We start from the raw sequence: 72089 nt of genomic DNA, 5'->3' as shown, positions 1-72089 counted from the left end.
TAATCACAGGGACCCGTCCTATCCCATGGAGTTCCTCACAGAGTGAGAACTAATCACAGGGAGCCGTACTATACTGTGGTGTTCCTGACAGTGCGTACTTATCACAGGTACATGCCACACCCATGCTGTTCGTCACATAGTTTCAGAAGTCTCAGGGACCCGTTCTATCCCGTGGTCTTCCCCACATAGTGGGTAAGAATGTCAGGAAAATCCCAGACCCGTGCTGTTCCTCGGAACGCAATCCCATGGTGTTCGTCACATAGTTGTGCAAATCTGAGGGACCCGTACATTCCCGTTGTTTTCCTCACATAGTGGGTACTAATGAGAGATAAAACCTAGACTTCAGATGTTCCTTGGAACGCAACCCATGGTGTTCGTCATATAGTTGTACAAATCTCTGGGACTCGTACTATCCGGTGGAGTTCCTCGGAACTCACACCCATGTTTCCACAACCAGATGCTGAAACACCCGAGCGACGTTAGCTTCTTTTATCTCCCTGGGATCCTCTAACCGAATCTAGGCAAAGGGTTAGCCTCCGTAATAGTGATGGGTACTATAAATACACAGTGATCCTCTAACACACCCATGGTATTCCTCAGTTTGTGGTACTAATCACAAGGATAGTGGAACTAAGCACAAGTAATTTGGTTCAAAATTCAGCATCCCTTGGTCTCGTCTTCCACGCACAGAGATCTGTGTGTTTGGTCCGCGAGAGCTCTATTATTTCGCTCACGTCGACTGGAAAGCCAGGTAAGAACCCCCTACACGCCACCTGGGACGCAGCACGTGGGAGTAACACCTCTCCCCATGCTACGGCAGCGTAGTAGGTTCGTGGATAATCTGCTGTTACTTGATGTCGTGTGTCCCCACTCCCTTACCGCTCTTACAACTGCCAATGGCTGCCATACAGAAAAGCCGCATAAGATGACTAGACTCTAATTCTTCTGACCGTAACATTTTGAAGTCTGTTGGTGAGGTTTACCATTTTCCACGAGCTGGTGGGCAATCTGTTTAGCTGTAACATTCGCATGACCCTCTCTAACTGGTTGGTTACAACTCAGACGTTTAAGAAACCTCCAGCCTTTCTGGCTATCCTTCCTTAGATCAGTGTCCCCATCGCTCCTGTTATTAGATATCGCTGTTAAGAAATCTTCCCCAGCTTGGACGGTATCGGATCTCAAATGATCGTTGTCAAAGAGATCACGATAGTTTCTCAATATTTCAATAGTTTTTGTATATAGTGTTCACCGTCAGCGAATTGAGATACGAGAAAAATTTCACGATATTTACACAATCATCACATTAAGGAAAATGCTCCATATTCAGAATGTTCTCGTGCAGTGAAATAATACATTTCCCCCAATCATCCTTCTTAAAATGACATCATCTTCTAAAAGGCACTCAGATTCTAACGATTTAACGGTAAGATGTACCGAACTAAGACGAGGCCACAGAACTAGTTGCAAACAGAATTTTGTGGTGGCGTTTTGTAAATTCACAGAGAGTCGCAGACTGAACGATGAAAGGCATAAAAGTCTGTAATGAAGATGTATGTATGAAAAGGAACTGTCTGCGGTCAGATTGCAGCATATATCTGGCATATAACAGGACGATGAGGGATTGTTTGCCCCACTGATTTCGCTGAAAACCGAGATATGTGTTTGCTTACGCAGATACTGTAATTTAATATCTGTATAATATCCATCCTCCATCTCGCACTGTTGAATGATACTGGAAGTTTGTTATCATGCTGTAGAAATAGATTGCACGAATCTGTCCATTCTACGCCAGCTTCTCCTCTTTCTTCGGTACCTGGGTAGCCCCATGTTGTATTATGACTCTTGATGTCACCAACCAAAAAATTCACATGTTGATGCTGGAAGGCTCCACAAATCTAAATACAGTAACTGGTGACTTATTGATTGAGCTCTACTGTGAGAGTCTCAATGTCATCACGGGAGATGATATGGATGTTGGATAGCACTGAGGGTGTTCAACCACTAAACGCATGACCTTGATTTTTGGACGACGAAGATTCTAGTCTCGGCGACTTTCCTGAATGCATATTACTAGAGTGTCCAGTAAATTGCAAGGCTATATATTTTGTGTTGTCTTTCAGATTCTTAAAATTAAGTGAATAATAGAAATAAAATAATCAAAGTGCAAAATATAATCATGAAAACTTTCGTAACATAAACCAGTAAACCTGTACACACAGAGGACGAAGTTGACCAGAAAATGGGAGCTGATAAGAGTTAAATATAGTCTGTGTATTCCAGTAAATTCTACAGTCCGACTCGTTGGCTGAATGGTCAGCGTACTGGCCTTCAGTTCAGAGGGCCCCGGGTTCGATTCCCGGCCGGGTCGGGGATTTTAACCTTCATTAGTTAATTCCAATGGCCCGGGGGCTGGGTGTCTGTGCTGTCCCCAATATCCCTGTATCTCACACACCACACATAGCACAATAACACGCAGTTCCCTACACGTGGCGGATGTCGCCCACCCTCATCGGAGGGTCTGCCTTACAAGGGCTGCACTCGGCTAGAAATAGCCACACGAAATTATTTTCATAGTAACTTCTACAACGTAGTATGGTGTATTTTGCTATGTGTAGGTCTGATTTGACCTTGTAATATTTTAGTGGATGTTTATCACAGTTACAGCTATTAATTTTTGTGCTGAAAAGACAAAAGTAGAAATTTACGATGCTTGCGTATGGTAGAAGTGTCACTGTGTTATAACCAACATTTATTCATATTTTTTTAAGGATGGGACGTTAGATTGAGTGCATTTCTCGTAAAATTTGTTCAGACGTAATGAGGAACATGTTTGCAGCATAGCAGTGAAATTTAGAGGAATTTTGAGTATGTTAATTTGTGAGATTTTATGTCCACAGACGTAGGATCAGTTGAGTATGCAAATTAGAAAGTTCTGGTCAACTTCTAATTTGTACATGTCAGTATTTCCAATATTTATTTATTTATTTATTTATTTATTTATTTATTTATTTGGCGTGTGGCTACATCACTAAAACAAATAATATTTACAAATATTATCTCATACTAATAACAATAATTGATTTCATAACGCTAATAAGTTGAAGACAGGGGAGAGTTCGATTTTAATGTATCTCAGCAGTATAACTAAGATATTTAGCATCTGAGGTTGCCTCAAAACACTTTCCGTGAAGCTAGTTAATCATAAAATTCATATCAAATGTTCGGCCTTCACAAAAGGTCTCATTATTTTATCCAACAATAGGCAGGAACGAATTCAGTCCCTGGAAAACTTTGTGCAATTGCATCTAAAACGAATCTAAAACTCATATAAGAAAACCCAATACATGGGAGGATCTACTCGATAATTACACAAACAAAATCTGGTAACTCATTTTCGCAAAATTACTCAGGTAAATAATTTCAAATACTTGGGGAAATCATCCAACAATCTGCATTAAATCATGAGGAAAACAGAGAGAGATTTCTATATTACAAGTAGGCCATAGAACCACATGGAAAAGTACGATAAAATATCAGTATCAACCAACGCTATATTAAAGCATTATAACACCGTAATTAAGCCTCAAACATTACACACGTCAGAAACCTTGATCAGTCGAGAAAGATCATTATCTAAATGATCGAAAAACAAGATAGGGAAGTCCTCAGGGAAACCATGGCCCAGTATGCATAGGAGTGTGGATGAATAGGAGGTCTCCGGAATTATATCAACATATTGAGGAAATATCAGATACAATCTTTGGAAAAGGTGATTGAAGTTTGATTGCCATATTGAAAGAATAGATGATGAAAGACTCACTGAAAAATTTAATAATGCCTCCTCGCTTAAAGTCAGAATAACTGGATAATCGAAATTGAAAAGGACCTTCAAGAAATCAACATCCCAGATGAAATTATATGGGACACGCCTAGCTTTAGAACGTTGGTGAACAAACATCATTTTGCTGAGAACCCAAGATGAGTACACAGTTACACAGAAGGAAGAACAGATGATATAGAACAAAGAGGGAAGAAACTCTGGCAAGAGAAGAAAGCACAACCATCTGCAAAATAAGTACAATCGCGCTCCTTAGTGGGGCAAAACATTTTGAAATAATAATAATAATAATAAGTAATGGAATGAGTAATAGTTACCATCCATGTGGTATGCTTTTTTGTGAAGTGTCAGTCTGCGATACATTTGTCAGGAGGTGATAGCTCGTGGTTCGGTGTATTGAGGTTTGGGGTCTCTGTTGAAGTCAGTGTCATATGCGTCTGGACTATTGTATTTCCAAGTGAAGTGAGAAACTTCGTAACTGTCCATAACTGTCGGTGGCAGGTAAGTTCTATTTGTCCATGTAGTTATGAAACCATGCGATTCAGTTTGTGAGACATGCTCCTAGTAGATACTCCAGAGGTAATGGTGTAGATAATGCCGAGGTTTCTTTGTAAAAATGCTCGAGGGAAAAAATCAGGACAGAGTGTTTTGAAATATGGTAAGGTCCATGGTTTGAACACAGAACAGGTTCGTATATCCAGAGGGATTCTTTGTTCATCCAATTACTCCATTAGTACCAGTGAATTGCGTATCAAATTCTACAGATCCCATTAGACTTGAAATAATTCGTGATGGCAATAATGTTGACCGATATATTGTGATAATACGAGGATTTGGACGAAGATTTGTGCTGTAGTAAAAGGCCGTCCGTGGCGAGATTTGTTTGCTCACTTGTAAGACAGTGGAGAGCGGCAGATATAAACCTGTTTGACGAGATAACAGGTGTTCACATCTATATGCGGCGGAACCTCTTAGGAAATAGAGGCCCGTGTTACAACATTATTGATGTTACAATAAATGGGGAGTAATTTGAATTTCAATTCTACTGCATAGGCAAATGACAAGAGTGGATTCTCAGTAACATTCCCGAACACTTGACTATGTATTCTAGTTTCGATGTTTCCATAACACAGTCATAGTTCGTATTGCCACTGAGCGTTTAAATAATTACTTTGGTGTCAGAAGGTTGTCCTTAGATATTAAGATTTCCATTTCTTGATATATTCATAGTGCAGCTAGGTGTTAAGGACTGCCGATGGCGTGTCCTTCAGTGGAAAGCAGGATGGTGGTTGAAGTGCATGGAATGGATTCTTGGGATTGCTCGCCCATGCTAGGATCGTGAAATTACGTAGCTAGCCAACTGCTCCTAGATGACAGGTGAGTATTCTTGTTTGACACAATGAGTCAGTACCACATAGTATTCCATAGGGTGTAGTAGCACCCTGCCATTAGTCCATGGGGTACCCATGATTTTTTGCCATGTTGTTCATAAAGGAGTTGTAATATTTTGTGTCTTTATATTTTAGCAGGACTATAAGTGGATGCAGTTGAGCTCCGTGACCTAAAATATGTAAGGGTTACACATGAGTCGAGTTTATTTTGGGGTTTGACTGAAGGTTATAACTAAATGTTAACATAATTTCTTTTCACAGGTTTTCATGAATTTATTCCAATCACTGACTTCAAACTGTTATTTCGGTTCATGAAACATCATTCAGTCAATACAAATAACACTATTTTATGTTGTATAATTTTACGCTATTATACACTGGCACTTGAAGTCCACTTGTTTTGGAGGGTCACTGTGGTCATCACGCACATTCAATCAACTTCAACGATAGGTCACTTTGGTCCTCGACCTTAAACATTAATATAGTGGGTGACCATGATAGCTCAGTGACGTACATTTCGATGTTTCTCAGATTCCATTGAGGGTCCAGGTATTTCGTCCTATGCTGATGGACAGTCAGTGGATAGCCTAAATTAAAAAGGTATCGAAAACACTTCCTCATATTTAGACGATCGAGAAATCGGATGCATAACGCACAGTTGTTTATGGAGCTGAGCAGATTGAATCTCATGTTGTTTTCTAGTTAACCATAAACTGGTTTTCTGTGAATAGCCCTTCAGACTTTTTTGTGGTGGATATTAATTTCAACTCGAAATCGTCCAGCCGCAGCGTTATATTAATATCACTGACCGCAGAACACTGTTTATGGCCATATTTGTTAACAAACCCGCCATCATTTTTCATTGTCTTTTATTGAATAAAATAGTTAGATTATGTAGGCTTTTAATTTATATCGGCCTTCCTCGATACCCCAATAATCATTTCTGGAAGTGACGAAGAGCCATTAACACTCCCTGAGATACAAGAGTTAACAATTCATGCTGAAGACCTGGAACAGGCAAACACCAGTTTGACATGACGACAAGGGTTCATTACTCACTGTCTCTTCAACACTTGCAACGTTGAGATATAAGAGATATTTGGTAACTTCCTTGTGGCCCCGTTAGAGAAAAGAGAGAGGCCAATTAACTGCCCCCAGGTAAACTAAAATGGAGAAAAGTATACTGCAGCTGTCAACATACGAGTTCCTACTTAAAGACGCCCCTCGAGAATTACGTGACACTCATGAATAGCTATAGGCACTGAAGTAGAACTTTCAATATGCATTCTCATCCGGCTAACAGACACAATATTATCGTACAAGTGCCGAGGGAGCATGCACAGTTTTGAGCTACTGGTCTACTCATAATTAAAAGAAAACACATGTAGGAAACGGGAGCACAGATATGCTCAGGTTTCAGCAACAATTTCTTAAATTGCGTCGTATTATGACTTGATTCCGCACTTGTTAATTCCCTTGAATTGTTTATTCATAAGTCTGAATACTTCTTTCATGCGCTTCTAGACTTTTACCAGTTTTCTTTGTCATAGGATCCTTGTGTTCATCCGAATTAATTCTTATCCTCGTCCTGGACGGCTCCCAAACGATTGTTGATGAGCACACTTCTACTTTGGTCCGAAAACATAAAATGGGTCGTCCATGGTTGAGAACCAGCGGTTGTATATATCTGTGGTTGATGAGGAGATAATTCATGAAATGGCCTTTGCTCTTTTCGTACACGGACCTAGTATTATGTTACCTAAAGATTTTCTCTCAGAGAAAATGGTACAAAAGAATGGACCGCTCGCCGATGTATGTTATGAGGTCGCAGAAAAGGTGCCGTTCTAGCTGAAGAGCTTACTACTTCTCTGCTGTGTGCGATCGCATGCGCCTTCCTACATCTCCGGAATTGGAGGTCTTGTGGAACTCCGGACACTTGTGTAGTAGTTAGTGGGACGTTAAGCAAAATAACATTGTTATTAAATCACGTGCGGCTTAATCACGACGTGACGTGACGCTCGTGCGCCGTATCGCCCGTGTGAACCGACAGCGTGGTGCTGCGTGCGAACGATTTGCCAAGAAACACGGTGGAGTGCGGCATCTCACCAGTGTGGTTTACATGTGCGTGGTTAACTTAAATGATTCTCTTAACATTTTATCGCAAAACAGAGCACTCGTGTGTGTTCTGATGTGAAATGTTAAAGGGACCTTCTTGGCTGTATATTTGTCACAGACATAACAACAGTATAGCTTCTGGCCTGTGTGAGTCCGCATGTGAACTGGTAGGTCGGTTTTCTGGATGAGGGATTTGCAACAGATATTGCGGCAGTGCGCCTTACACCCGTGTGAGACTGCATACGACGTGCTAGGTGGGATCTCCTGCTGAATACCCTAATTCAAACATTGCATGAGATTGGCTTCTTGCCTGTGCCAGTCAGCATATGAACTACTAGGCTGACTTTGATGCTGAAGAATATGCCACAGATATTGCAGCAATATGGCTTCTCGCCTAAATGTGTTCGCATGTGATCTCCTAACTCGCGTTTCTGGATGAATGATTTGCCGAACACATTGCAGCAGTGTGGTATATCGCCTGTGAGGGTACGCATGTGACCTGCATAGATGGACTTTCTGGCTGAAGGAATTCCCACAGACGTTGCAGGATTATGGCCTCTCAACTGTGTGTGTCCGTCTATGACTTGCTTGGACGGATTTACTGCTGTACTTGCCACAGACATTGCAGCATTATTACTTCTCATCTATGTGTGTCCGCACGTGAATAGCATGGACGGATTTACTGCCGAATAACTTGCCACAGACATTGCAGGATTAAGGCTTTTCGTCCGTGTGAGAACGCATGTGAATAGCATGGTTGTCTTCCCTGCTTAAGGATTCGCCACAGAAAGTCTCGTCTGTATGGGTACACTAATGATGAGATAGAGTGTCTTTCCGGCTGAATGATTTGCCACAGTGTGACTTCCTGTCTGTGTGTGTCCGCATATGAACAGTTAGTATGCTGTTCAGGATGAATGATTTGCCACAAACATTGCAGTTGTTTGACTTCACGCCTGTATGGGTCCGCATATGATCGCTCAGACTGCCGATCTTTATGTATGATTTGCCACAGATATTGCACCTCTAATGCTTTTCGCCTGTATGGGTACGCATATGATCGGTCAGACTGCCTTTCTTCATGAATGATTTGCCACAGACATTGCAACTGTATTGCTTAATAACTCTATGGGTCCGCATATGATCGGTAAGTTTGCTTCCCTTTATGAATGATTTGGCACAGACATTGCAGCTGTATTGCTTCTCGCGTGTATGGGTCCGCATATGACCGATTAGAGTGATTTTCTGTATGAATGATTTCCTACAGACATTGCAGCTGTAAGGCTTCTCGCGTGTATGCGACCGCATATGATCGGGGAGACTGCCTTTCTTTCTGAATGATTTGTCACAGACATTGCACCTGAATGGCTTCTCGTCTGTATGCGTCCGCATATGTTCGGTTAGATTGCTTTTCCTTCTGAATGATTTACCACAGACATTGCATCTGAATGGCTTCTCGCCTGTATGGGTCCGCATATGAACGGTCAGACTGCCTTTCAGTACGAATGATCTGCTACAGACATTGCAACTATATGGCTTCTCACCTGTATGGGTCCGCATATGTTCGGTTACATTGCCTCTTTGTATGAATGATTTGCCACAGACACGGCAGCTGTATGGCTTCTCACCTGTATGGGTCCGCATATGTTCGGTTACATTGACTTTCTTCCTGAAGGATTTGCCGCAGACATTGCAACTGTATGGCTTCTCACCTGTATGGATCCGCATATGACTGGTTAGAACGCGTTTCAAATTGAAAGATCTGCTACAGACATTGCAACTGTAAGGCTTCTCACCTGTATGGGTCCGCATATGTTCGGTTAGTTTACATTTGTTTATGAATGATTTGCCACAGACACCGCAGCTGTAAGGCTTCTCGCCTGTGTGAGACCGCATAAGGTCCGGCCTTTTCCTGAAATTTTTATGAGATACTGAGCATTGGTTTATAATCCCACATGTATGCAATCGCGTGTTCCCTGTCAGCATTTTCCTCTTTGTAAAGCATTTATCAGAAAATACGCACACTTGGAGCGGGTGGATCCTGAGGTGTTCCGAGAAGCTGCTTCGGCTACATAACACCTTTCCGCAGTGATCGCACTTGAAGGGTCGATCTTCCTTGTGTCTCTTCAGATGACGCAAGAGGTCCAATTTCCCAGCCAGGATGTCACTGCACACACTACACCTAAAACTAGCTGATCCGCCGTCCGGAGGTTGATGATCTCTATAGCTCACCTCGGGTCTCGATCTACAGTGACATATTAAAACCATGTGACCAATAGTTCAACAGCCAACTCCACTACAACTCTCACACAGGGGATTTGCTACTGGACATTCCAATCACTGATATGCAGTGCAGAGAGCTCGTTACTCATAAACATTACATTCCTGAGAGTACATCATCTGAGGTTAAATTTCAAAAGCTCTCACTTGTAACGAGAATGTGTTGCGTCATTTCTTAATCACGATATCACGCGCAAGAAACTTGTCACGGTTTAGAAATGTACGAGTTAATAGACCTCATTTGAAGAAAGCATGAGAAGTGGTCCAGCCTAAAAGGGTAAATACTCATACAAGCTCTTTAATCCAGCACATATTATTCTACCGAAATCCGTAGTATGTTCTCCTACAAAAAGAACGGCATATGCTTTGGAGTTTTGATCTTGTTGAACCACTCTGCGCTTTGTCGCAGGCAAGTAATAATTTTTTGTAAAGGAACTTGTTCTTGAGGTTGTTTGAGAGAATGTCTGTGTTGTAGATATTAATAAAGTTGAGAACGTTTGCCGACATTCAGCAAGATCTGTTGAAACATGGCTAATCTTTTATGAATGTTATTTTGTCACACAAATATACATATTGTATTTGTACATTGTTATCATATCACTATAGCATTTTATTATGTCACTGTGTCGCTTTTCCGAAATATGTATCTTTGATGTGCAATCAAACATAGCCAACCTATATATAGGACGGTAGGTTTATACAAGGACGTTCATAATTACTACCATGTACTACATCAGTCTACGTCTTAATTGCTGTATTTAACACGGAAACCACTAATACTGATGAAATCCTGGAAAAGCTGAAATATAACAAGTATACGACGGCTCCCTCCCTAGCATTGATACTGTCTTTTCTCCTCAAGACACCGCTGTTATAGATATTAGGAAGGCAACACAGAATATGGCTTTGGTGGTAGCGTTTTATTACAATGTCCTAATATCCTGATTTTGAAACCAAACGCAACCTATCATGCCCTTGAATATTCTTACAAGTATTACTTTAACAATACGGATAGAAGGAGCATGAAAATCAAGGCTTGAGCCAAAATTCGACATGACAAGACGTTGAATTGCACTGTAGTGGATATTGCTGCTATGTAAAGGAAGGAATGTTATTCTATTTATTTCAAAAGATCACGGGCAACGTGATTATTTTTAGTGGATTGATAACATAGTTGGATAGCATCCAATTATGTGCCTGTCTCCCCACCACAGAGTAGTTCTACATATTCTACGGAAGAAGGGTTAAAGGTGAGATCCGCTTACAACTGCCACATGGGAAAATCGATCACGCAGGCTAAAATATATCGTAACATGAACAGGTACTTTCCAATTCATGCTGTATGAAATGAATTCACATGGCCCAGTCGAATGCATGACTGGCTCACAAGCAAAGTAATGGGAGGCTCGACCATGTATTGTTACTGCACTCTTTGGTGAAAATAAGTGGACAAATGAATGGGGGACATTGATTCCAGATATGACAGACTAAACCTCTTGATCATCAAACAAGATATTGATGTTGACACCACTAGACAACAGGGGGCAGAAAATACGACACTGGATTGTATGTCATGCGTTCTGTGGCATATCACGCCAAGCAAAGGTGCAAACGTCTGTAACACTTCTTCTTTACGTGAATTCGTGATTCTTGTGACAAGTAATTTATCAGGTTCACAATTAGTTTTCAGTAAAATAATGTTTCATTTTGCATTGATAAATATTCTATACGAACCAGCTATATTGCTGTAACTCGTGGCGCGTCCCAGGTGACGGATACGGGTTCCTCGCTGGCCTGCCGATGAACTTGAGCAAAATATAAAAGCTCTCGCGTACCAAACATGTACAAAGTCTTTAATGGCAACATTGGCGGAGATGGAGACGTTCAGTAGGGACCAGGTGGCGGAAGAGGTACACTAAATTTCTGGAAGTTAATGCAGAAAAGAGGGTAGCGTTTCTTCTCTAGAGGAGTGGCTGCAAAAGGCATCTGTTCTCCATGTCCGGAGCTGCGTTACTCCCTTCTGTCATGAGCTCTAAAATGCTCAAGACAAGCCGGCCGTAAAATAATACCGTTATATCATTACAGAAATATTTCTCATGGTATCGGCGCCAAGGTTAGTGCAGCCCCTGGAAGGGATGCGCATTGGCAGGGCCCAGTCAGCATGAAAAGTATGCTAGGGTTACCGTCGCACGGGCTGTGACGGCTAACCATGCTAGTACCCCCATTTTGTATCCCATCATTGAATTATGCCTGGATGAAGTAGCGAATATGCCTCTGCACTTGAGAGAAGGCTTGTAGGCATCTGAGAGGTGCGGAAAAAAGATGGAATGGAGAAAAGTCATGGGAAAAGAGGTGTGGTTACTAACTGGTGTACAACAGAAACCGAAGGACAGTTCATGGTGTTGACATTGTCATATCAGCTAAATTTGACGTTTCAGTCTCCGAGGTGCTAAAGTTTGACAACCGCTTGATGTAACTCGTCCGCACTGGGCAAAGAGGGAAATTCCAATTTTTCACAGCAACGCTCCACAAACTGACGTGCGCATGGAAACCAAAGATGCGTTCTGGGCACCGCCTGACAAGAAGACCGCTGAATATCTTATCGCTGCCGCTGATCTGAATAGACGTGTCGGACCGAGGAAAGAACAAACAGTCCATGCCATTCATGGACTAGTGAAAAGAACGACGATGCCCAACAAATTCGCGATTATGCAGAAACTGATCATCGCAAACACACGGTTCAAAAAGAGTGATATTCATCTACTCAGCACTACAGTGGCTCCCATCCAATTCGCATTGACTACATCCTTGTGAGAGAGTGAAATCTCGAAGATGTTCTAGAGATAACAGTTGTCCCTTATTAAATCCTTGCGATGCAACAAAGACCAGTCATCTAAGCTGCGGAAAAAGTCACCAAGAGCCCAATACTTCGCAGGAAATAGACAAATTGGGATCAAATGGTTGCCCCTGAAGAAGGAGACTAACGTCGTTGCAAAAGTTACAGAGTCACAAATCACCATAGTTGGAGTGAGCCGGACTAAACTGAAAGACGCCCTTCGCTCTATTCCTGGAACAATTAAGTCAGGGCGACGACAACGAAGGATTAAACATGACATATGGCTAAGGAATGAAGATGTTAAATATGCAGTACGGTTGACGAAGCAGCTGTACCACAAGTTTCTTGTTCGTTGGAATGCCTACGAGGCTACCACTCGTAAAATGAAGGAGGTATTTGCCGTAACAAAATCAAACCGGTAGGCAGGTCTATATGTGAAACATGACATGCGCGAATTCGAGCGGAATTTTTAACGGCTAGTCCAATTGAGATAACGCAAAACGTCAGAAGTCCAACGTTTTTACGGCATGAATGAGGAAACAGACGATATGCTACTGGACTGGCGGGAAGCGCGAGTACACTGGTGGAACTATTTTGACAACATTTCAATCATGGAATTTCCGTATCTACCAATCCTAATCACCTCCGCTGTTGAAGGTCCAACGTAGGAAAATGACGTCACTAAAGTCCAGGCTATGCTGAAGGAAATGAAACCAGGGAAAGCCATCTGTCCCGATTATCTTCAAGCAGAGTTTTGTTTCTCTCAATGGGGGGATGCAGCAGTGTGGCTAAAGCAAGCTTTTCAACCATATCATCAAAGAAGGTCATAAACAATCAGACTGGCGACGGAGTATCAATTCAGAAATAAGGGAAGCCCTGGCGATTTTTCTAATCACGGCCCGAACATACTTCTGAGCCTCGCAACGAGAGACTTAGAACAAATCTTCGACAAAAGGATTAGCGATTTAGACAAACATACAACAAGCCAAGCTGGATTTGTGTAAAATTGTGGCGCAATAGGAGAAACCCATGCTGCCGGACTGTTACTTGAGAAACACTGTGAAAAGAATAAGAGGCTTTATCACAAATTTCTGGACCCTTAGAAGCCCTTCCATCGGGTACTTCATGACCTAATCAGTCAACCCTACAAGTACATGGCATTCCAGAGCACCTTGCTGAGAGGGTATAATTGCTCTACAAAGAACAAATGAGTTGTGTTCAAGCTGCCGCAGGAGCGTCTGATGACTTCCGCATAACTGTAGGAGTCCATCAAGGCCCCGGCTTATCACCACTGCAGCTCATTCTTGTGATGGATACAATTACCACAAACCTGCGCAGTTCAATACCATGGACACTTCTCTAAGCAAATGATATCATTTGGCTGAAGAGAATAAGCTAGACCTGCAGCGTCAAACAGAAGACTGGAACAATCGACTAGCGCAATAAACCCCGCGCCTCAACAAGAACAAGACAGAATACATTGCATTACATCGTCGAGAAGTTGGAACCATGCATGTTGACGTTGATGATATAGCACGAGTAGAGATATTTAAGTATATTGGCTCCACAATCTATGATTATGGCCGACTTACTGATGAAGTCAACGTAAGGATATACAAAGCCTGACTGAAGTGGAGAATGACAACAGGTGCCCTTCCGAACTTTGGACGAAGGGCCATCTCTAAACTAAATTCTACCGAACTGATATCTGTCCTATCGATATCCATCCTGTCGTTTTCTACGGCAACGAATGCTGCCCAGCTCTAGAGGTAGAACGCCAAATAAGCATCATGGATACGAAGTTGTTTAGGTGGAAGACTGGCATAACTAGACTAGATCACATTTCAAATGATGTTATTAGAAAACGTTTTGGCATTGCAGCGATCCAGAAGAAAATTGGGGAAAGGCGTGTGCGCTGGTTTGGGCAATTGTTGCGTGTAGAAGACGATACATTGGGAAAGTCAGAGTATTACACAGAAAGTCGGTGAAAAGAGGCGCTAGGGACGAACCAAACAGCATAGACTGATAAAGTGCACAACGGCCTGAAAGTTGGAAGACTACATGCAGACATGGCCCGAGACCGAACTAACTGGAGTCAATGAACCACAACACCGGACCCTGCCACCAGATGCAGACTGATGAATATTCTGTTACAAAAATGGAGTGCAAAGGATATTTTACACATCCTAACATTCAAATTAGTTTATTGTATGTTCAAATTTTCTCCCCTAAAGCCTATGTCCGATATCTATAAAAACTTATTTTCACAAAATAGTGTTTGAATGGCTGAACGCTTCTCGATTTCGTGTTTAAGTGACTCCTATAAATAGATTGTGAAGAAAAATTTATAACTCAACAAAATAAAAAATGGGTATATCTGTGTTAAATGGGAAGGACAGTTTGAATATCCGGTGAAATTCTATGAGTACTGTGCCGTTACATTGCAAAACACCACAACAACAACCATAACGGCCAGCCCAAGTTATGAACTAGCAGTTACACAACTGCACCAGTTCGTAAGAAATAAGTGGAAGCTTAATCACACACTATACACTCCTTCCAACAACAAGAGAACAAGAAAAACTTACCTTAACAAGTGGAGAAGTGTGACAACAAACCGTGGATAATTTAAATTAACCCCTGTACTGGACATCAGAACACCAAAAAGTGAAAGAAAGAACAACAACATACCTTTAAGAAGGTAAAATAATTTAATCTTGATACCCAAAGTAGAACAACCTTTTTTTTTTATTATAAAAATTAAATTAAATAAAACCGTCCATAGAAGAGAAAAACAAACAATAATATAAGGTAATTAACAACTGAGGAAAACTCCTGAAAAACTGAGGTCGGCTAACCAGAAATAAGTGTGAAAGGTACATGACTACATGATAATTACTTTAAGTGTGTTGTGCCTTTGGGGTGCTTTACAAAGGGTGACCTTCAAAGTACAAGTTTTCTCTTCATTTACTCTTACTTTCATTTAACTTATTATATTCGTCCGGATAGTGTGATCATGGAGCTTTCGCAAGGGTATCAGGGTAATTACGTCTCGAGTGACATAAACACAAGTAGAGTAAACAGACGTTAAGACAGCCGAACAAACACAAACCGGGAAAATATCAAGTCAAGAAAGTTTGGATTTAGTGTTAAAGTCACATAGACACCAAAATAAAATATTTACAAAAGCGACAGAATCCCCAAAACAACCACTACCATCACTACAGAGTAGCCATGGTAACCAACATTCGCCATCAAGAGTTGGCAATGACCAATCACAAAGCGTAAGCATAACAATGGTCGAAACATAAGGAACCCGGAAATTCCAAAACTCATTCATTTACATTTTACAAGAAAAAAATAAAAGGAAAAGCAGGAATAAAATTAAAAGAGACCCAAACTAAATTTCTGATACCCTGGAGAAAACTCACATGGTCCTAAAACCTTTCCAAGAAGTAGAGTTCCTTTGAAGTACATATAGAGGAGATACACCTTATCTCCCAAAACTCCACATTAATAATAATCATAACTTTTCATAATTTCCCAAACTAGATGAATCGTAATACACCTTCATACCACACATATCCAGATCATTAGGATATGTATACTATATATATATATATATATATATATATATATATATATATATATATATATATAAATTTTTACAGAGGAAAACCGAAAAACTTGAACAGTTACTGCCTTTTAAATTTTTTAACCAACAACTAGCATTATGGCTTTTTCAAACGTCTTAAACACACGAAAGTTCTAGAAGAGGGCATGTTTTCCAAAACATCATTCCGGTCTCCGGCGACTAAGTTCAATTTAAATGAAGAAGAAACTTACAGTTGCAGAATCAGGCTTGTAGTAACATCAAAGCGTCAGTTGCTCCATACTCACGCAATGATATCACAAAATATTGCATTTACTGCAGAAAGGAGGACGGTCTTCAAAATTTAAAAATTAAACCTTTAGAATGGCTGAAAGCCATCGCACTAATATATTATGTCGGATCCATAATGTGCGCTAAGGCCAAAAGCCGGAGCGAGTGAGTAGCATGTCCTTCCTCCATCATGGTCAAGCTTCTTCTCATTTCATAATGGCCGATTACTCCCGCTGGAAGAGAGCAGTTCAAAAAGATGGCGAGGAGCTCCCTGATTGGTCGGAGGCGAGGTCACGTTTCGACCACACCATAACAGATGGCAGCACACAGCAGAATGAGAGTTAAGTATCGAGAGCAAGTCCCAGAGAATAAATTAATTACTTAAGAAATATGATGGTTTACAAGTAGGAGAAATCCAAGTTGAGAATATAAACGTGACACTGTTTTCTACGGCTAATTGGCCAAATCAAAACCGTTCCTTAGGAAAGCAGTTTTAAATCCGTAATACTGTCTCAGTACCTACAAGAGGGGAGTCCGTCAGTGTATTCTAGCCTGAATAGAATTTTGCAATTCATATTTCTGCTTACATACGTCATAGACAGCAGACGATCATATTAATCAGTTTGTTATTTTCACTCCGATCACGCCTATAAATATGAAGACCATGGAGGTGTGGCACAAAGTGGTCAGCTCAGGGCCATGTGACACTCAACGCTCTAAAGCTGGAAGGAAGCCACATAACTAAGTGGTTAGTTCAGGACCATGTGTGTCTACACAAACGGAAGTAAGCCTCATCACTATTTAGCTCAGGACGATGTGTGTCTCCACAAATGGAAGGTAATCTCATCACTAATTGGTAACCTCAGAAATACGTGTATTTCCACAAGTCAGCAATTAGGAAATTTTATGAATCTTAAAATCTTTTCTTATGTAATTCAATACCCAACTGGCATGGCAAATAGTTTAGACATTTTAAAGGAAGTCATTTAAGTTGCGGCATGCTATTTGTAGACTGCTGAAATGAGAGTGAGGAAACAATATCGCGTGAGGTGAGATATAAAACAAAGTGGGAAGTATCAGATAAGATCCGGTCGACTGAATCCTTCAGAATCATCTAAAATCTATGATGTAAAATGGACTATGCTACGTAGACAATGGACTGTCCTCTGACATATATGCCAAGAAAAAAGAAGACACATAAAATGCATGTCGCTTTGCTGGTCCGAGAGTGCCTCTGCACAAAATATGTTTAGAAAGTAGAAAGCTAATTTAGACTACATCAAAAATAGAAATATGATTGTGTGTGTGAAAAGGATTCATAAGCAACATTTTTACTGGTGGTCATAATACAAGATTGTTCTCTAACGTAGCCTATTGTGTCCTGTTACACATGAATTACAAACAAACTGCAGGATTTAAACCTCGAAGAATTGACTACTTGGTCGATCTTCAGTTGTGTGCATGGTTCTACTCTAACTAATCAGAGAGTGTGAGCTGGTACTGGGTAGTTCTGAGGATCGACATGAATATTTCTTGCCACTAGTTGTGAAAGTACAGTAGGAACAAGTCAATGCATCACATAAGAGTCGAGAAGACTAACCACACACGAAATCAAATAAACCATTCAGAAGTTGTAGTTTCCGTCACAAATCTGGTTTGAAGTCAAACCTTAGGCTACGACTAGCCATTGCATGACCTGCTGATAAAAGGGCTTGGTTAGAAGCACCAAACCCAGACTATACAGGGATTATCAACGATAATTTCACACAGTAACCAATAAAGGCTGAAGCACTTAGAGCAAATAAAGCCGCAATTACCCCAAGTGACAGCACCGAAGGTCTGACCATGCACCCAAGGCACGGTTCAGATACATGGAAACGTGCTAGACCAACACTTAAAAGGAAGAAAGGCACTTACCATAAGAAAAAGAACAGAGCCCCCACAGGAGCGGATAAAGTGCACCTGGTCATATCAAATTATCACCCCTTTAAAGGAAAACACCAACACCTTGGGGAACAAGAGATATTTAATCAGCAAAATTAAGTAATTAACAAAATTGAAACGAATATCCTCGCTGGAAAAATAAAATTAAATATAAAAACTTAAAACTCAAACCAAAACACTACGGTCGAACGTTAATAAAGAAAATAATCATTTCGTTTTTAAAGGACTTAGTAAGACTACGTAGATTAATGAAACACCTCATCAACTCATAAGGTTTCTTACAAACCAAAAGGTTTCTTTGACCAGTACCTAAGTTTTTCAAACATCTTTTCAACCTTGAAAAACAACCTTGACAGAAACAGGTTTTTTTATTGATACTGAAAACCTTGTTTAGGATGTATCCAAACGAGCCCCTACAAGGATGGGTAGGTATCACGTACACAATTCTCGAAATTAAAATAATAATAATAATAATAATAAGCTGCGCGACACCAGGAGGAAAAATGAGCAGAAGAGGAAATTAAAATCCCAAAGAAAAATAAAAGGGACCAAGGTAAACCGCACACAAGGCAGAATTCATAACAGGCACATCAATACATATCATCAAACCCATCACAACAACATCAACAATATTAGCATTGCCATGGCAACAACCAACAATGGATCAAGGGAAGGAAGGGGCCAATCATCCAGCCTCAAAACAACAATAGGCGAATACTTACAAAGGACAATAGAAAACCGGACCCAGAAAATTACCCAAATACCAATAAAAGAAAAATTTAATTTAAAAATAAAATTAAACAGAGAAGCAAGAAAAGAAGAAAGAACTGGAACAGAATATACACGTAACCCCCACATCCCTGGAGTGACTCGCTTGGTTAATTATTCCAGTTAAATAATAGCTTTTACCACAAAACCTTTAAGCCTAGAAAGCCATTAATAAACATCAAGATTTCAAATTACGATTTCGAAGAATTCAAAAAAAATTCGTTCACATAGCACGCAAGTCCCTAGTTAACTGACGTAAATTACATATGCTATAAGTTACAATTAACAAGCCAAAAAATTTGAAATTCCACAAGGCAAGACTTAGTTTTAGGTGACGCAAATTACATCGTGTCGCACACACTTTCTTCACATAGGGAAATTTTCAGGTCTTTCACAATAAATCAGCAAAAGTTTCGTTGGAACAACACTTACAGTTTCATCCAGATGAAGTTGTGAGGACGCATCGGTAGTACATTTTACTTACGTATTTTGAAGAAATGCATAAAATACAATTTCCAGGCGAGGAATATTAAACAAAAATAACTTGCAGTTTTCACCAGGGCAAAGCCCTACCAATGTAACCGTAATCAAGCTCGAACAGTTTTGGAGAAATCATCTCGCTAGGGAGAGAGAAGCCCCACACGTCCATCTCCTTCTTCTCACCAAACAGCAATGGCGTCTTCCCGAGATTCCACAGTGCACAGCCACAGCGATCACATGTACACAGAGGGCGAGCGACCGAGTGGTAACGTACTTCGCGAGGTAGTACATACCAACGCCACTAGAGTGCAGGAGAATACAGTAAGGCACAGACAGAACGTGCATACAGTCAGCTGGACAACAAATAACCTTTTCAGCGGAGAAGTTTCCAGCTTATAAGTTTTGAAAGAAGGAATAACGAAGCGGCGAACCACTTTTAAGAACACAGTTTTTCTACAGCCATTTGGCTAGTTCAAAAATACACTGACTGACAGAGCAAATGCAACACCAAGAAGGAGTGGTCAGAACTTTATGCCAATTGGAGGGTAGACTGACGTCACTGAGGTATGCTCATGATGTGAAATGCGCCGCTGTGCTGCGCACGTAGCGAACGATAAATGGGACACGGCGTTGGCGAATGGCCCAATTCGTACCGTGATTTCTCAGCCGACAGTCATTGTAGAACGTGTTGTCGTGTGCCACAGGACACGTGTATAGCTAAGAATGCCAGGCCGCCGTCAACGGAGGCATTTCCAACAGACAGACGACTTTACGAGGAGTATGGTGATCGGGCTGAGAAGGCCAGGTTGGTCGTTTCGTCAAATCGCAGCCGATACCCATAGGGATGTGTCCACGGTGCAGCGCCTGTGGCGAAGATGGTAGGCGCAGGAACATGTGGCACGTGCGAGGGGTCCAGGCGCAGCCCGAGTGACGTCAGCACGCGAGGATCGGCGCATCCGCCGCCAAGCGGTGGCAGCCCCGCACGCCACGTCAACCGCCATTCTTCAGCATTTGCAAGACACCCTGGCTGTTCCAATATCGACCACAACAATTTCCCGTCGATTGGTTGAAGGAGGCCTGCACTCCCGGCGTCCGCTCAGAAGACTACCATTGACGCAACAGCATATACGTGCACGCCTGGCATGGTACCGGGCTAGAGCGACTTGGATGAGGGAATGGCGGAACGTCGTGTTCTCCGATGAGTCACGCTTCAGTTCTGTCAGTGATAGTCACCGCAGACGAGTGTGGCGTCGGCGTGGAGAAAGGTCAAATCCGGTAATAACTGTGGAGCGCCCTACCGCGAGACAACGCGGCATCATGGTTTGGGGCGCTATTGCGTATGATTCCACGTCACCTCTAGTGCGTATTCAAGGCACGTTAAATGCCCACCGCTACGTGCAGCATGTGCTGCGGCCGGTGGCACTCCCGTACCTTCAGGGGCTGCCCAATGCTCTGTTTCAGCAGGATAATGCCCGCCCACACACTGCTCGCATCTCCCAACAGGCTCTACGAGGTGTACAGATGCTTCCGTGGCCAGCGTACTCTCCGGATCTCTCACCAATCGAACACGTGTGGGATCTCATTGGACGCCGTTTGCAAACTCTGCCCCAGCCTCGTACGGACGACCAATTGAGGCAAATGGTTGACAGAGAATGGAGAACCATCCCTCAGGACACCATCCGCACTCTTATTGACTCTATACCTCGATGTGTTTCTGCGTGCACCGCCGCTCGCGGTGGTCCTACATCCTACTGAGTCGATGCCATGCGCACTGTGTAACCTGCATATCGGTTTGAAATAAACATCAATTATTCATCCGTGCCGTCTCTGTTTTTCCCCAACTTTCATCCCTTTCGAACCACTCCTCCTTGGTGTTGCACTGTCACTGTCAGTCAGTGTATTTACCGAGAGGGAAAAATTGTTACGCAGGTAACAGTCTCCCTCCCCGAAACTTGACATGTACAGCACATGTCTACCATCATAAGGCGGTGGTCTTGAAGCAAACTAAGTTTTTGGTAGACTAGTCCGAATGTGAAAATGACCACCAATCGCCAGTCTCAGTTTATGCACCACCAGCAGGACGAGTCCAACAATCATCAAGAACCCGAACATATGTGGTTAGAATTAAAGAAACAGTACAGTTCACTTAGACGACACCAAATGTCTAGCCACTTTCAATTATAATGAGGTTCCGTGCACCAAACTGTGCAACACACAAATCGCAGGCAAATTATTAATGGTCCAGATCACAGGAGATACTTATCCTCCAGATTTCTTGCTAAACATTAATGTGAACAATTAACTTCCGCAAGTTCATATGCGTCATCTGATCGAAGGTTACACTACCTTGTGGTACATACACACCTTTATTTTTTTATTTGCTAGGGGCTTTACGTCGCACCGACACAGATAGGTCTTATGGCGACGATGGGATAGGAAAAGCCGAGGAGTTGGAAGGAATCGGCCGTGGCCTTAATTAAGGTACAGCCCCAGCATTTGCCTGGTGTGAAAATGGGAAACCACGGTAAACCATCTTCAGGGCTGCCGATAGTGGGATTCGAACCTACTATCTCCCGGATGCAAGCTCACAGCCGCACGCCTCTACGCGCACGGCCAACTCGCCCGGTTACACACCTTTACAAAAAGTTCATAAATGTTTGCTTTTAGAACATTAGACCTTCTAGGTCTTAACTGCACTCGATCACATACTTAGACTTAAATCACTATATGTTTGTCAAATTTGTAATTATTTATAGGACTTGCGTTAGATAAGAAACGCCTTCATTTGGTTTCCACCCTTTGGTTTGGATGGTAACAAGAACCCCAAAAAAGGAAAAACGTCCAGAAAGGGAAGGGAAGAAAAGGAGTAAAACAACATTGGTGAGCGTAAAACACAATCACAAGTTCCAACCGGAAAATACTTAACCTAACCTTAAACTAGATTAACATGACTTAAGATTACGGTATGGCACAGGAACAGAATACAATAATTATTTAAACAATCCATACCAAGATACCAAATTACATTACATTTAAAGTATCATGCCAACTTAAATATATGGCCAAGGATACATTCTTCAACACACAAGGAAAACAAAAAAAAGATAACTAAAAATAGTTACCTCCACAAAACACCTTTCAATACATACAACCAACCCTATCAGGATGGCTACACAATAACGTCACCATCGACAAACTGAAACCAGGAGGCTAACGTTACACAGGAAATAAACTACAGACAAGCACCAACTCATGGATGTAGAATGATCCCCATAACAGAAAGGCTAAGAGAAACTCCTGTCCATACATAATATTACCAAACCAAGACCCAGACCAAGGAAAAACATGTTGTGACACGTTACACAGAACTACAAGTTAATTAAGCTTACAACCTCCTTTTAGTTTAATTTAAAACGGAATAGAACCACCAACCAGTGAGCCAATTAACAAGACTTAAACCCTTTAAGTATATGACCAAGGTCAAGAAATAAATTTTGCAATAGATACATTTTAATTCCACGAATACACTCCATGCAAAACCCAAATAAGCAAGAAACAGGATTGGATATAGTTTACCTTTTTTTATATTACCATTAAGAGAAACTCCCAGAAACAGGATACTAGGTAAGGATCAAAATTCATGGGTTACTGTAAATAATTACTCAAGACAAGATGAATGTAGAGGCTGCAGTTGGAGACTTCAAGATCTTTCAGATGGAGGGTATGCGTATAGTTGGTTCATCAGCAACGAGCCAAAAACAACAACAAGCAAAGAGTAATAGGAGGGTAACAGAGGTTATGAAACACAATCTTTAACACCATGATGAAACGGGACAGAAATTGGCCGAAATGAAATAGGAGTGTTACCCAATCTAAAATCATATTTCTGACAATGTTATCACACATACAAACATATACCTTAACAATGGGCGACTCAATCAATTAAAAGGTTCAATAAAGCACCTCAATTGGGCCAACGCCTTTGAATATGGGAGCACAGATCTGACAAGATTCCCTACCGGCTATCCACAAGAAATCTCGGACAAATCCGGACTAGAAATAAGTGATATCCGTAGACTCACACTGTGGCCACTCAGTCACAGGTACCTCACCAAATATAGTACAAGGTAAATAAGATATGAAAGGTAGGTCACGAACCAGGTAGCTGGAAAACACTCCAAATAACAGAGAAATAAGAAACACAACTAAACAACCACATCACCAGATAGTGGGAAGGTTTCAATGCTGCCTATGAAGCACCAGCTGATCCCATACTCAAGTGGCGCACCGTAGGATGACAAGATGATAAACGATAGCCAAGGTTTTCAAACACTCCAGAAGGAAAAGGACCAATAGGCTGGCAGGTTATTTCGAGAAGAACATTACAGTACATGATAATTGCATGATGACGTCAGATTACTAGGGTATGCAGAGAATTAAAATCAAAAGAACAGACGAGGTCATACAGAAATCGCACATTATATGCAAGCAGAAAAGACACATCTACAGTGAGTTGTAAATCCATGCCAGAATTTATTTCCCAATCTACGGGCACACAGGGTAAATTAAAGAAAACACCGCCCATACCGAAGCGCCATAACAAATAACCAATACCACACAACAATAATACAACTATAATGGACAACAACGGACATGCGTAAGCAAAAGGGAGGAAAACAGCAACTACCCTCAACAACATGTCGTGAAGCCATCATTCCGCCTCACAAGGTAAATCTAAAACCAAACCACGGTACCGTTTACAACTTTACTAAGTCAGGATCGAAACCAATACCTACTAGGCACGAAAGGAGACCTCACTCCTCAGGTTCAGGATCCATTAGTGCAGTACGTGCAAAACACCACAATAACAAATAGACTGGGCAGGACGACATGGAGCTACAACTCGTTTAAATAACATACTACAAGAATAATACACCACATTAGAGACTAAAACCAGAGAAGTAAGGACTTCAGAAGAGTGTAGAATAAATACCACCTGCAAGCAGAAATACAATAAGAAACCATTAAGTTAACCGCCACTACCAGGAAGGAAAACCCAAAGAAAAATTTTACCAAATAAGGTTAGCCGGGGCAGGATTTTTCTCACTAGAAAACCATCGGTACAAGAATGATTAGGAATAGATAACTCAGTAAACCAGGAATTCACAACAGATAACAGAAATGCCCCAGGGGAGGACATCAGAGCACTCGCAAACTAGGGAATCGCGTCGCCAGAAGTAGGAGACAGAAAGCAGTGAAGACTGTGAAGTCCATGCCGTAAAGACAAACAGCCAACCACCACCAATTCCGATTGACAGAGTTCCGCCATTGCCAATAAACACAGGCAAAACAAAACATACCCAACAGGACCTAACACCGGGTATATCCAGATCCTAGTCAATTTACACCAACAAAATAACCAAAAGATAATTCGTTTCAACAAATGCACACCAAACAATACCACAATTGGAATAGATAACTGAAATATTACCTGCAAGGAATCAGATAACAAGAACTAGGAAAAAAACTAGGACAGGGCAAGATAAATAGGGGTTAGGAGACTAACAGCTTTCCTACCGGATTAACAAAGCACAGAGCAGAAATTGCCTACAATTTTCCAAAATGAGTACCAAACCAAGGCAACAGCAGTACAAGAGCCAATAAATAAATTTGTGATCAAAATTTTGGAAACTTAAATGATCAGGATATAATCAAATTATGATAGACGGAGCTGACCTGCACCCAGACCCAAAGAGTAGTTGGATATTAACAATTAAGAAATTGGGTACCAATAGAGCAAGAGAAAGTACACACGCTTCTCGCAAACCACAATTACCTTTTCAAAATACAATGATTAGAACAAGTACACGCTAGAAAGTACTACATGGTCATGCCAAGAATCACCGGAGGCGTGAACGCAGCAGATAAGGTACCAAAAGCTTAAACACGTGGTAAAAATTCGCACCCCACTAAGCAACCATGTTTGACAGGAAAAGAAGTTAAGTACAATAAGCAATACCGAAAACTCCTCAAAATAAATACAGTACATGAGAAAAGGAAGAAAAAAATTACATGATTAAATTCACACCAGACCAGAATAATTACATAATAACCCACGGTGACCTATCAAATTTGCTCACTGAAAAGTAGCTCTCATCCGCAAATCCAAACATGCATTAACCTATTTTTAACTGGGATAAATGAACCCGTCTAATCCTCTTGGCGATGGGGTCACTCACCAGTACCGACACCGGAGATAAGAACTGTAAAATAGTACAGGGACCATGATACCGAGGAGCAAGGTTGACTGAAAATTTGTTAACAGCCTTGCTAATGGGATAGGTCTTGACAAAAACTTGATCTCCAACCTTCAGCCTAGGTGACTTTCTACCCTTGTTATAGGATACTGACAACATCTTCTTGGCTTCATCCCAGATTTTCTGAACGTCATTTGGTTTAGACAAGTCTGGAAGAAGATCATCAATGCCCAGAACATTGGATACAGGGGAGTACGGGTTGTAGCAGAACATAAGTGACATGGGGGTTTTGCCATGAGTTTCGTGTGTGGCAGAATTGAAGGCATGAGCCAACCAGTGCAGGCAAGAGTCCTACTTGGACTGGTTATTGTGATGATATGCAATTAGAGCAGATTTGAGGTTCCTGTTCATTCTTTCGGCGTAAGAAGGGTTAGGATAGTATGGGGTAGTGGTGACATGGGAAATGCTCAACTCAAAAAGGTACTTCTTAAACAAGTGACCAGTGAAAGCACTGGCATTGTCAGAAACCAGAAACTTGGGGGGGCCGAAGGATGCGAAGATAGAATTAAGGCAACTTATAGTCGTATGAGCAGTCGTAGATCTAGTGGGGAAAATCCAAGAGAATATAGAAAACGCATCAATAGCAACGAAGATATGAGTGTTTCCCAAGGTAGAGCGAGGGAGCGGACCTACAAAATCGATGAATAACCTTTTCATAGGACAAGAGGCTTGTGAGGAAGATAATAGACCCACACGGTTGTTCAAACTAGGTTTGCTGATAGAACAAATTTTACAGGACCTAATCATGTTTCGGATATCACCATCCATTCTTTTCCACACGAAGAATTGTCTAATTTTCTGCCTAGTTTTAAAGGTGCCTAAATGGCCACCAATGGGACAAGAGTGATAGTACTTGAAGATGATTGGCACTAAAACCTTGGGAACAACAATTTTGAAATTAGCGTCAGTTCGACCTTTACAGCATGAGACACCCTTCACCAGAGAATAAGGTTTGACCACAATTCCATCACTAATTTTGTCGATGATTTCTCTCAAATCAGGATCAGCCTTTTGATGATCTGCATACTCATGGTACAACAAAGGTAGATCCAAAAGAATTGGCACCCACACTAGCAACATTAGTTTCATCATTTTCTTCAACCTTAGATTTTTCATCAAGACCAAAACTCCCGTCAAACATTCTACTAAGGCTGTCAGCGATGACATTTTCTGACCCCCTAATATGCTTTACTTGAAAACTGAAGGTTGAGATCCTAAGCGCCCATCTAGTGATTCTGCCCGTTCTTTTGGGACGGTTCAAGACCCAAGACAGAGCCTGATTATCTGTTTCTAGATCGAAATTTACATGTTCAATGAAAGGTCTGAATTTTTCAAGAGCAAACAGCACGGCCAAACATTCTAATTCATAGATGGAGTACTTACTCTCCAGATCATTGAGGATCCTAGACACATAGGCAACCGGTCTACGACCATCCTCATATTCCTGTAAGAGTACACCAGCAACTGCTTTTCCTGAGGCATCGGTTTGTACAATAAATCGTTTACTGAAGTCGGGTATAGCCAACATAGGAGCATTTGACAAGGCAAGCTTCAGGGTCTCAAAGGCTTCTTGCTGGGAGGGGCCCCAGATGAACTTGACATCCTTACGTCTGAGATGATTTAGAGGAGCTGCTATCTCTGCAAAATTTGGAATGAACTTCCTGAAGAAGTTCACCATGCCCACGAACCGTGCGATGCCTTTGACATCTTTAGGGGGTTGAAAATCCCTAACAGCCTGAGTCCTAAAGTGGTCGATGGAGACACCATCAGAGGAAACCACATGTCCAAGGAAAGACATACTCGGCTTAGCAAATGCTACCTTAGACAACTTAACAGTTAGTCCAGCTTTTCTCAAGCGATCCAGGACTTCTCTAACGTGTTCGACATGTTCTTCAAAAGAAGTTGAGAATATTACAAGGTCGTCAAGGTAATGAAAGATGAACTTGAATTTAATACCTGAGAGTATCGAATCTAACAGCCTCGTAAGAACGGCCGCACCACAAGAGATTCCGAACGGGAGCTTCAGAAATTCGTAAAGGTTCCAATCAGTAATGAAAGCAGTCAGTGGAATGGATGACTTAGACAACGGGACTTGGTAATATGCCTGATTGAGATCTAACACAGTGAAAAAATTGGCTCCTGAGAACCACCCAAAACAAGTGTGCAAATCGGGTAAAGGGATTGATTGCAAGATGATCTTGCGGTTCAAAGCCCTGTAGTCAATTACAGCACGATAGCCCCCAGAGGGTTTAGGTACTAGAAAAACTGGAGATGCGTAAGGAGAAGTGGACGGTCTAATGACCCCATCGGCAAGCATCTGATCAATAATCTTTTTGAGTTCTAACATCTTAGGTGGTGAAAGACAGTAAGGAGGAGATCTAACAGGGGTGTTATCAGATAGCTCAATCTGATACTCAAGAACATCAGTAACTCCTAACTTGCTAGTGAACACATCGGGAAATTGGTGGCACAAGTCACGCACATGATTAGCTTGCTGATAATCCAAATGACTAAGATCCAACTGATGTATGTCATTGTTCTCCCTAGGTAGCGGCCTACCTACACAAGAAACACTGAAAGTACCCAAAGGAGCATCAATAATATCAAATTTACAATTTGGGGAAAATTTAAAGTGAAATTCTTTAGCCTGGAGGTCCAAAATTAAACCAGTTCTTGACAAGAAGTCCGTAACTAAAATCATGCTACACGCTAGCTTTGGAGTTACCAGGCAAAGAACCTTCCAAGTAAAATTACCAATACGCAATTTCATATCAACGGACCCTAAAATTTTCATATTATCCTTATTAGCCGTGACACATGCAACATTGACCTTCTTCAACACAGGCAGTTTACAAGGGGACCTCATTTCATCATACCAATTAGCATCAATAAAGGTGACGATGCTACCGGAGTCCATAAGAGCAACAATGGGTTCATTATTCAGTTCCACCTTCGCGAAGGTACTTTTAGACTCAACCAAAGCAGAGATCTTATTACATTCCTGCAGGCAAATAACCTTTTCAGAATCCACGTAAAATTCTGGCGCAAGCGATTCACCAGAATTACCATTAGGTCTTAGTCATTGACTGCATTTTCGGAACGAAGTAGGGCAATTATTTTTAAGGTGTTGCCTCGAGCCGCACAAATAACAACAAGGACCAGAGCCACGCTTGACTGAGGGGCAAGCTTTCCTAAGGTGATCACGTGACCCGCAATTATAACATTTTTTTGGTATTCCACTATCCCTAGTTTGAGGCGAAACAGGATTCACAGTAGGAGGAGGGTGGCAGATAGGTCTTGCAGCATCCCCGTGCTTTTCATCTTCAGCAAAGGTACACGCAGCTTCTGTTTCAAGAAAATTAGTCAGACTCTTCGTGAGGGAGAGGTAAGATCGATAGGCAGGGGAAATACCTCTCAGAATACGGGCCACCATTTCCTCTTTTGGCACCGAAATTCGAAATACCTTGCAATAAAACTGGAAGTCTACTACATAGTTTAAAAGATTTTCATGGAGCAACTGAGTCTGAAAGCAATACTGAGGAATCAAACTTTGCAATGCTAAGGAAGGAATAAATTTAGATAATACAAGTTCACGAAATTCCATAATCGTTAAATTATTTGAAATTGCTTCAGAGATTTCACGTTTCAAAATTCCCTCACAATGAGAGAATAGGGCTTCGAAAATTCCTAAGTCGTCAACAGAATACACACTACCCGACTCTGTCGTTTCTACCAGGAACCTCAGAAACCTGGTACTTTCTTCAATTGAATGGACGGAGAAATTTTTAACTCCATTGAAAAGATCCTTTAGGGAAGAGTGAGAAGGAGCACAATTTAAACGGGTAACAGATTTTCAAGAACAGGGGAGACTGCACAACATGAAGCTTGATTATTAAGTGAGGCATCAGCATGACTAGAAGCATTATTAGAATCAGGAAAAGAGGAGGTTTCCCTCCCAACAACCGATAAATTCTCCATATCCTTACTTGCTAGCATTATGTCTAGTTCAGCAGAAATACTAGAAGCAATGGTTAACAGCTTAGTACTTTCAGAAACAAGACTGGGTTGGGGACACATGGTAATGAAATCTTGGATGCGACCTAAATAATGCCACACCCTAGCCTTAAGTCTGTTAATCTGCCCCTTAGTGGGGGAAGTTTCAATGAATTCTTGTCTGACAATCTCAATTTCGGTAAGAGAATCGGTAATTAAATTTAAGGACTCACCAAAGTTGCAGCACATCTTTACAGAATCAAGATTAATAGGAACCTGGACATGCGATGTCAGCAAAGCAGCGCACTCACCAACAGTATTAGCAGGATTGATACCCCTGATAGTGAGTTCATAAACTAGCTCTGATTTCCTGAGCTGGTATGGGAACAGCACAGCCCTCGCCATAGTTGATGTACATGAAACAATAAATTTAAAAAATAATCCAAATAAAAGCGTTCTTTCACAGGAAGATACATTACAAGTTTCAGTTTTTACTCTCTTTGAATCCGCAAATAACTTAAAGTTCCCCCATGACCAGGTTATTCTTTAAGGGGACAATGCAAAAAACCCAGGTAGTTGGCACAAACAAAATAGATAAGCTACTGAAAGGGAGATTAAAGCATATAGTACACAGTGCAAAATAAATTTAATGAGGATACAACAGAACTACGGGTAGATCCAAGCAAGAGGCACACAAATCAATTGACCAGAGCTCTGCTGCCACGAACTGAAGCACTTAGAGCAATTAAAGCCGCAATTACCCCAAGTGACAGCAGCGAAGGTCTGACCATGCACCCAAGGCACGGTTCAGATACATGGAAACGTGCTAGACTAACACTTAAAAGGAAGAAAGGCACTTACCATAAGAAAAAGAACAGAGCCCCCACAGGAGCGGATAAAGTGCACCTGGTCATATCAAATTATCACCCCTTTAAAGGAAAACACCAACACCTTGGGAAACAAGAGATATTTAATCAGCAAAATTAAGTAATTAACAAAATTGAAACGAATATCCCCGCTGGAAAAATAAAATTAAATATAAAAACTTAAAACTCAATCCAAAACACTACGGTCGACCGTTAACAAAGAAAATAATTATTTAGTTTTTAAAGGACTTAGTAAGACTACGTAGATTAATGAAACACCTCATCAACTCATAAGGTTTCTTACAAACCAAAAGGTTTCTTTGACCAGTACCTAAGTTTTTCAAACATCTTTTCAACCTTGAAAAACAACCTTGACAAAAACAGTTTTTTTATTGATACTGAAAACCTTGTTTAGGATGTATCCAAACGAGCCCCTACAAGGATGGGTAGGTATCACGTACACAATTCTCGAAATTAAAATAATAATAATAATAATAATAATAATAAGCTGCGTGACACCAGGAGGAAAAATGAGCAGAAGAAGAAATTAAAATCCCAAAGAAAAATAAAAGGGACCAAGGTAAACCGCACACAAGGCAGAATTCATAACAGGCACATCAATACCAATCATCAAACCCATCACTACAACATCAACAATCTTAGCATTGCCATGGCAACAACCAACAATGGGTCAAGGGAAGGAAGGGGCCAATCATGCAGCCTCAAAACAACAATAGGCGAATACTTACAAAGGACAATGGAAAACCGGACCCAGAAAATTAACCAAATACCAATAAAAGAAAAATTTAATTTAAAAATAAAATTAAACAGAGAAGCAAGAAAAGAAGAAAGAACTGGAACAGAATATACACGTAACCCCCACATCCCTGGAGTGACTCGCTTGGTTAATTATTCCAGTTAAATAATAGCTTTTACCACAAAACCTTTAAGCCTAGAAAGCCATTAATAAACATCAAGATTTCAAATTACGATTTCGAAGAATTCAAAAAAAATTCGTTCACATAGCACGCAAGTCCCTAGTTAACTGACGTAAATTACATATGCTATAAGTTACAATTAACAAGCCAAAAAATTTGAAATTCCACAAGGCAAGACTTAGTTTTAGGTGACGCAAATTACATCGTGTCGCACACACTTTCTTCACATAGGGAAATTTTCAGGTCTTTCACAATAAATCAGCAAAAGTTTCGTTGGAACAACACTTACAGTTTCATCCAGATGAAGTTGTGAGGACGCATCGGTAGTACATTTTACTTACGTATTTTGAAGAAATGCATAAAATACAATTTCCAGGCGAGGAATATTAAACAAAAATAACTTGCAGTTTTCACCAGGGCAAAGCCCTACCAATGTAACCGTAACCAAGCTCGAACAGTTTTGGAGAAATCATCTCGCTAGGGAGAGAGAAGCCCCACACGTCCATCTCCTTCTTCTCACCAAACAGCAATGGCGTCTTCCCGAGATTCCACAGTGCACAGCCACAGCGATCACATGTACACAGAGGGTGAGCAACCGAGTGGTAACGTACTTCGCGAGGTAGTACATACCTACGCCGCTAGAGTGCAGGAGAATACAGTAAGGCACAGACAGGACGTGCATACAGTCAGCTGGACAACAAATAACCTTTTCAGCGGAGAAGTTTCCAGCTTATAAGTTTTGAAAAAAGGAATAACGAAGCGGCGAACCACTTTTAAGAATACAGTTTTTCTACAGCCATGTGGCTAGTTCAAAAATATTTACCGAGAGGGAAAAATTGCTACGCAGGTAACAAGGCGTGACAGCAAAAAATTAATTAGAAATGTCACAACTACAGTTCAAAAACACTACAGTGACAATAATTACAATTTTGAAAGAATATTATATCACTACGTTATTTACCTATTTTTATTATTATTATTATTATTATTATTATTATTATTATTAGCATAGGGCAACAAGTTAGATACAAATATATAGTATTTACAAATATACACAGACAAGAAACATGTTTTATAGCAGAATGTCCAGTTGGGTGATCCACGGTATGGCTTCCTCTCTTGGTTCCACAAAGTCACTCGGCTACCTGTGTAGGAACGTCGTGTTTATTCACTTACAATATGGGGATCATCTGCTGAGATGCACCACAGTCGCACTCTGGTGATGAGATGTATTTCCACTTATAATGGGCATCCCTGCATCGTCCATGATTTGTCTCACGCGATTCAGAGTGGTCCTAATCTTAGGCGGTAGATGATGTTCACCAGGAAGATGTTCGCCAGAAAAGATGTTGTGTAAGGAACTGTCTGTGGCAACTTTCCAGCGACTTCTCCATTCTTCTAAAGAGTGAAAATTCCCATCAGCCAATGTGACAGCATCATGCAAAGATGGATGTCGTGACCTGAACCTCGTTATCTTGAGAACAGGAATATCATCCAGTTGAGGGTTTATTTCTATCTTCTTGAACTCTCGAATGGGAGCATTTGATCTTTTTAAAACAGATGGCATTTTACCTGACAGAATTGGGAGCCAATAAAGGGATGTGGACTGGAAAGTACCAGATATTAACCGCAAGCTGGCATTCAGTTGAGTATCAATTAGTCTTGTATATGGGCTATCCAGCCAAACTGGTGCACAGTACTCAGCACACGAGAAAACCAGTCCCAAAGCAGAAGAACATGAAGTCTTTGCCGATGAACGCCAACTTAAGCCATACAATTTCTGAAGGATAATGTTACGTGTTTTGACCTTTTTGGACAGATTCATAAGATGTTGTTTGTAAGATAGTGTGCGATCAACTGTAATTCCCAAATATTTGGGATAGCTGCTGTGCCGAAGTTCTTGATGACAAAAACGTATGTGAAGTTTAATGCCAGCTTGGCGATTATTCAGGTGAAAACATGACACTTCTGTTTTGTTAGGGTTAGGATTCAGTTGCCATTTCTTGAAGTACGTTTCAAGTGAAATCAGGTCTCTTTGTAGCACTTCTCCTGTCACACTAAGGTCTCGATGATGAGTGGCTAGTGTTGTGATATCAGCATAACAAAATTTTCGTGATGATGTTTCTGGGAGATTGGGGATATAGAAATTGAACAGTAGGGGAGAGAGTACCGATCCTTAAGGTAATCCATTTATGAGCTTCCTTTCTCTACTCATACTATTTCCCATACACACTCGAAATTTTCTGTCATTGAGCATATTGCTTATAACCTGCACGATGGTCCTACAAGTTACAATTCGGAGAACCTTGTAAATTAATCCTTCCCTCCAGACTGCGTCAAATGCTGCTGTAAAATCAATGAATACAGCTGAGGTCTTGAGTTGTTTCTGGAAATCTGCTTCCATGTGGAATGTCAGTGAAAGCACTTGATCGCAGCAGCTGCGATTTGGCCTGAATCCGGCTTGATCAACTGGAATACGCTGAAAAATAGTTGCGCTGATTCTGTTGTAGAGTAGCCTCTCAAAAAAGAAGGGCAATTGGTCTATAACTGCTTGGGTCATTGGCAGGCTTACCTGGTTTCAAGATGGAAAACATTTTCGTTCGTTTGAATTCTGCCAAGAGTTGTCCGTTCTGCAGAATGTCGGTAAGAAACCTTGCCAGCCAACTTCTTGCATTCTTCGTTAAATGAATGCGAAATTCTGGATGAATGTCATCAAAATCTGGAGCTTTATTTGGTTTAACGTTTTTGACAGCAGCATTGATGTCTTGCACCGTAAGCGGTTGTGAATACCTTGATGTGCGTGGTGTTCTTGATTTCAGAGTTTTAAGCTGGCGCCGTATGTATTTGGTACGTTTCTTATCTGATGGAGTTTGGGAAGTTGTGACGATGTGAGATGCTACTTCATCCGGAATAACTGCAGGCTCTTTCTTCACCAAAGGTGTCCTTCCTCCAAGTTTTCTGAGGAGACTCTAAGCTCTTCTACTGGAATGAGTTAAGTCGATATTCTCCACTGTTTCAATTCACCGTTCTCTCCGGGTAGTATCCATGCTGGAAAGAAGTTCATCAGCTATGTCTTCATCACCAGTCTGCAGATATTCGTTATAGAGCGCATCAGTCTCAACATTCCAGCCAGGGATGTATTCTTTTTTATGGCCTCCAGGCTCTTCTTAGCCGCCATCATAAGTGCACCTACGAAACGCTTGTAACTGTTGTGCTTGGGAGCAATCCACCAAACGCATTATCCAGTTTAGCGGTAAATGATGACTAATTTGCTATTCTGAAGTTCCTCCGAGCATGTGGTATTGACCGTACAACAGGAATTTTGATGCCAATGTCCACTACGATGGGGCTATGTTGACTGTGGGGAAAATGTCTTAACACTTTACGACTGGTATGTAAGGGCTGTCCTCCTTCATTGCAGCTAGCAAAAAACAGGTCAAGATCGGAATCTCTATTCCATGCAGCTGATTGGAAAGTACCAAGATCTTTTAGGTCAAAAATCAGATGGAGATTGTTCATCTCTGTCCATTCTACGAGTTTCGTTCCTCATTCACTGTTATTCTAGTACTTCCATAGTTCGTGTTGACTGTTGAAGTCGCCTATATAAACTGCAGGATGTTGGGCAGTAGGTAGAACTGTACTTGGCCACTGTGCGTTTGGGGCTTTATAAATGTTAAAAACAGTAACATCTGCCACTCGCACAGCAACACAATGGATGTCTTCATCTTCGTTTGAAAGAGCAGTGAGGCATCTTGGATATTATGAAGATCATAAGTAGTTATACCATGTGCACTGTGATATGTTGCACCAAGAGCCGTATAATTTACTCAGAATATCTGGAGGCAATAGTTTCAGATGGCACTTCAGATGATAAGAATGTGATGAACAAATGATGCAGAGACAGCGAAATAAAGAACAATTTTTCCATTGTTGCTTAAAGATATTGTAAACAAATATACTGCAAAATATCTAGCATTAACAGAGATACTTTTTTGTAGATATATATTGAATAAAACTTCGAGTACATGATGGAACATTAAATATGATCTTAAAGTTCCTGAATATTTTAGATAATTTTAACCAATAGAATTTTAAGATATTTGCGTTTAAATGTAACCTTGTGAAGAAAGGATTAAACTGATGAAAATGGCCAGTTTTTGGAGAAAAACCAACCACTACTGAACACAGCTGTGAATAGGTACAAGATATTCCATATTATGTAGGATTTGTAGTGTACGTACTTTGTTTCTTCTTTGATGTACGACAAGAGCTGATCATCAGTATGTTCTTCTATGAATATTTCCTCCTTAGTATCTTCGGAAGGCTATAAGTAAGAAATAAGAAAAGTAGAATAAAGAAGTAAGGGAATAAAAATATATAGGCCTAAACAAGCAACAGTTGAAAAAATAAATTTCATAGTGGCACAATAAGAGTATAATTAATTTATCTCCAATTTAAAATGTATATAATGGAAAGGAACAATAAAATCAAAATTACTTTAAATGCAAGAGAGGTGTCTACCTTGGTGACAAATGGTACACAAAAATGCATTATTATTATCAAGCACTAAATTTTAAAAGAACAGAGAAGAAAACAATTTCCTAAAATACAGTATTACACAATTACGCTATTTTTTTCTATTAAGCACATAGCTCATCCTTAATAAATGTATATAATTTACAAAATTTTACTCATAACATCTCCTGTATTACAAACATAATCAACACATATACAACTTGTGCAACTACTTCAAATAATACTATACAACTTCTATTAGATTGAAATTTACATTGCATTTATTCATTTTATTTTTTACCCTTTTTGGAACCTAACTTGCATAGTGACCTGCTGTGTTTTAACCCGAGTGCCTATTGCCACTGCTTTTCATAAAACTGATAAGATAGATAAGAACATGAAAAGGAACACACTGTAGGATAGCCGTAGACATGGTCGCATAGAAAAGGAGGAACATTTGTAAATATATTAATTAAAAATTACCTACATATTTGTGAATATTCAGCAGATTATATGTACACATACATGTGTGGGTGGAGGAACTTCTGTGTATGTGTACATGCACACTTTAAGGAAAATAAATTATAATAAACACTATCTCCAAATCATAACCCAATACCATTTCTTGCTTCTGTTTCCCTTTCAGTTGATCCCTAATTCCACAATGACTAGCTAATTTCTTCATCCTCATATATTCACATTCCCCTGTTTCCATATTTATGTACATGATTTGACGTGTCACTTCCTTGTTCATTTCCATGTTCCTACATACTTTCTTTCCGAAAACGCTTCACTGTAATATCAAATAATCACACATTATTCCCACCACTTTTCCAACAAGTGGACAATGCTAAATCATAAGCATAGAAATATCCATCATCAATCTCTGTACATCACATTAAGACCATAAACATAAATCAGTCAACGTCCCAATCAATAAATGAATCAATCAATGAATGGTCAATCAAACAACAGCCTTCAGGGCTGTTGGTTGTTTATGTAGAAAAAGATTGTGGAAATACGTGAAACAAATCCCATGGTAAATTATTTCAAACACTAAATCATCTTTCTATAAGTGAACATTTGCCAAAATTTGTACCCATGAATTCAAACTTATCTTCATGTTGTGACCTTTCCTTCACTTAAAGAACGTGACTTAAATGTATTCTTCAACTAAAGCCATTCCAAACCATCTCTCCAATGACATCTCAGCTTTTCGAACAGCTTGTCCAAGTCTTCCCAGCTGAAACTTTGCAACATCTCTGTAACTCAACTCTCTTGTTAGAAATCACCCACAGAAAATGGATCTATTTCTGTGGATTATTTCCTGTTCTCTACTCAAGTAATACTGGTGATAGTCCCATAGTCTCATTGTGGCTTTGCTGGAGATTTATATGCCCTCTCCTATACAACGCCTAAATAAACTCATAATCGTATTAAGAGACCTGAAATTTTAATTTTCAATATGTCTATATGATTACTACAATGAAGATATACACTTATTATGAATAAGTAGATACTTTCAGAGATCGCCATGAAGAACTTTCACCCCATCAATACAATAATTAAACCAGAGAGGACTCTTTCTATTTGTGAAACACAGAACCTGGCATTTTACCCTGTTTACCAATATAATATTGATCGATGTCCATCTTACAATATTGTCAAGGTCTTTTTGCAGTTAGTCACAATCCTGAAACTTATTATTACACAGAGCCTCATCATTTCAGTTCATTATTCATATTGTTTATATATGTATCAGAAAATAAAGGTCTCATAATACTGCCCTGTGGGACCCAATCCCATAATTGTTACAGGATCAAATAAAGCTTCACCTACTCTAATGCCTTGAGATCCATTTTCTACAAATACACCAGACGTGGCCAAATTTTAATAGTAAAAGGTATATTTCTATCTTCATGTATATTATTGACCTTTATAGCCTAATCCTTGAACATGTTTGGTGGTAAAGTTACCACTTCGGATATCCCTGTCCACGCTGTTTTATTTGTTCATATTGTGGCTATCGTGAGAACCACAATGTAATTTCTTTATTCACATGGTTTTGTGTCATTTTTGTTAGTGAACATTTTCTGTTGTTTATCGTCTATATCTCATACTGTTGCTGTATGGAAGTAAATAATGTGACCTATTGTTAAGACTGTGCATTCTGTATGTTACGAGTTCACGAGTTCAGTTGATATTTCTTAAGAGTGGTACTAGAGAATTGTCAAATTTTGAGGTTATGGGGAGACGAAAGGCCTTTTTGCCAACAAAGATAGGCCTTGTCAGAGAGCTACTTGTTGAGAAATGTTGTTCACAGCAAGAGGTAGATTCTAGATTCCAAATATCACAGCAATCTGTAAGTATAATTTTAAAATGTGAAGATAAGGGGAAGATAAAATGTCAACGTGTTGGAAACTGTGGGCGAAAGAAGAAACTAACCAGAAGGAGGAAGCAAAACTGATTAATTTGTCAGCAAACAACCGCGAGGTTACTAGTTTGGATTTACGTACGATATTAGAAGAGTATGGGTCATTTGTATTAGCCAGTACTCTGAGGCGAGAGCTGTTTAATGCTGAAATGAAAGCAGGACGACCTCAAGGAAATGCGAAGATTACTCCTGCTATGGCTGCAAAGACGTTTTTGAGAATTGAACAGATAAGATGTTACCAATTTTTAAGTTGATGACATTAGTACTTGGTATTACTTAGCTTTCATGAGTGACTTGATTAGACTAGGCATACGCTTAAACAGTGTGCCAAGACACTCCAGAATTGGTCATCCAAGTTATGACAATTACTGTAATTCCTAAATTATCAATCATTATTCCATTTTAACCCAATCTAAGTGATGTGACTGTACAGTACAGTCAATGTATGAAATTTTTCTTTCAAACTGTACAGCTTATTGCATTTAATGCTAGGCTTATTTGTTTTATTTATTTCAGGTTTGTTTTAGTGACGAATCGGTATTTCCTGTCAAAGAAGAGACAAGTCAATATGTCAGAAGATAAGGAGAAACATTCCATCCAGATTGAGTGAGGCATCCAACTTCAGTGATGGTCTGGAGTATGTTTCCTTGGTACGGCTGTGGACGATTTTATATTGTAGAAGGAACTATGAGACGTTAACGATATAGCATTAAGAACCCGTTTTATAGCTCAGGTGCAAGAGTGGTTTGGCCAAAGTTAATTTATTTTTATGCAAGATGGGCCTCCTTGCCACTAAGCCTAGAAACAGTCCAGATATGAACCCCATAGAACATCTTTGGGCGATAGCAAAGAAAAGTCCAAGAAAAACAAATATAACAACAAAAATTGGCTTTATTGAGAAGCTCGTTCAGATCTGGTGTCATGATGACAATTTAAGGAGTCAGTTTAAAATACTGTTTAAGCGTATGCCTAGTCTAATCAAGTCACTCATGAAAGCTAAGTAATACCAAGTACTAATGTCATCAACTTAAAAATTGGTAACATCTTATCTGTTCAATTCTCAAATTTTTAATGTTTAATAATTTGGCCACCTCTCTATAGTCACCCATTTAGCCACTATTTTATCTATCCCAAACGCACTAATTTTTATCAGTAGTTTCCCGAGATCTACCCTAGGAAAATCCTTAGATATGCCAATCGTGATACATTTGACCTCGTGAATCTAAAATATCTGCTTTATCTTGCTGGAATCTAAAAGATGAGTTTCAGTGGAATAATGTTTCCTAAATCTGAACTACCTTCTATCGAGCCAGTTGGAAATTTCTTAAATGTGTATAACATAATCAGAAAGAATGCATTCCAAGAGCTTGCATGCAACACAAGTCAAGACAACTAGTGTGTAATTACTGGCTTTAAGTTTAGCACATTTTCTCTATACACAGAGTGCTACTACGCTAATTATTCATTCATATGGTACACCTGCTTCATACATACTCTAATCAATATTTCAAAGAATTGACTTTCGTATATGCCCAGAAATTTTACCCATCCCAGCAGCATTTCCAGTTTTACATCTTTGTATATTACATTCAATGTTTCATATTGTAAAGTAATTTCAAAGGATTAGGTGAAATTGTCAACTGCGTCAGGTACTGCAAAAGAACATGACCAAACCATTGGTGACATATCCTATGCTTCACGAGTGACGGCTGCGATGCCCATCGACTAATGAAGTATACACGTTCCCATGTTGTGTAATTGCTACTTCATACCTTTCTAAATCTGTCAACTTTCAACACCGTATGCAGCAACAAGCCGTAGTAACACGGCTGAAAGTAATTCCAGTATCAAGGAAGACAATGTACACTGCCGGCTGGTGCTTTCAGTGCTTTTCAATTAGCATTCTGGCAGTGAAAATTGCATGAGTTGTTCCAGCACCCTTAACGAAGATGCATTGGTTGACAATAATGCCAAAGATTTCACCCAGTCAATAAAGAAGGATACTCTAAAAGATCTTCTCATGTACAATAGGGTGCAATTCGGATGGTAATTTTCACATTCTGCTGGATCGCCATTTTGCTTAAAAATAGGCACAAGGATGTTTACAGCCCTATGACTGGGAACGGAGCCAGAGTCAACTCTGGCACTGAAGAAGCTTGTCAGCCAGTTGATAATGAGTTCTTTAAATTGCTACAACTTCCAGAAGTTTGTCGGAAGGTCATCCGGTCCTGGTGCTTTTTGGTTCTTCATACTCCTAATGGCACTGTCTACTTCCTTTGATGTGATGCATAAGATGGGACATACCATCAGGAATAGGGTGATGTGGTAATTCAATGCAGGAAATATCTACAAATGTTGTTGCCAATGATTGAGGATTTATTGTTTGTCCTCTAATCACTGGTCATCTTTGCCTCTAATGCACACAGAGTGCTCAATACTTGTGTCAAGTTTGGTCAGCTGGAAAATAGTTATTTTCTCCTTCCTTTGAGCTCAGTGGTGTACAGTGATTATCAGAACTACACCGACAAAAAATCAAGGATGCTCTTCGTGTTCAGTTAAGAACATTGGTTCAATCAGACTGGGGAGGGGAAGGTATTCTTTTTGAGAAAATAAGGTTAAATTGTTACTTCCTGGTGCGCGATACAAATTGACGAGCTGCTGCCGTGTTTCACGGAAGACAAGTGTAGGGAAGAGTTGTGGAATGTATGATGCAGACAGAGATAATGCTTCCTCATACGACTTCGAAAGGATTGTCTCTAACAGGCAATATCCGCAGTCCATTTATTAAATAGCCGTAACTGCACACACAGTTAAAGAACACACTGTATTTAAGACACACATGTCAGTCAAGGAAAGCACCAGATTGTTTCTCCTCTCGTCTGTTTGTCGCGCCGCGATTGTGTATTCCTTCTCTCATAATATTGTAAATTCAATGAAATACTGAACGAAGGAATCAACACGCCCAATGGTTTGATTACAGTAGATGTTCAATAAGGCCCCCTCCTACTTCGCTGCATAGTTCACTATGGTGTAGTAGTGAGTGACTATGGACTATGTCCAGGATGTGTAGTGTGTGGCGAACAGTTTGGAAAGCTGCTGTATTCTTGTTATTATGTCTTCTCTTTCTATAGGGTTCACATAGTAGTCAATTCGTGTAGAACAAACTGTACAGTGCCTACCGGAGTGTGGAAGCGACTATGCGAAATGAATGAGAAACTTGTGCATTCGCATCGAGAATTACATCTGTCTCCAATTTTTACTTCTCCTCCCTTCTCTTTTCTGACGCACAGCGGCTGACTCTCTGACATAGCAAATAGAGCAAGTTCATCAATCTGAACTGCATGACCGGAAGTAACAGGGTCACTTTCATTTCCTCAAAAGGAAACATTTCCCCGAGAATCTGACTGCACCATCATTCTCAACATTACACGAACAGCATCCCTGATTTTTCTGTGAATACAGTTCTCACACACCTCGTACACGGGTCATTACGGTCAGTGCGCCTTGATTCAGCGACAGATTTCTTAGCCACAGGTTCCGCAAAGACTATTCTTTCCCTGTGTTCTGGAGTCTTTTGTGAAAGCCAATTTATATACAGTATGCCTTTGTCTTATGCTACAACTCTTCTTGGACTGCAATTATCCATAATAACGTTTGATATGCAATACAATAGGAACTAGGTTATATCGTACCCAAGTTTACTGTGACGGTTGCAGTGAAAGATCTGTAGAATGTGTCCACATGTTTTCAATTGCATTAAGATCAACAAGAGGAAAATTTATGTTGTTGCTAGGGTCTTCTTCAAGTCTTTAAGCTTCCACCACTTGATGTTCTCGTGGGCATAGAGATCCTTAAATCCACTATGCCTACCTTATGCAGAGGTGGAATACAGTCAGATGATATGACATTCACATCCTTTCTTAGTCGGAGGTGCTGAACAACGATAAGGTCTATTTGCAATCACCACAAGAGAAACCTCAAATATGAGTTCAGTCATCATATCAGATACCGAAGGTACTACCACCATGACAGCTATAAAAATTCTTAGTGACCATCAGGAGCATTAAGATCATCACAGAGAAGTGGAAATTCATCTTAAGGATACTCTGCAACATGATCTCGTAGCTCCTGACAATGCTGTTCCTTATCCACGTCATCACAGCCAGATTGTGACAGAGAAAACACAAGTTCGAGAGGATGCAACGTCGAGTGTAATTGACATAAGGCTGTCTAAACAGCGCTGAACCTCAGCAACTCAATCTTGCACGCTTGCGCACACAATGAAATCAACACCATTCCTGCTGGATGTAACCTGGTAGATAAGTTCACAGACATCTTTGATGTCATGAGATTTCTGGCCTTTCCAAAGCGACCAACTTAAAATCTAATTAACATAGCTACTCTTCAATTCTAAACCGGACTTACATTATCCAAATTGCAACAGGTTAACAGGAACAATAGAATGAAAAAATTAATAATAAAGCAAGAATGATATTTACTAATAAAATAACTATTCTACAATAATTCTAAGCCACACATAGTTGTATCCTAACTACAATAGTTCAACTGAAGCAACAAATATTCCTAAAGTATGAATCTATGGAACTTATGAGAATGTAAATATTCATTGACTATGTACATAAAATTTAGTTTCCTTGATTTATCAAAGAGACAAAAAGGTGAAAAGTTTGAATGTAATTATCAGTCAAAGAACAGTGGCCAGTTATAATCATAAATTTAAGCCTTATTAATGAAAGTTAATTGAACACAACCTACGGCATATTGTTTGTTTGGTGGTTTCTACCATTTCTCTTTCACATCGACACAGATAGGTCGTATGGCGATGATGAGGTAAAAAATGGCTAGGTGTGGGAAGGAAGCAACTGTGGCCTTAATTAAGGTACAGTCGCACCATTTGTTTGCTGTGAAAATGTGAAACATGCACTTCAGGGCTGTCGACAGTGGGTTCGAGCCCAGCATCTTATAAATACAGGCCAAGAGCTACATGGCCAGTTATTCATTACAACAAGGAAGCAATTGGTTGAATTCCTTCTCTTCCAATACTTATTGTGAGAGTATCTTAATATGTAATTTCAAACAGTACGTTAAAAAGTAAGTTTTTATTTTTAAAATTCAGCTTTTACAGTTCCCCAGATTTACACGCACATTTGGACATAAGTTTTCATATACACGTCCAAAATTTTACGAAACATGGGGTTACTTTGGAAAAGTAAAGAGTAAAGTAGAATCCCAAAATTCTATGCAGAGCATGCTTTCCTCCCTTGAAGTCAAGATGCAAGTATGCTCTTCGGATCGAGGTGGCCCTTACTTCTTCGCAGCTTTTCTGTATGCCCTTCACCAAGAATCCCTTTAAGAGACTTATAAAGCTTATCGGCATTGTAATTACGATAGACAATGCTTCCAAATTTATGCTTATATTCTTGCAACACATTCCGAAGTAACCCCATTAAAGGTCCCTGCTCAGAAGAACAGCCAAAAACATGATTCTTGAGGTGATCAAGTTAATGCAAGTTGAATCTAACAGAACTTCAGTTAGAGTAAAACAACTCACTTCAACTAACATTTCTTGACAATGAGAACATTCGGTACCACACGATGCAACAAGCAAAGTCTCTCACTGAGGGACAAAGGAAAAGAGACAACAATCAAGAAAAAGGTTTATCGCAATAGTTCTATGAACTTTGACTGTCCTACATCAACACAGATGTATCCATATTAAGAAACAAAGTACAAATTTATGTGAAGATAAACCGACGTCCAGAATTATCGCATGGAATATTTGGAAGCTAATACTCAGAGAAGTGTACGAAAATACTAGTAAATTGCAGGGTATATATTGTAAACGGGAATCATGGATCAAAGGTATCTGGGCATAGAGAAATACTCACGGGTCCATTTATCACCGAAATGAGGAGATTGGGTTGGATCAAACACATTTCAATGACACATGGGTGAAATATCAATTAAGAAATAGTAAATGTAATGATTATCATTATTTTACTGTACAACCAATTATAGTATTAACATTAACAGCTAAAAGATAGCTGGGCATCTCAGAGAAGTTAACTGTTAACAATGTAGAATGACACTGCATAAGCAATGTACAAGTCTATAGATAGTTTCACCTTAAAGTTCTACACAACACTTTATACTGAAAATCCAGTTTTCACACCACACACAGGATTTCTACAAACCAATTTTACTAATTCAACACGGCATCAATATATCAAAATAATACACTTTTAATACTTCTGTATAATTTATACAGCAGTATATACTGTGGAAAGAAATCTTTCATCTACAACACACTGTACCCGAAAATGGCATAATTGGAGTAAAAACTGAGATTGCCACAAAAGCTTAATTTAATTCCGTCAGTGGGTCATTTATAACAGCTCTGGTGAAGGCCAGGATCTGATTACCTTGGAGAAATTCGCCTTTAAGCTCATAGCTGCATGGTCGTGTGGCGACCCATCCCTATTTTCTTATTGGTCAGGAGGTTAGCATGCGACAGATATGAACAGTTAACATTTTCAAGGCTAACACCGCCCGGCAAGTTTTCAGAATTCTTCACAAGACCAGTTTTGAACCATGATACTTTAAGAAGACGTGAAGAAATGTATGATTGGTTTCCAACTAATCACACCTTCTACACAGAGGACTGATAAAGGCAGTGTGTAATCGATGCTCAACTTATTCAGATTTTGCCCTACTGCTTTCATACTGCTTTACTTTAGGCACAACTTCACTTCGCTTTCCCCACTACAATTCTACAAGATATTCTATGCCAAACGCCGTTCATTAGCCATGATGTCTTACAATGGGAACACATTATTTCATCTTCTGCACGACATAACCACTACAATATTAATTCCAGAACACGTGTGGTGTGCAAATCATCTGAACCAGCAAGTTACGTGTCGACTGACATTTAAATAGGCATGGTTGGAACACATATTAATGTACCATTTAGTTTCAGTATGTGTGTATGTGTGTGAGTGTGTGTGTGAGGAAGCCTACTCTTACAAGAAGCCTGCAAGACAAGAAAAAAGGGGAATCATCATGCTGCTTGTAAGAGGAATCTCTACTTTCATCATGGTGCACCTTGCAAAGGATATTCCTTCCAGAATGTGCCACTAAAAGAGGAGATCCCACCACACCCTAAAGGGTGCTAAAGGGACCAATCGTGAGACGTTGCCAGCCAGAACTTAATCAACTTCCATCATAAAATGTTGAGAACCTTTTTTAAATATTAATTTCCTTTTCAGAAGGACTTCATTCTTGAAATAATATTTTCTATTATTTTGTGTTGTTACAGATTCTTAGCACTTCTCATCTACTAATTGGTGTTGGTAAATTTTGTGAATGATTGAAATACACTCATGTCCATAAAATCCAGAGCACCTTGAAAAACTAGGAATAGGATGTACATATTCACAGGACATGTGCATTAGTATGTTCTGAAGAAACGATTAGCATTTGAAACATGTCGATCCTCAGGTTCAAGGTCCAATATCGATATCCCTGCGCATAACCATGGACTGGTAAATTGTGCTTGCGGCTCTCGTTGTCACTATAAAGCAAAGGTAATGGATCAGTGTGACTAGAGCAGAGGTGCATGATGCCTCGCAGACGTATGCAAGAAAAGTACTGTCAGATTAGTCACTTTGAATGAAGGCGAATTATGGGCATGAGAGAACGTGATACATCTATCTGGGAAATTGCAGCTCGTGTGCAAAGGAGTGTGTCAGCAGTGCAGCGGATATGTACAGAACGTTCATAGAAGGTCGTAGATAACTACGAGGTGGGTCCGGTCACACCAACCAGACCCATCCCGAGAAGATCGACACATCATCACGATGGCATTGCAGCACAGATTGGCATCCTCCTCGGCTATGGCGCAACAGTGGTACAGTGTAACACATCGTTCACTATCAGGAATGAAAATCAGTCCCCGTTGATTACGATCTGGGTTACCGACGCGTCGTCCAGTTCTCCGCCTACCTTTGAATAATGTGCATAAACATTCCAGACTGTGATGATGTATGGAACGACGCCACTGGGGACAGGAATGGCAGCAGACAGTTTTTTTGGATGAATCCAGGTTCTGTTCGTTTATAAATGATGGCCGCATTCTTGTTCACCGCAGACAGCGGGGGAGGCATCACACTGACTGCATTCACACAAGACATACAGAGCCAACTCAAGGCTTTATGGTGTGGGGTGCTATAGGGTACAAACATGAATCACAGCTGGTGCATGTCCAGGTCACTGTTAAAAGTTTGACCTACGTGAATGACATCCTGCGACCCGTAGCCATACCCTTTCTGGACGACACCCCAGATGGCATATTTCAACATGACAATGCGCGACCACATGTTGCTGCAAGAACACGTGCCCTCTTGTTGTCACAGGATGTCAGGCTGTTGCCCTGGCCCACCTGATCATCCGACTTGTCGCTAATCGAAAATGTACGGGATATGGTGAAAGGACAGGTGCGGCGCTGCCAACCACCAAAGATGAACTGTGGAACCAGATAATGGCTATCCCCCAGGATGCCATTTGCGCCTTGTACGCATTGATGCCATCACACGTGGAACAAGTTATCAGTGCCCCTCGAGGACAAAGTGCCTACTAAGCAACAGGGCACATGTCATACCTGGGTGACTGAAATGCTAATCTTTTCTGCAGAACATACTAATGAACATGTCATGTGAATATGAATTTCCTATCTCTAGTCTTTAAAGGTGTTCTGTTTTATGAACATGAGTGCACTTCTATCAGTTGAAATATGTTGTAAGTATTCAATTATTTGAATGCCACTAACAGCGTAGTGCAATAACAATAAAGTGTTAAAAATTAGAGACTAATCTGTTTAACTTAGAACCTAAAAGACTAACTGGGATGGATATGATGCATTCCTTTGTGAATTTTTTATATAATGACACCTCATCTTGCATCATTTCATCAATGAAGTATCAACTGTCACCCAAATGTTATTCATGTACATTAGGAACTAAACTTATGATATAAAAGTAAGTTATGTTAAAAGTAATGAACGTGGATTTAATGACTGAGTGTTAATAATAGGCTTTAATGCCACAGGATGCTCTATTTAAGAAATAGTCTAGCCTTGTTAAGTGACAGAATGGGATGATAGCTCATATTTATGAACACTGAGGAAGTAGCAACGAATATTGCATTATGGAGAGTATATTACTGAGCACATGAGGCGACCAGCTTAGTTAAAGGTAATAATCACCCTCATGTTTAAATTTGTTCCCACATGCGGCTGCCTAATATATGGTCACTTAATGACATGTTGCCAGTGCCAATAGATCCCAATTATATTAGAGATCTATGGAAGAAGGCTAAGAGTAACTTTAAAGCTTCTCATGAAAAAGTTCGAGAGGAATATGATCGTGGACGGAGGCCTACCAATTTAAAAGTTGGAGAACAGGTTATGGTAAAAAAAATTGTACCTGTGGGCAAGCTTGCTCCCAGACTTCGTGGGCCATGTATTGTTTTCGATTTCTTAACCCGCTGTCACCTTATTGGTCAGCAACCCAGCCAATGAGAGGATATTTAGGGTTCACCTTTCTCAGGTGAAACCAGTAAAAAATTCCTTGTTTTAGTACATAGGCCACTAAAGCTTGACAGTAAGCAAAGGTTATATTCCTTACAGTAATCATCTTAAATCATAAAATTAATTAGGTAACTTATTTTGAAATATGGAGGCTTTCTGCCCCGATCGTAAGAAATTCATATCATGTATTGCAATTAGATTTGTACAACCTTCACTTCCAATAAGGGTTTCTGCTTGTCCATGGCCTAGTGGCCATAACCTAGCCCCAGTCTCCAAACCCTGGAAAACAGACACACACTCATCCGCTACGCCGCCCGCCTCATAAAAACCTGCAAAATAATAAAGACCCTCAATCTCCAGCAAACAATCTCTGTCACCGAACAAATTACTGCTTCAGTGCCTTCTAAGCCAACAGCAGCCATGTCGCAACATCTGGCAAGCGATGCCGGTGTAGGGTAAGGGCCCACACCACTCTGGTCCAGTCTCCTTCTGAACAACACGCCGAAGCTCCATCCTTTCCGGCAAGGACTGGGGTGCGATAACTCAACCGCCTACCCATCTTGGAGCAGCATTACTATATCTTGTCTGTGGTGGGCACCATCACGGCTAACCCTCTCAAGGTAGTGGGAGAGGCATGTCTGAGGGTACATGGGGGGTCCTGGGGGATACCACCCGGGTATAGGCAGTGTCAGTCGCTATTACCATCAAACTTGAACTAGGCATCACGGACTTTGAGAACTTCAGGAAGACTTCTAGACTGGTTTTCAAACTTTTTTTCTAAATTGAACATTCAGCAAGAAGTTTTCCATCCGTGAAATTACAACATAACTTTTTTTGCAAATTTCTACAGTGTCACCTAGGGAAGGAATATTGGGGGAGGGCGTCTGTACCGGGAGGTACGCCTCAACCCTATGCATTTAAATGAAGTGCCTTGAAGAACGCTATCTACCACATAAAAATGGAAAAAACTAGTGCAGGAAGTTGGCATGTTGGTCAACAGATGTTACTACTAAAGTGTTAGAGTAATGTGTTATTTTTAGATTTCTTAAACTGACTGGATTTCACTTGGTTTTTTTGTGTATCACAGTTGGCAAAAGCTATTTCAAGAAGTTTGGACTTCTCCCCATAGATGTCTCTATTAGCAAACTGATGTTATGCACTCTGGTGTAAAGGGGAACAACAAGAAATTTAAAGAAATGTTGTGTTTATAGGTTTTCTGAACTGAATGGATTTCCTTTGTTTTTGATACTTCCAGGTTTTCAACACTTCTTACTCATCCCGCCAGCTTTGGACTCTGGCCAATAAAAATTTTGTGTATTTATTTTTCTACCATTCATAGGCTTCTTTTAACTTTTCCATTGTCCAATAACATTGAGGGGGTGTGTCTGGTCTTAGCCCAGAGCCATCTCGAACCTTCCTCTCAGGAATAAAAGCTGACGCTCTTTTGAGTCAACTTGTCTTACTGATCGTCATGCTATTGAGTGTGTGTGCTAAAAGAGGGGAAGGGGGCCTCATCCATCGGCAGGCAGAACAACAGCTAAGGTAATGGCCACCATTTTTCTATCTCAGTAGTTATCTCCGCGAACTGACTCGACGGGAAGGTTCCAATCTTTAACTATGTAACAGTCCATTTCCTAAAATATAAACTTCTCTTTCTTCTCATGTAAACGTTCAAGTAAATCAAGTGTACTTAAATGAAATTCGGGAATAGAGAGTGTGATACACTCTCGAGTTTTTGGGGTGACTATGCTTTTTAACCATTTTCTATTTTCTAAATTGTCCTCCATCTAGTCACCTCAGTAGTGTGGGACTAGCCTCTGCATCGTTGGGCCACTAGCCCAAGTAGGGTTTTAATCTTTGATTTCAGGGAGCGCATGTTCCTGCCTCCATAATTTTGATTTTTGGGCCAGTAATTGAAACTATTATTTTTCACAAAGGCCCGGCAGAAAGGGTACTCAATACCCCTGTGTAAACTTAAAAATCAATTGATAAGGTCTTGTTAAATGTAGGTTGTGCCTAGAGAGGCAATGGTTTGCTGAAGTCCAATAATACTAGAATTGTCAGTTTTTGCTCATCAACAGCCTGTCTTACATCGTCAGTCACACTTAGTAAGGTAGTACACGTACTGTGATTTCGTCAAAAACCTGACTGGTGTGGGTCTAGTATGTCGTGGTCATGGAGATAGTTTGCAATTTGATTATGCACAATGTGTTTGAGTCCCCTGGCTATTATAGACAGTATATTAATAGGTTTGTAGTCACTGTTTAGTCTAGAATATTTTGTTTTTTGGGAAGGGCTGTACCAGGGCCATTTTACAGACATTTAGAAATACAATATTTTGAAGGGAGAAGTTGTATATGAATGTCAATAATGGAATAATAGCGACGATAATTTTCTTTAGCATTATAATGTATATATTTTCCACCCTTATGGATTTAGTTTTAATTCGCAAGATAGCCGCTTTCACTTGCAGGTGTTAGACATAACTACAATAAAATCTGCCTACGGGTGAAGTGTTGTAAATTTCCCGCAAAAGATTTTCTCTTGCTTCTTTGTTTAATTGAACATGGGAGGATACAAAGCGATTATTCAATTCATCAAGAGAAATCTCCCAATTGTCTACCTTGTCCAGTTTATTTAGTCCAAATTTTTGGATTGACTTCCATAAGGTAACGGGTCTTATGTCAGGTTTCATAAGGTCATGGGCATACAGTAGTCGAGCGTTTCTTACTGTCAGAGTCATTTTATTATGTATTCGTTTGTAATAGATAAAGTTTTCCTCTGTCGGGTAATGTTTGTATTTCCTATGAGCTGCATCCTGCTTAGCCATCATTGCTCTAATATCATCATTTAGCTACGGGGAGAGTCTTCCGCAGACGCGTGATGTTCGTAGAGGGGCGTGCTTGTCAAAAAATTGTAGTATCATGTTATTGAATGTGGTGACCATGTCGCCAATGATGGTTTCATGAGTTAATTTCTGCCACGGCATCGAAATTGGGCCTTCCAATAATTTTTCATTGTCAATACGGCTATAGTCTCTGTAAGTTACGTACTTAGGTTTATGTATGGGACATTGCAGTGCATAAGACATAAAGATAATGTCATGGGCTGACAGTCCAGGAGGAGATGTCTGGCCGTGATGTAATACTCTGTCAGGCTTGTTCGTTACTATTGGGTCCAGTAGTGTGTGTGAAGTTTTAGTGAGGTGAGTGGAAGAAAGCGGGAGGATCACCATACCGCATGCCGGAAACGTATTCAATAGATGGGTGGTTTTGGAATAATGTGGATCTAGAAAATTTGTATTGAAGTGTTCCATCATTATAAGATGTTCGTAGAGACGTAACAGTCTGTTAAGATCAGTCTCTAAGTCATTCAGACAGCGAGATTTAGGTGGCTCGTATAGAGCACCTACTAAGCATTTCAGAGTAGAGACCTGTATCTCTATTAATATGTATTCAGGTTTTGCTCATACTGTTGAGGTGACTGGCAGATAATTTGAAGTTTCAAGCGTGAAGAGACAAAAGCACAGACCCCACGTCCCCCTTTGCCAAGTCTGTCATTCCTCACAAGGCAGTAGCATTACACATTTACAAAATGTAAATTGTTTCTTTACAATTTATTCTTGGTATAAAAGACATGCCCAAGATTAATGTGATAAAAACTGAAAAAATGTGCTTCTAGTAACAAATATCTGGCAGAAGAATGAATTTCCAGAAATTTTCCGAATTCCCTGAAGTTTCCTGGTTTTCCCTCTATTTATCGAATTCTCCGACATTCCCCGGTTTCCAGTTTTATAATGATGGAACACTTCAATACAAATTTAACCCTGTTAAGCCCGTATTTGTATGGTGAGGGCACAATCTTCTTATTTTTGTTGCAGAAGTGAAAAAAGTTTCACGACTGTGTGTTGCTGTGTGCGTCTTTACTAGCCTATGTGATAGCCTCCTCTTGTCATATTAGTCAAATGGGGACGCTCGTGCTTGAAGTTGGCTACAGCTTCAATGTTGAAATCTGCTATTGAGGGATGTGTGACAAAGAATCTGTAATGAGAGGAGGGTAGAAGGATTTTTAAGATATGGTATCGAGGGAAGGGGGTGTGGTGAAAGAGAGGAGATGGGCGGAGCATTGAGCTTATGCGCTATTGGCTGAACATTTACGGCAATAATGGCACAAACATCTTCAGAGCAGCTAAAGAAATCAAGACATTTCTCGCAAATCAACCCTCAGAAAACCAACTCTTCACACAACTGCAGGCATGGGACTGACATGCCATTTCATCCCCCCTGCAGCACCATACTTTAGTGGAATCTGGAAAGCAGCTGTCAAGAGTCTGATATATCAGCTCAGAAGAGTGATGGATTATTATCGCTTCACCAACAAAGAATGGACCACTCTTATAACATATACATCCTCTCACCAAATAATTTTTAGACGTGTCTTAATTGAGTAAATTTTTGTTTGTGAACTCACAACAAGTTTCCTCACTTTTATAACACATGTTCCTCTATGTAACACTTTGACTAGAGTAATCAGGATCCTGATTTTTATCCCTTAGACATGAGATCATGGCTGATCATGCCCATGCAATGGGCAAAACATGTCCCAATAACTTAGTATGACAAGATGTAAATCTTAATTATAAGAACCCAACATGTATTAAACACGGGGATTTCAATAAACTTTCGTAACATTGGTCAATTAATGTACATTTCAATATGTACCAATCATGAAATTTGTAACATATAATTATCTGAGATTGTCGTAAACAACCCACGGAGACAAACTGATGTCCACTATTCGTATCAGAGTTGAACCTTATATACAAATGTTAGATTAATGTTGTGTAGGAAACTATCAACTCACACACAGACTATGAATCCAAACATAGATCAAGAATGCCATCTTCTTGTGAGTGGAAAACTGCACAATACTCCAATACCAGTGAAGAAGAAACATTAGAAATTCTGCATTATCTCACAAATATAATTATGATGGCGGAACACCTCGACTACTTCATCCTGGCACCCAACTCTCTGAGAGACAAGTTTAGGATTCCATCAGCAAGGGGGACAGAAAGGAGCCACACTCATACACGTCTCAAGTGTTCTAAGTTGAATGCAGATACCTCAGAACAATTCATGCAAAATACACAAAAGGTGCCTGTAGCCCCAACATACCAATTCCATAAAACTAGCATAGACTATTCTGGCCCAATTCTAATAAAAAATCGTGTGAAATCGAACAAGACCAGAATGCCTAGCTACCAAGGCTGTCTACATAGACATGATACCTGATCTCACCACAACAACATTTCCCTATGCACTTTATTGACTTATTTCTCATAGAGGTCAACCCCTGAACATTTATAGCAATAACTGCACAAACTTCTTCAGAGCAGCTATAAAAATCAAGGCCTTTTGGCAAAACAACCCCCAGAAAACCAACTTTTCATACAACTGGAGGCATGGGAATGACGTGACATTCTACAGTACCACACATTGGTGGAATCTGGGAAGCAGCTGTCAAGAGTCGGATATAATACCTCAGATGAGTGACGGATTCTTATCGCTTCACCAACAAAGAATGGACCATTCTTAGGACACATCCTCTCACGAAAGCTAAATGATAACCCTTTTGACACTTCTTAACTAACTACATCCCATTTCCGTATAGGAGAGCCAATTACTACACTCTCTGATTATGATTATACTTCCTCTCCCATTACAACCTTGTCCACAAGGCTATATTTTCAATAGCTAACCCAGAACTTGTGGATGAGGTGGTGACACGAATACCTCAATAAAAGAGCAATGAAATACCCCATAGCAACATAGTCATACTGAAAGAAGAAGGCATGTATACTATGAAGTGGACGATGACAGTGATCAAATGTGTATCCTGGTAATGACAAATTCATTCATGTAACGAATGTTCAGGTGAGTAACAGTGAACTTACAAGGCCTATTCACAAACACTATCCCTTACGAAGTATGAAAGAGAAACGTAAGAAAACTCCTGAATGGCTTATTTCTTCCATTGCATGTATAAGTAATATTATATGTCACAATGGACAAGTAACACCATAGACCACATTAGGAAGTATAAGAATATTTTTCACTTGCAACGAGATGGCTACAATGTGTGTTGTATATAAGCGAATGCTCACAGTAAACAAGCATATCACCTGCAACTTGCATTAGAAATTACTGTATTATCTAGAAATCAATAAGTAATATAATCAATAAGATAACAAAGGTGAATCATTTGGAAACAACTAATAACATATCCTGTAACAGTAACAAGACAACGAATGTAATAGCTACTTTGTGTTCGAAACTATTTACAAATTCAAAAGTAAAAGTAGGAATGATACCAGCTCCCAAGTGATATAAAGTACAGGTCTTTGGAATAATCCTAAGAGCTGCACAATTCATAATGCAAAATTGTGGAACAACTTGAAGGAAAAGTAAAAATCAGGTAAGTCAACAGTCAATCTCATAAAAAAAATACAGTTTCTGTAGGACTATCACTCATGTACAATGAAATGAAGGATCAAACCCTGGTATCTGTTGAACAATTTTCTAACCATTTCCATTACCTGACAATGGCTTATGAAATTATGTACATTACCTCAAGAGGGTTATCCTGCGATGACCCTGGCTCCGTTAACTCTGATTTTACTTCTTCTTTCACAGCTATCACTTCTGATACATGTTCAAAATTTTCCTGTGGAAAATAACATTTATTAAGTATGCTCATAACACTCATCTACAAAAAGAGTCACCACGAAATGAGCATGTTAATTCATTAATTTCCAGTATTAAAGTTACTTTCAGAATTTCATTCATGTTTAAGGAAGATTTCTACCAGCAGAGGATTGTTATAACCAAAGGCTGTACTGAGAATGGTGTTACTATTCTTGCTCACTCCACATGTCAGAGAGAGGATGAGACTGAGAACAAAATATAAAATAAGAAACATCTTCTAGCCATATCAGAAGATATACTACCAGGGATAGAATTGGGGCCATCTCACACATAATTTTGAAGGAAGCAGCCATAGGCACAAACACTAAATTGTATGAACTATTTTCATATGTATCATCATATCAATCGCATCTTTAAAGTTGTTTGAACCAATCAGAAGTGTTACAACAGTTTTAAATATTTTTTTGTTCTCAGCATACAGTTTGTTTATAAACAGATTAAAATAACTTGAAAGAATGGAATCACATTCTCTAGTCTGGTTTTGCTGAGATCACAGGGGCTACATAAAGCATTAAGACAGTTTTGTATCAAACAGCATATTTCAATGCTTCCAAGTGTAAAATAAAAAAATTAACATGAAAGAAGCAGGCTTATCACAGTCACATACCAGCAAAAGATGTGCTGTTGCCAAAAGTCAAAGCAACTAGAAATGAAATATTTCACTACTACAAACATGTTATGTAGTGCTCTGTGAAGAACTGTGGGGATGAGAACACTGTCAGTGGAGAGTCAGCAGTGATGAAGTGTACATCTGCAGTTTCAGAAGATCTTTTATGATCTACTACGAGACACTTAAATACTCACTTTGAATCATTAAACCTTGTCGGCACCAAACTACTAATAAAAGTGAATTAAAGTATGATGTTCCAGAAAAAACCGACTTAACCCTAGTAGCCAAACTAAGGAATGGATGAAAAGGATGCACAAGAAGGAGTGGGAAATAAATACAATGAGGAAAGAATTTTTTTTTTGTTTAATGTGCCTTGAGGCCTTGAAGTGTCACAGCGCACTAAGAAGGATCATATTAAAGATATTATTCTCAGAAATTGTGCATTCTAGAGCCCATAGATATGGATCTCTATATAACATAGAACCTGACCTGTATTTGAGGAACAAAATGAGATAAGCACAATTCTGCCTTTCTAAATTAATTCAACATCTGTGCAAAATACTTACTTCGAAAGAACATACATTCAGATTTTGAGCTATTTTATCCCTCATATGCCATAGGCCAATCTGCTCTTCCTTTAACACACACATATTCCAGCACATTGTGGATATGAGGGTAATGCAGAATAATCACACCCGTGTTGACTTTTTGTTTAGCAGACTGGAGAATCCAGTCTCAAAAGCTTGATGAAAGATTTGTCATTTAACTTCTTCTACACTAATTACAATAGGAGTCATTATTTTTAACATGTGGTGGTAATGGTGGTGCAGTAGTGTTGGAAGATTTGGTTCAAAGAAAATACAACGGCCATCCATCCTCTATTACAATCAGAGGGGAAAATAGAAGATGTGCAACCCCTAAACCAAAATAATTTTGATACTGACAGTAAAAGGTACAGACTAATCCAACCCCAACCTTAACTTCCTATGAGTTGGCAGCTTTGTGTAGCACTTTGTTTGTGGTGTAATCGGAGACAAAGAAACAAAACAGATGCGTACTATGCATAGATGCTCATGCAGCAAGTGGTGACTGTTGGTGATAATACTGAGGAAGCACATAAAACATTATGCCCCTGCCAAACTTATTCAGTTTTTAAGGGTTAATTTCTGACCTCTATAAAGTTATCTGGAATGAGACTTACAAGTGATGCAGTTGTTGTTCCTTCAAGCCAGGCTGGTTCCTCTTTGATCTTTGCTTCGAGGTCCATTTTGCACTGCAAACTGAAGTAGTTAGAAGGTACTGCACTTGTTGATTACTTCCAATGACCTTACACTGAAACATAAACCAGAAAAATTATATTACCTTATTGATGTCATTGATATTTTGTGTCTGTCAACAGACTAAGCAGCAACCTTGTAATTTTACATGACCATTAATATTATGACCACACTGAAAAACCCAAAATTTTACTGGACTGTTGATATTGTGATCATACCTATAGGACCTCAAAGTTTTCTATGACTGATACGTCGATCAAAGTGAAGGACCTCCAGTTTTACATGACTTCTAAAACACTGATCTCTTCCATAGGAAATACAAGTTAACATATCTGTCGATATCAAGATCATAGTCAAACGACACCTAGTATTACATGACACCTTATATCGTATTAATAGCTATATAACATACAGCTTTATATGGAAGTGAAACCGCAACAAGATGACCTTTATTGTTAAAAATCCAACGCACAAAACTTTTGGAAAATTCAGTGACCATAGGGCTTGCATATCACTCTGATCACCCGGGCGCATATCCCGGAATCTTCATACCATTTTTATCCTTTGCAATCAGCTTCAAAACTAACTGAACAAGTTCACAGTTCTTTGAGATATGTTCTATCAAAATTTTCCTTTCCAGGATCAAATTCTCTCAAAACATTCTCCTCTCACCAAGCTGATTCACTATCACTTTATTTGAGACATGTTCTATCAGTCTGACCTTTAAGAAGTTCTGATAACACGGCCTCTAGAAGGCTTCAACTCTGTTTTTCTTGGCACCAGTTAATATCTGTGTTTCACTTCCATACGGCGTCATACTCCTTACTCAGTGTAAACATAATTTTTCATTTGTCAATCTGTTGATCCCAAAGAACGTGATGGAGAACAGATGGGAATTTAGGCTGGATTCAGTGATGATATTTATCGATACTGAGAAGGCATATGTCAGTGTAACATGGCAAGTGGTCTCGGATGCATTGATAAAAAAGAAGACAGGCAGAGGTGAAGAGCCAATTACAAAAGCCATGAATGAAAAGTGAGTAAGTAGTATGAATACTATGATAGGACAAACAAACTGGTTCAAAGTAGAAACAGGACTTCAAAAATAATGTGTATTATCCCCTCCAATCTTCATTACAGTCATGGATGAAATTCACAAAAGTATAGAACAAAAAATGGGAACCAAGGAGGCAAAGGCCTCACTCTTTGCAGATGAGACAGTAATATGTGAAGAAAATGAAATGGAAGCACAAGAACAAGATACTGTATGGAATCAGGAGATGGAGGAATATGGAATGAAAATAGGTGGGGAAAAGTGTATGATAGTAGTGGTGACGACAGGTAATAGAGAAGGATGTGGGAATATTGAAATAATTGGAAGACCATTAGCAGTTGTGGAAAGCTTCAAGTATTCGGGGAGAATAATTGCAGAAGATGGGAAAATAAGTTATGAAATTGGAAAGAGAATTCAACAAGCCAATACGTTTTACCAATGTGTGAGATGTATAGTCTGTAACTGGGATGTCCAATGGAATAAAGAAAATTTAACACCCTATGTATTACACAAAAAATTTGACATATGCATCAGGCATATGGACAACAACAAAACAAGATGAACGCAGAATGCAAGAGGCCAAGATGAAATTCCTTAGAGAAATAACAGGGAGGGCATAAAGGGATAAAGTCAGAAACATAGAAATGACGCTGATGATGATGATGTTTGTTGTTTTAAGGGGCCTAACATCGAAGGTCATCGGCCCCTAGAAACATAGAAATGAGGGAGTGAATTGGATTCCCTGAACTGAAAGGCAAGATAGAGACACATAAGCTGAAATGGTATGGACACATGATAAGAATGGAAGAGGATATAGCTCCACAGTAAGTATTTACAGAGAAAGTCATAGGAGAAAGACATCGACGAATGCCCAGAGAGGGGTGAATGGATATGGTGAAAGAGAGTACAGACAAGAGTGGAGTAAAAGTAAGAAAAATATTCGAGGAAGGGAAGGCGTGGTGGAGAGAAAAAAACTGAGGAGGTTCTCGATTCACATTTCTACCCAGAAGACTGGAAATGGAAAATGAAGAAAATTCTGTTGAACTGAAGGCAAAAATTTATACAATACTGCTATCAGCTAATTTCACCGAACAATGCCACCAACCTTTACTTAAGTGTCCTTTCTTAATTTTTCTATGCATGCCATGTCTAATGACACAACCGAGTGGTGTTTACCAGAGTGCCCCTTGTAGGGAGTTCCATGTCAAACAATTGGTTTAAATGTTAAGCAGTTTTTATTGTTCCCCAGGTGGTACGAAAATTGTCTATGTTGAATACCTTGAGTGGTGCCTCAGTGAATTCATTTCACCCAACAGCAGTGTTCGTTAGTCACTCTGTGATATTTTACTGGAAATGTAAACATACTGCACTAACAATGAATACTAAAATTTCTCCTACAAGCTTCGTTCCTCCGGCAAACTGAGTTGATTCTTATGCATTGCCAGGGAACAGGTTTCTACGTAAACACATACCTATTCAGGTAACTATGATCAATACTGAAGTGTGCCGTGTTTACTTGTTCGGGCCATCACAGGTTATTCTAATAATCTGTTAGTGGGTTTACTTTTAAGCAACTACATTTTAGTTACAACAGCCAGAATTTATTCCTGAAGATTGTTCTTCCATTCCTGGTAGCAGCTTAATGTTGCACTAACAACTCCAAGGGAAAGGAATAAGATTAGGTATGCAATGGCATTAATTAATGTTAATTAACGATAAAATGGGGAAACCACGGAAACGTTTTTCAGGACTGCAGATCCTAGGATTCGAACCCATGCAAAACTCACCGCTACTCAACCCTGAAAACCTGTTACACACCTGTTACCTAAATCATCACGAATAAATACCGGATATAGCTGCTGTGGGGTAATGGTGATTGTGATACAGAAGAATCTCCATAACAACACTGATATAACAAGATACAGATATCTAAATGGAAACCTCTCAAGATTATGAAATCTACTACCATATGTCCTGGCATACAGAATAAAGAACAACTCAACATTCACGTCACTATAAAATTGCACACAGAGGTAAATAACACAGCAAAACAATAATTAAAATTACACCTTACATATCGCAATTTATTTCTGAAACTACCATCCGTATTTCTTCATCTGCGTTGCTCTTCAGAAAAAAATCCTCATTCCGCTAAATTGAGATATACGATATATTTCTACTACCAGGGTGCAAAATCAGAAAGAAGTGGTGAGGTGGGAGAAGTAGTTAATACTGGTGTTTATTTCAGGCAGTACCTGGCAGGGGGGAGGGGGTATAAAATTCCCCTGTAATTTAATTACCCTTCCACCCAGAAAAATGTAAATTTGAGATATTTTTGTTTGAATTTTGCTGTTATAAGGGGAACGATAAACATTAGAACGTTATTCCAATCAGCTGACAAGTTCATGAGAGACTGTCGCTGTCTTATGAAAGGCCAGGCGAGGCGCAATTTGTCATGATTTATTGCTTTTTTAATGGAACTTTCCTCTACAAGGGCTTTGAGTTGACAGAACAAATCTGTCAGTTTGTACCCTGCTCAAGTGAATATTTTCCTATTGATACCTATGGGAAACACACACACTCCAAGAAGTACAGGAGTGGTGTAAATTCGCGCTACCGCGCTATCGCTATCGACCTATCGCGATTGACCTGTCTAAAGCATTTGATATGATGGATCATGGGAGACTACTGGCACAAATGAGCGCAATTGGACTAGACAAAAGAGTGACTGAATGGGTTGCTATATTTCTAGAAAATAGATCTCAGAGAATTAGAGTAGGTGAAGCTTTATCTGACTCTGTAATAATTAAGAGGGGAATTCCTCAAGGCAGTATTATCGGACCTTTATGTTTCCTTATATATATAAATGATATCAGTAAAGGAGTGGAATCAGAGGTAAGGCTTTTTGCGGATGATGTTATTTTCTATAGAGTAATAAATAAATTACAAGATTGTGAGCAACTGCAACGTGACCTCGAAAATGTTGTGAGATGGACAGCAGGCAATGGTATGTTGATAAACGGGGTTAAAAGTCAGGTCAGGTTGTGAGTTTCACAAAAAGGAAAAGACCTCTCAGTTTTAATTACTGCATTGATGGGGTGAAAGATCCCTTTGGGGATCATTGTAGGTATCTAGGTGTTTATATGAGGAAAGATCTTCATTGGGGTAATCACATAAATGGGATTGTAAATAAAGGGTACAGATCTCTGCACATGGTTATGAGGGTGTTTAGGGGTTGTAATAAGTATGTAAAGGAGAGGGCATATAAGTCTCTGGTAAGACCCCCAACTAGAGTATGGTTCCAGTGTATGGGACCCTCACCAGGATTACCTGATTCAAGAACTGGAAAAAATCGAAAGAAAAGCAGCTCGATTTGTTCTGGGTGATTTCCGACAAAAGATTAGCGTTAAAAAAATGTTGCAAAGTTTGGGCTGGGAAGAATTGAGAGAAAGAAGGAGAGCTGCTCGACTAAGTGGTATGTTCTGAGCTATCAGCGGATAGATGGCGTGGAATGACATTAGTAGACGAATAAGTTTGAGTGGCGTTTATAAAAGTAGAAAAGATCACAATATGAAGGTAAAGTTGGAATTCAAGAGGACAAACTGGGGCAAATATTCATTTATAGGAAGAGGAGTTAGGGATTGGAATAACTTACCAAGGGAGATATTCAATAAATTTCCAATTTCTTTGAAATCATTTAGGAAAAGGCTAGGAAAACAACAGATAGGGAATCTGCCACCTGGGCGACTGCCCTCGACTGCCCTAAATGCAGATCAGGATTGATTGATTGATTGATTGATTGATTGATTGATTGATTGATTGATTGATTGATTGATTGATTGATTGATTGATTGATTGATTGATTGATTGATTGATTGATTGATTGATTGATTGATTGATTGATTGATTGATTGATTGATTGATTGATTGATTGATTGATTGATTGATTGATTGATTGATTGATTGATTGATTGATTGATTGATTGATTGATTGATTGATTGATTGATTGATTGATTGATTGATTGATTGATTGATTGATTGATTGATTGATTGATTGATTGATTGATTGATTGATTGATTGATTGATTGATTGATTGATTGATTGATTGATTGATTGATTGATTGATTGATTGATTGATTGATTGATTGATTGATTGATTGATTGATTGATTGATTGATTGATTGATTGATTGATTGATTGATTGATTGATAGATAGATAGATAGATAGATAGATAGATAGATAGATAGATAGATAGATATAGAAATGACAAGGGAGGAGAACTTCAAGTAATTTACATTTGTGTCCGGGTTTCAGATGAATTTGCCAGCGTGAAACATCAACAATAGGCTGCACGTGCCACTGCGTAGTTTCACTGCTCAAGGTCTGGCAGTCATTTGAATTATTTCTGATGTTTTTATGAAAATATAGCCAGTAAAATCATTAATTTCAGTAATAAATTATGTGGTCTACATTTTCCAGGTTTTTTTTTTTTTAATAATAAAAGGATCTCCCGGGTAATTTTAGTGGGGGAACGTCTGAGATAAAATCGTCGGTGGGGGTGAAATATCTCCCTTCACCCCCCAGCCCCCTACGCGATTTTGCACCCTGGCTACTACACAAAACTTGCAGGCACTTGCAATGCAAAGGCTGGGAGTTTTCTAAAAAGCAAGCCAGTTATATGCGTACCGGTATTCATTTTTAATGCTTAATTAAAAATAAAATTTAAGAAAATTAAGAACATTAAATATTTGAAATATGTAGAATGCTGAAACTTCCAATATTCTCAATTAAGGAGCCTCCGTGGCTCAGACGGCAGCGCGTTGGCCTCTCACCGCTGGATACCGTGGTTCAAATCCCGGTGACTCCATGTGAGATTTGTGTTGGACAAAGCGGAGGCGGGACAGGTTTTTCTCCGGGTACTCCGGTTTTCCCTGTCATCTTACATTCCAGCAACACTCTCCTTTATCATTTCATAGCATTTATCACTCATCAATACATCACCTTGGGAGTGGCGACCCCATTGTAATAAAAGCCTATATAAGTTTCATTCATTACATTCCTGACCTGGTCATTGACTGGAAAACAGGTTGTAGGTTTTCATTTTCATTCTCAATTGAGATCTATACATTTAACAAAACTGAATTATTGAATTTGAACCTTACCGACAATATGTTAGAGGTTGTGGACACAGTGTAAAATGATAGAAATCACAATTCCTCAATGAAGAAAACCCGTAACTCACTTAACGGAATAAGCTGTAGAATTGGCCACTTCGAAACAAAACCACTGCTGTCTGCTTGGAAACATCTCTTGCGGCACCTCGTTCGATGAACGAAGTCGTTCAAATGAACGAGGTAGTTCATTTGTGCTATCTACATGGAAAGAGCTCACGCGGCACTTCGTTCAATGAACGAGGTAGATTATTATGAGCATCTTAGTAACAGCATAGCGGCGCGAGTTAGTACGTATATTTTACGATAGCTGGTGCTTGCTTAGGTCTTAATATGAACGACAAACCATATAGCCTTCAATCGCACCGCACCTCTTACGCTTTTTAAAGCTCGATTGTTCGAGGGGCGTATGAATCAGCTGTTTGAAAGAGAAAAAATGATTAACCTGTTTTATCCACGGGTAAACATTTCTCTAAGATGATAATTGTCCTTTTTAGTTGTTAAAGAGTTGGGGAAGACGAATTCTGTGGAAACGTCTTTGTTAATAAGGAATATCCTGAGTAACTAACTAATATTACAATATTATATATAAGCCTATACAAGTATTTACTCTATAAAACCAATGTTTTTCCTTATGCCTGACACTGCACTCATCAGAGAGGGATATGTCAGGCCCTACCCACTGACGGTAGGATGTATGCAGGTGTTTTATCACAAGCCCGTTAATTTTTGATATGCTCTATTGGTGTGTAAAATCTAATTCCCTTAATATTTCCATTAATATTACATTATAATAAGGGGAGTAATCACTGAAATTATGAACTTCTATAGTTTTCTGTCGATTACCACCTAATTTTAACCACTACTACATTCATCTCATTTTAGACATCATTACGCATGGGGCAGGACAGATAGTGACCGAGAATAAGAACTGTCTCACAGGAAAAGGGTTGAGCAGCTGTTATTTTATGAACAGTAATATCTGAACTGTTTTACGGCCCCCATTTATTGTTACGGTTTCCATGGAGGTCGAGGTGCCGAAATTCTATCCGCAGGAGTTCTTTTACGTGCCAGTAAATCTTCTGACAAGAGGCTGTCGTATTACGGCACTTTGAAATTTACGAGCGTTTTCTATGTGGTATGAACAATTTTAACAGATGTTGTTATTTTAGTTGATTATTCTTCTACGCCAATACACTCATCTTAAGATAACCTATGCGTACTGAATACAATACCGTAGTCTCATGTCGGTTACCATGTGATAACATGATTTTGCTACTCCACTCCAAGTGCGTGTGATTTCGTTGTGCCTCATGTTGTTGACATTGATTGTTTTGTGTGTAGACAAAGTATTTATTTACCAGTGCCCGTGTATAATTCCCACAACCTACGACTTGCTTTACGTAGCACCGTCACAGATAGGTCGAATTTATTGTTACGGTTTCCATGGAGGTCGAGGTGCCGAAATTCTATCCGCAGGAGTTCTTTTACGTGCCAGTAAATCTTCTGACAAGAGGCTGTCGTATTACGGCACTTTGAAATTTACGAGCGTTTTCTATGTGGTATGAACAATTTTAACAGATGTTGTTATTTTAGTTGATTATTCTTCTACGCCAATACACTCATCTTAAGATAACCTATGCGTACTGAATACAATACCGTAGTCTCATGTCGGTTACCATGTGATAACATGATTTTGCTACTCCACTCCAAGTGCGTGTGATTTCGTTGTGCCTCATGTTGTTGACATTGATTGTTTTGTGTGTAGACAAAGTATTTATTTACCAGTGCCCGTGTATAATTCCCACAACCTACGACTTGCTTTACGTAGCACCGTCACAGATAGGTCGAATGGCGACGATGGGATAGGAAAGGACTAGGAGTTGGAAGGAATTGGCTGTGGTGTGTTATTTGCCTGGTGTGAAAATGGGAAACCACAGAAAACTATCTTCAGGGCTGCCGACAGTGCGGCTCGAACCCACTATCTCCCGGATGGTTGCTCACAGCTGCACGCCCCTAACCGCGCGGCCAACTCGCCCGGTTTAAATGTTTTATTCCACCTTATAAGCCCCAACTTTTCTCTTAGATTGGCCTATAAATTGTGTTCAGTCGAATGGAATGACTTTTTCCTCCACATTAACAATCTTAAGAGTATGGTGATATTAATACGTGCATTTGGGTTATTTCCTTATTTGTTTATGCAAGAAAGCATAAATTGAATATAAAATAAATATACAAATGGAATAGATCTGTTTGCTCAGTTTAAGTATACGTTGGGTAGTCTCTACTCAACTTGGGGAGCTGCTAGATTCAGTGTTGCCAATTATCATGAAGTCACCAAATAAGATACGGTAAAATGTCACTATATGAAATTTTGTGAACTAGGTCTATATCAGGGGAATACTGAAACATTAAATGGATGAATAACTACAACGTACCTCATAAATGAGAAGACTCAGATTCTTCTTCTGGTGTAGTTGCAATTGGAATATGAATATGCAGCTGAGGTTCCTGTTGTCATGTTTACACTATGAGTGTTTGGCTGTTGTTATGATGATCTTTGGAAAAAAGTGTGGCTGACGGACAGTAATGTGTGAAATTGTATTTTCGTAATATAGTGTTTCTTTTATAGCAGTTGTGAGTGTTTATTATGTGATCAATTGGTTATACCTATACCGGGTATGCATAGGTCCCTAACAAAATTGTGGCGACCTTGCCAGGATACGTATTAATTTATACAACTTGTAGATTGTGTTGAAATGGAGAAGTTAACGAAAGCTCGGAGGCCAGTTAGAGCGACTTTTACGAAAACGTACAATTTGCTCTTGCAAAATTTAAGTCAAGAAATACAAGACGGCATTCATGAAGACACGTTGCAATCCTTGATAAATAAATTGGAAAGGTTAGGAAAGGAAGTGGCACCGTTGGACGAAAAAGTGTTAGATTTATTGCTGGCAGAGAAGGAGATGACGAGTATGAACGTGAGTACGAATCTATAGACAGTTTTAGAGACAAATTAGATGATGCAAGACAAAAATATGCCCTGCGGTTACAAGCTAACAATGCCAATGTGTTGGAAGTAGTGTCAGGTAGATCAACTGTATCAGCTGAGAATAAAAACAAAAGGCAGTTGAAATTACCAAAGACAGAACTCGTGAAATTCGATGGGGATGTTAGGAATTGGTTGAAATTTTGGGGACAATTTCGGCGCATTCATGAGGACTCTGAAATTGAGGATGAAGATAAATTTCAATACCTAATCCAGTCCACGAAGGTTGATAGCCGAGCTAGAGATTTAGTTACCACTTTCCCCCACACAGCTGAAAATTACTCTAAGGCTGTAGAATCCCTTAAGCGTAGGTTTGGAAGAGAAGATGTATTGACAGAATTCTATGTCAGGGAACTCATAAGTCTTGTAGTAAAAAATGTTTCTCAGACAAGGAAGAAGCCTATGCTTGCTAGCTTATACGACTAGTTAGAAGCACAGCTCAGAGCTTTAGAATCAATAGACGTTACTCGAGATAAGTAAGGCTCGATGCTCTTTCCGTTAGTAGAATCTTGCTTGCCTGAGGAAGTACTGAACCCATAATTCTACGAGGAGAAAATTTTTATTTTTTTTCTCAATATTTATTTCAAATAAAAGTTACCTGTTTGAGAGCGGCGATGTTTGCATTTCATGAGTCTGGCTGTCTCGTGGGAACGAGCTGCCCGTGTCAAGCCAAGCCGCAAGCTCGAGAAACGCCGGGACTCTTCAGTGGACTTCGAACATTCAACAATTTTTCAAATTCAAGGAATTCTTCGTAACGAGAGATATTGGCAACACAGTAAGTCCAGAAACCCTACGTGAAGACCGAACCCCCAGGGTTGCCTAGAGGCAAATCCGCGTCCGATCCACGGACTAGTGACACGTGCCAAGGTCGATGAATGAATAAAACCCACGAAACGCCCAGGCAGAAATAATTTATTTCGCCTGTTGCGAGTATGGGAAAATTATGAAATTAACACAGAAATAAATCGTAAGTCTGTCCGAAGTTATGGAACAAATTTCAGGAAAATCGGTCTCCTGGAAGCGGAATTAGCAGATTGTACAATCAAGCTTCATCGTGTGAGTAGCGTCACCCCATAGGATATAAAAGAAATCCCCCTTCGAACATTACACAGTGTCTGTCTGGTTTCTGGAGCGGCGGAGCCCACGTCCCTCGTCGGCAGAAAAGTGTGAAAATGTGGTCTCCAAATAACTTATTACATGTTCGTGGCTATGGTTCAAATATACTGTAAGAATGGAAGATGATAGAAATTTTCTGAGCTGCCGCTAATAGGAACTTTGAAGGTTTAGATATTTGGTGAATACGTAATTGAGTTCCTCTTTGTATTCAGTACGTGCGTATAATATTTGTTAGAGTCTGGATGAGAGCTACAGTGTCTGGTTTCTTATCTGTTGGAACACCTGTACTTTTTAGTAGGGTGAACAAGTCAGTCGTCATTTGAGGAACGAGCTCGTCACAAGGGCGACCGTGTCGAAAGTGCGTTATAAAGTATTGTGTAATTTAAGTTATATATATTTATAAGGAGATGTACACGTTAGCCATGGAAGGCTAGACGAGAGGTTTGCTAGCTAAATGCAGCCAGAACTCCAGGATGATGGCTAAGATCACAGGTCTGTAACCTTTTAATTAAAGTTGTAGTTAGAATGTTGTTTGTCCCAACCAAATTTCACGGCGTGTGTCGGGTTGGTATTTAATATTGATCGGACCAATGTGTTACATTTCTGGTTAGCGTGTGAAAATCTTTAGTGTTGTAAAATTCACGTCATGAAACAATAAAATGTGACGTTTAAATCTTGTGTTAATATTCTTTGAGATATTGTCCGAATTGAGGAAAATTGGGAAGGTGACAATGATAAAGTAGTCGTGGCGAATGTCTTAATTTCAAATATCGCTTGAATTCAGAAAATTTTTGTCATAATAATAATAATAATAATAATAATAATAATAATAATAATAATAATAATAATAATAATGCCTACCACGGGATAAAATTTTCCTATGTTAAAAGTGGATTTAACAAGTATGTTCTGCAAGGTTTGCGGGCGTCTAGAAAATTTCCAGTGAGATCCGATAAAGTTCTGTTTTATTCATTGGAAGTAAAATTTTGTGACATCGTGTATGTCGATGATATGGAAAATCACGGTGTGTTGTTGTATTCACGAGCTCCGAAAGTTGTAGTAACAGTAAAAATCAAAAAAGTATATTTTTATAAAAGTTGGTTCATGTTTGTGGGTTACTGTAGTCACGTCCTAGTTCGTGAACCATGGGCAACGGCTGAGTGGCCTAGTAAGTGGTCCCGAGAGTCGGGATACCAGTTGCTATGGAATGGGAGTGGGCATCTCGGACATATTCTGAGTCCTGGCCCTCCTTGTGCTCAGGCGGCTAGGACTATACAATTCACCGGTGGTCCATAACCCGTTAGAGGAGAGATCCTCACTTGGACTATGTGCAAGTAGGGCAGCATCCTGCTTCATGAATTTACCGAGCTCAGAACACTTTAAGTAAGCCTCGGACCTATGGGAGTAATGGAGTCCCACTCCCATTTGACAGGCGAGGGACTCCTTGGAAACAACTTGGCGAACGAAATGGAATTCGATGGGGAGCTATCAATATTAATAGGGCTTATGGAAGAAAGAAGGTAGAACTGGCTAAGTCAGCAAAGAGGATGCATCTGGATGTGCTAGGAGTAAGCGATATTCGGGTAAGGGGAGATAATGAGGAAGAGATAGGAGATTATAAAGTGTACTTGACGGGTGTTAGAAAGGGAAGGGCAGAGTCTGGGGTAGGGCTCTTTATCAGGAATACCATTGCACGCAACATAGTTTCTGTTAGGCACGTAAATGAGCGAATGATGTGGGTAGATTTGTCAGTGGGAGGAATTAAGACAAGAATTGTGTCCGTGTATTCACCATGTTGCCCCCATTTTTCCCGAGCTAAGCCCAGCCATCGAGCGAGGAATCCCAAGGTGGACCGTTCGATCGTTGGCTATCACTTTCTAGAGGCATTTAAGGGTTGTTAAGGATTGATGACCAAGCAGGATAAAAAGAAATATTAAAACAACACTCTGACATTTATTCACATAAGCAGACAAACAAATGAAATATTCTTGCTAGTTCCTTTTTAATATAACATAGAACTTTCATAATATTGGACTTCTTCCTCGATTTAGAGTGACACGTGTTCATAACTCCAGCCTTACTGTGCTGTAATGAAACCAAAGAAGTAATTAGGCCACTTGCCTTTTCAAACCAAACATTTGACTGAAAGAATTAAATAAATTAACATGTGTTCAAAGCCTTACCAATTTAAATTAGTCTCAACACGTGGTTTTAAAATGCATTCAACTGAATTTGTCATTTACAGTAGTTAATATTGGTCAATGACACCAACATGAACTTCAGTAGAAAATGAAAATTGTTTCCAAAATTCTCACAATTAATTAATTATTATTCTGGTTATTATTATTATTATTATTTTCTTATTATTCAATTAACCTGTTCCATTGTCACACGATCGTGTTCTTATTAATTTTCCACTGCATCATTTACCTAATGATCATCATTAGCATTTTAGAGTAATGATTTTTAATTAATTATTAATGACTTATTTTTACAATGTTTCAAAGCAATCATGCGGCTAACGAATTTCTACCTCTGATCTTTGCATTTCATTTCTATTCAAATTAATCTTAAAAGTATTTCAGATTTTTAGAAATTTACATTACCAACGTGTGAGCTAGTTAAATAAATTTTATTAACAAATCGAGTGCCTTCATAAAGTAACGAGATGATCTTTCCTTTTAAATCTCGCTAATTAAGAAAATAAATTCCTTCCTAGTCTTCCTTGACTTAACTTAATTAAACTTTCCCTTAAGGGCATGAAATTATTTCTTAAGGCGACACACAACGATGAGTGTGATCTGCGTCACAGCGAGTGCATGACCAGATCAAAATTAAATGAAATCAACATGACACAAGAGAAATATACACATTTACACACACACATTCACACTAGGGAAACACGTTTTTATGTACACTATTTACATCGAATCCTGATTTGGCAAATTTATTCATGATTTTTATTGGTGGTCGGGACACGTAATGTCTAGCAGAAATAATCCGTGTACTGAAATTCTCCCTCATTTATGGTGGCTAGTGATCGAAGTCATGGGTATCACTTGATAGAAATACATTTCACATATCAACGCAAGTTCATCTAATTCATGAAATTATAATGGAAGATTCTAGTAAAATCCATAAGCACTACCATCATTTGGGCTACAGGTTGAATTTACCGCAAGCGTGAGCCTTACTCGTCTTATTTTTACTTCCTACCTGCGAAATACACTCGCAACACGTGCTCCAATAATTATGATCCATCTTGCGCTCCAAATACACAAGAATAAATCAAATATCTCCACTAATTCATCAATTGCTCAATTATACAACAAATATCCCTCAGGATTGGCCATATTCCAGACCCTTCATGAACAGAGCACATTTAATCTCACATTTAGGAACTCTACAGTAGTTTTACGGCTCACGAGCATTTACTTCTGTTTTACCCGATCTTTAGTCAATATTATTATTATTTAAGTGATTATTACATCTACTGATCCTCATGGAATATCGTAAAATTAGATGACTTCATCATAAAAACAATAAGTGATCTTAAAAGACACTAGGTTCGACCCTATTCACTCAAAATGTACACGCAAATTTTCCGTCCGGTAACTTTCAATATTACAAGGAAAGTAGATTTATCGTGTGGTCAGTGATTATTAAACATGAAGCTCCTTAAGCATGGGAAATCATTCAAAGACAACCTACATGTCTACTCTAATAGATTCCAAAATTTCATTCACACGTACCTAGTCTACCACGACACCTTAAGAAGTAGAAAAATGAAACATTTCTAACTACAGCAAACTAATAGATCTATGACTTAAGAAGAAAGACCTCTAGTTGTACAAAAGGTAAGACAGATAAATTAAATTAAAAAGGTACTCAAGTTTTGTGAAGTTCGATTCCCGTCGACAGTCAGTTATTTCAGCATACTCCGGCCAGTCTCCTTCCAATTACCAGAGACGCCTTACATTTTTACAGCTCCATGGAGGCTCTGCAACGGGTGTCCCTCGATGAAATTGCGTTGCCGGTGGTTGCGGAATTCTTCATCTTGAGATGTTCAGTTCTAAAACGTCTTCCGTAGATTGCTGGTCACAAGCTGTAACTGAGATGACAAAATTAAGTATTTTGCACAAGCACACGCAGAATATAAACAGCTCGTCTACACTGTCACACTTAACTTGGCTCCTAGGCGTTTTTATTCCACAGAATTCACTAATTATTAGACTAATTCTGGTAGAACGGGCGTCGACTTGACTTGAAAATTTTCTTTCCACGTGGTCCGGTGATGTTCCACACAGCGAAGAATATATTCAGAGAGAGCTTCAGAATAAGCGCATAAAGCATTAAGAGAACAAGCATTAAGAATAAGCGCATAAAAGAGAGCGATTCACTCGAAGCAAGGCCTTTTATCTAATTAGCCAGGGAGGCGTGTTCTTCAGCGAGAACGGCAATTGGCTGATGGTCTCCTTTAATTTGCGCAGACTATTCCAGAAACAAGCTGGGTTGTGCGCGTGCGAAGGCAGTCACGTGGTTTGTTTTGACCTTGGCACAGTCTCGCTGGTGTATGTCACCCCTCTGAACGACGAAAAAAACTCGTTCTCGGCTCGCCACAACTCCCCAGATGACATGCTGCAGTTCTAGGCAGACAATAAAATTTTTGCTTTTCACTTGTTAAAATATTCGTAATATCGCCAATTTTCACGGGGACATCTCTCCCTTGGTTGGAGTATAATTTCGTTTGCAGATGAAATTATAACATAACAGTGTCCATTTCTATTGTTCCGGAAAATTGGCTGATAAATCACCTGGTAGTAACGTAGTTGAGCTCGCG

The 72089-nt window shown here is 39.6% G+C and overlaps 1 long non-coding RNA gene across 1 annotated transcript; it reads right to left on the bottom strand.

Moving 5' to 3' along the window:
- Window positions 1-54832: 54832 nt before the first annotated feature.
- Window positions 54833-63138, bottom strand: LOC137503167 (uncharacterized). Its single transcript, XR_011019079.1, has 3 exons — window positions 63076-63138; window positions 56781-56911; window positions 54833-54928 (listed from the first exon to the last, which is right to left on the bottom strand). It is a non-coding gene; the product is annotated as an uncharacterized lncRNA (long non-coding RNA).
- Window positions 63139-72089: the final 8951 nt, after the last annotated feature.

Source organism: Anabrus simplex, chromosome X (genome assembly GCF_040414725.1).
Source record: "Anabrus simplex isolate iqAnaSimp1 chromosome X, ASM4041472v1, whole genome shotgun sequence".
Classification (NCBI taxonomy): Eukaryota; Metazoa; Arthropoda; class Insecta; order Orthoptera; family Tettigoniidae; genus Anabrus; species Anabrus simplex.
Note: the sequence above shows the minus strand (reverse complement) of the source record. Positions and strands in the feature narration are given on the sequence as shown.